This window comes from Lissotriton helveticus, chromosome 10, assembly GCF_964261635.1.
Source record: "Lissotriton helveticus chromosome 10, aLisHel1.1, whole genome shotgun sequence".
Taxonomy (NCBI): domain Eukaryota; kingdom Metazoa; phylum Chordata; class Amphibia; order Caudata; family Salamandridae; genus Lissotriton; species Lissotriton helveticus.
The window spans coordinates 855814614-855886702 of NC_136071.1; positions in this window are offsets into that span (position 1 = coordinate 855814614).

Consider the following 72089-nt stretch of genomic DNA (forward strand, 5'->3'; position numbering starts at 1 on the left):
GAAGATGTGCATCTAGATGGGAGGGAGGAGTTGCACCTGGGACCTGAATAGGGCTGGGCCTTCCCTCCACAATGCTGGCTCCACCTCCTGTGGGGCGTCTGATGTTTCTGCCCTGCACTGTGAAAGGAAAGAAGGATTCATGTAAACAGAGTGCTCGAGAACTGGTTTGGACTAGGCAGAGGTCTCTCTGCCTTCAGAGAACAAATGATTTTGGGGTATAAATATTGGGACCCAGACCCAAGAACTTTAGATCACTTCTGGGAACAAGACGAACCTTTTGCCAAGGAGAAGAACCAAGGAAGCTGCAGGAGTTTTGGACTGCCCCTCTGCCAGTGTGCTGTGTGCTGGGTTGGCCTGCAGTGGTTTCTTCATTGCCAAGGAAAGGAGAATGAACTTTTTCAGGACTTTCATCATCTTTTCACACTTTCATCAAAATGGCCACTGAAATCGAGCGCCTGGGAACGGACAACAACAATGAAAGAATAACCCTTGTTGCCTCCCCATCATCCCCTGAAACGAAGATCGAGTACTCACCAGATTCCCTAGTTGGATAAGCCTGCATCGAGTCGTGAAGACGAGGATCACCGCCACAACACCCTCTGGATGGTAACTTTTGCCTCAATGGTGAACGGCGCCGCCTCCCAATTCTCACTCAACCCCAGGACACCCCTCCTCGGAACTGCATGAGTACCGACAAGAGCACCGACGGCCCCGGACACGGGCCGCCCCCCACTCCTAGCCATCCGAAGAATTCTGCTGTAATACGGAGCACCCTGTAACACGGAGCACAAGCTGGTCCGTCGCTCTGTTACGCCTGACTTTAAAATGGTGGCTCAGCCAGGACTGCCCGTCTCAAAACTCTTGTCCGCAACCACTCTGGGGGCATGCTGAAGTAGGCTCAGGTGAGTCGCGTCCTGCCGCAAGCCCTGGAGACTGCCTCCTGCCCCTGGCCTCTCACTTAGTTGACTCCTTGCCGAATCGGAGCACTAAATACCCCGCTGCTCCGCAACCTCCTGACCCCAAAATGGCATCGTAGCTAGAACTGAAGAATACACCCACATTAAACGCTCTGACACCCCACAGCAGACTCACAAATGTCCACCCTTGATGTCCTCAGACTGTCTACCTCTCCTGCTCCCCCACCGGGGCATCTAGAATCTATGCTGGAAAAAAGAGCGCAAGTTTACACCTCGCTCCGCAACGCCTGACCCCAAAATGGTAGTCTAGTTAGGGGCGATCCTCAAGAAGACCCTCGACCAAAAACAATAAGCGGCACCCTGAAGTGGGCACATGCAACTCCAGACCTCCGCCGAGCCCAGAAGTCCGCCTCCTGCACCCAGACATCAGGAAGTTCCCTTATTGGATCAGAGTGCGAACTGTTCCTGTGAACTATCGGATCTTTGCTCAAGGGAGCCCAGACTCCCAATAGCCACCATAGATCTACAAGCGTACTCTAAGGTAACCTAATAATACGCTACAACCTTCTTGGATCCTCACACCATACAGATGCGCCGCTGAGCCCCCCCCTCCCTGACTGCCTCCCATTCACTTCGCTCCTGGGAATCCTCCCCTCTTACATACTACCTGGACCCCTTACATAGTTATTACTCTCTTCTCGGAGATACCGTAACCCCACCTCTTCCTTCTACCCCACTGACAAGCCACTGTCCCGTGGGCAAGCTCATTATTTCCCTAACGCTATGGCCACCAGTACTGCCACACTCCCCTCCAGAAACTAAGTTGACTCAAGCTCCCCTGCTCCCATCTCCCCCTGACCCCCAAGACCACGTTTCAGTATCCTCCAACCCATTACATAGAGCATGGGTACTCACAAACTTTCTCTCGGGGGCCAAATTTACAGTGTGGTTTGTGTTCGAGGGCCGCACCAGTGGGGGCGGGGTCAGTGGGGGAGGGGGTGGGGCTAGAGCCACAAAACAAAACTAACCATGAGATTGATCACTGGTCCCTGCAGCGTACGCCTTTGTCCACTGAGCCACCAGACCCTGCATACACACATCTTTCTCTTGCTCTCTTTCTCTCTCTCTCTCTCTCCCTGTCTCCCTCACTCTGTCTCCCTCACTCTGTTTCCCTCACTCTGTCTCCTTTGCCTCCCTCACTCTCCCTCTGTCTCCCTCTCCCTCCCTCACTCTCCCTCTGTCTCCTTTCCCTCCCTCACTCTCCCTCTATCTCCCGTTCCCGCCCTCACTCTCCCTTTGTCTCCCTCCCTCTCCCTCCCTCACTCTCCCTCTGTCTCCCTCTCCCTAACTCACTCTCCCTCCATCTCCCTTTCCCTCCTTCACTCTCCCTCCCTCTCCCTTTCCCTCCCTCACTCTCCATCTGTCTCCCTTTCCCTCCCTCCCTCTCCCTTTGTCTCCCTTTCCCTCCCTCCCTCTCCCTCCCCCTCCCTTTCCTTCCTTCCCTCTCCCTCCCTCCCTCTCCCTTTCCCTCCCACCCCCCCTGTCTCCCTTCCCCTCCCACCCCCCTGTCTCCCTTCCCCTCCCTCTCCCTCCCTTTCCCTCCCTCCCTCCCTCTGTCTCCATTTCCCTCCCTCAATCTGCCTCCCTTTCCCTCCCTCCCTCTCCCTCTCTCTCTCTCCCTTTCCCTCCCTTCCTCATCCTCCCTTTCCCTCCCTCCCTCTTCCTCCCTTTCCCTCCCTCCCTCTCCCTCTGTCTCCTTTTCCCTCCCTCACTCTCCCTTTGTCTCCATTTCCCTCCCTCACTCTCCCTTCCTCCCCCTTTCCCTCCCTCACTCTCCATCTGTCTCCCTTTCCCTCCCTTCCTCTCCCTCTGTCTCCCTTTCTCTCCCTCACTCTCCCTCCCTTTCCCTCTGTCTCCCTTTCCCTCCCCCACTCTCCCTCTGCCTCCCTTTCCCTCCCTCTCTCTCCCTCCCTTCTTCTCCCCCTCTTCCTCCCTTTCCCTCCCTCACTCTCCCACTGTCTCCCTTTCCCTCCCTCACCCTCCCTCTATCTCCTTTTCCGACCCTCACTCTCCCTCTGTCTCCCTTTCCCTCCCCCACTCTCCCTCTGTCTCCCTCTCCCTAACTCCCTCTCCCTCCATCTCCCTTTCCCTCCTTCACTCTCCCTCCCTCTCCCTTTCCCTCCCTCACTCTCCATCTGTTTCCCCTTTCCCTCCCTCTCCCTTTGTCTCCCTTTCCCTCCCTCCCTCCCTCTCCCTCCCTTTCCTTCCCTCCCTCCCTCTCCCTCTCCCTCCCTTTCCCTCCCACCCCCTGTCTCCCTTCCCCTCCCTCTACCTCCCTTTTCCTACCTCCCTCCCTCTCCCTCCCTTTCCCTCCCTCACTTTCCATCCCTCTCCCTGTCTCCCTTTCCCTCCCTCACTCTCCCTCTGTCTCTCTTTCCCTCCCTCCCTCTGCCTCTCTTTCTCTTCCTCCCTCTCTCTCTCCCTCCCTTTCCCTCCCTCCCTCTCCCTCCCTTTCCCTCCCTCCCTCTTCCTCCCTTTCCCTCCCTCACTCTCCCATTCCTTCCCCAGTCTCCCTCCCTTTCCTTCCCTCCCTCTCCCTCCCTCACTCTCCCTCTCCCTCCCTTTCCCTCCCTTTCCCTCCCTCACTCTCCCTCTGTCTCCCTTTCCCTCCCTCACTCTGCCTCCCTTTCCCTCCCTCCCTCTCCCTCTTTTTCTCACCCTTTCCCTCCCTTTCCCTCCCTCCCTCTCCCTCCCTCACTCAGTCTCTGTCTCCCTCACTCTCCTTCCCTTTCCCTTCCTCCCTCCCCCTCTCTCTCTCTCCCTTCCCCTCCCTCCCTCTCCCTCTGTCTCCCTCCCTTTCCCTCCCTCCCTCTCCGTCATCTCACGCTGCCTGTGTGTGTGTCCAGTCAGACAGCTTCCGGGCAGACACACACACAGAGCCGCACCCGAGCACTTCATAGGTCTTTAAAAGACCATCAGAGTCTCCGAGTCACATTGGTAGACGCCTGCAAGGTCCGCGGGCCGCCAGGGAAGGCTTGCCGGGCCGCTGGCAGCCCCATCTGTAGTCACTACCCGCCCTGTCCGCTGGGTCACTAGAATAAACCTAGCACAAAAGGATCTAGCCACACTGAAATCTTAGTTATAATGCCTTCTATCATGACAACCTCCCCCAAATCCCTCTTCTTACCTCTCCGTACCCTACATAAAGCAGCACAGCCCGAATTCCTCCTCGATCACCCTCCCCCCCCAACTTCTCACCCAAAGCAAAAATAAAAACGCAAACACAAACTGATCAGGCAATTCCCTGAATCCCTCTTTGCTGACTTATATCATTGTTCCGCTAAAGGGAAAGTTTAAATGGACCTCATCTTTCACACAAAAAGGCCCGGCTATTGGATCTCCACCCTTAGACCAAAACTCCAAAATACCAAAAACACCAAGTCGCCCCATAGCTGCAAACTATAATTCTACACCCCCAACCACCTGCCACACTACGGGATCACCTCAGTGACCATCTACTCCAACGGCACAGTCCTGATCCAAGCCAACAATGCCAACCTTGAGGCTTTTGATCTCCTCTTCCCTTCTCCACACACCAACAGCACCCACCCACAGCCCCAATCCCAATGCTCCCCATCCACCCAGGCAACCAGTCCCCCAAACTGAACACCCTCCCTATTCCGCCTACCGCTATCACAATCACCTACGCTCAACCTCTAACCCTCTCCAATCCCTCCACCACCAAGGACACAGCGCCTCCTCCTGCACTAGTCCATCATCTAGAACAACCCCCTGTGCAGAACCCCCCAAACACTACCAGGCGACCTCAATACACACCCTAGGTCTCCCAATCACCAGCCTCTACCCTCCTGCAAGAAAAAACGACTACCACAACACGACCCCCCTCATCCTACGCCCTATCCCTTAATCCAAACTGACAACTCAACTACCACCAGAAGCCAACACAACACTGTCAGTTCTTCTCCGCGCTGAAGAGAACTTACCCAGAAGCAACCCACCTCCCCTCAAGAAGAGACGGATCACCGCCTCACCCGTATTGAAAGCCAAGTCGCCATTATAATACAGGGCCTGAATCATATCCTAACCAGACTCTCGACACTCCACAATCCCCCCTAAACACTCACTCTACCCCCATCTCCTCCATCCCCACACACCCTAGGCTTCCCAAGGCCCCGCCCCCTAGCCAGTCCTCTTGCCCTTTCTCGACCCATGCCCTGAGACCGAATAGAACTATGGAAGCCATGTCCTCGGAGGAAGCACTTGAGCTGGCCTCCTCATACATCACCCCTTCCACTCACGTCCTGCAATCCACAATTCAAGTAATCACCAGGTTCAGAAGTGAACACTCCTTCCCGAAACTCCCCAGACCCCCAGCCTCCCTCATCAACATCCCTACTGAACCAAAAAAAGAGAATCCCGTACTAACTGCATGCTCATAAACTGCAGATCTGCCACAAAACATGCTACAGAGCTTGCAGAATCCATCCTTAACCATGACATAGATATAGCCTTCATCACCGAGGCCTGGCTCAACGACTCCTCTCCTCCTATCTTGGATATGCTCGTACCCCCGGGTTTCTCTATCATCAACAAAGATAGAAAAGACCAAAAAGGCGGAGGCTTGGCAATCATTCACAACAACGACCTGTCAGTGTCCGAAATTGATACATTCAATTACAACTCCTTCGAATGCCTGACTGCCGACATCAAAACCACCAACAACAATCTACTACACTGCCACCTCCTGTATCATCCCCAGACAACACCTTCACGTTCACGGAACGCCTGTCAGACCTGATCACCCACTGCTCTCTCCGAGATAGCAACAACCTCATTCTAGGTGACCTCAACCTCCACTGGAATGCTAAAAAACAGCGCTCCAGTACAAAACCTGAACGAGCTATTACAATCCAACAACCTTATCCAGCACTGCTCAAAAGAAAATCATAACAAAGGGGCAATCCTGGATGCCATCATCGCCCAACACGACGCAATTACTATAGACCACATCCTTCAGGTCGACTGGTCAGACCACCACCTAATCCTATTCCACATCTCACAACCGATCATGTGTCAACCTTCCATCAAAGACCCCCCTACATGGTCTAAAAACCTAAAGCAGATCCTACACAGCTGACTTAGAAGAAAAAATAACCTCCCTCCTGCCCATCTCCCCGGATGGCCTCTCAACTTCAGAACTCACATCCCACTACAACATAACCATGTACTCCATCTTAGACCAACTAGCTCTCATGAAACTGAAAAAACCCAGGAGCATCCCCTGCAGATCCTGGTTCAACAAGGACATCAACGAGGAAAGGAGGCAACTCAGAGCCACAGAACGTCTCTGGAGAAAGAATCCCTCCTCCAGCCGCTGCGAAGAACTCAAATCAGCAAGAAGAAAGTACAAAAAGCATATCAATAATGACAAAAAACAAATTTTTCTGTACCGCGCTGGACAAGATTAAAAACAGACCAAAGAGCAGGAGCTTCGCGGGCATCCAAGATGGTCGCGTGAGCACAGAGCTCCCGGGACCCGCGCCGCCCTTTGCAAATATCCTTACTACATCCTGATTTTGAAGATGGGCTTTTGAAGACAGACTCGGGCTGCTCCCAACAGTCTTTGAAGAATCGAATTCGGGCGTTGGGGTCCACTTTTACATCGTCTTACACTTTTTCGTCCCGCCCCGAGACGGGACCGGGGGCTCGGTTGCTCTGCAGGCCGAGGAGTAGTTGAACAACAACGGCCGGAGAGGTTCTCTCCCAGACGACCTCTGCCTAACTTTCGGTTTCGCTTTCCTACTCCCGGCTCGAATCGACTGAAACGCTGCTCGGATCTACCCTTGCTCCTGCTTGGTGTCACCACACTGCTGTCTGTCTTCCCAGCGGATCGCCTTGTTCTTAGCATTATTGGCATTTGTGCTACTGTGGACCAGTTTCGTTGTTCTTTGATCACATCACGACCTGCCATTTTCACCAGGTCGCGCGGGCCCCTCCGGGGTCCTTTTTCCAATATGGCCACCAAACCCGATGCGGAGAAACGCAAGACTAAGACACCTCTCCGTGGGGGAAAAACCCAGACGAATGTCATGGACCATTACTGCCACTTCAAGGGATCCCCAGTGCTGCTGGCCGTACGACTGACGATCCTAAAGCTGTTTCTGATGCGACCTCGGAAGTATCGTTGCAAGATGTCATGAGTGCCATCGCCAGCATGAAGGCCTCCATGGGACAGCAATATGAGGCACTTGCCTCCAAGATCGACACGGTGGCCGTTGATGTTACGCTGATTAGAGCGGACCTGGCAAAGACCAACGAGAGGGTCAAGGCGTTGGATCTGAAGACCTCCAGCCTGACTACAGATGTTACGGACGTTCAGACTGAGATCGGGGGCTTGCGTTCTTCTCATGACATGATGGCCCGTCGTCTGGAGGATTCTGAAAATAGGGCCCGTCGCAACAACGTGCGCATTATCGGGGTCCCTGAAAATCCCGAGACCTCTGCAACCGACCTCCTTGTGGAAGATCTGGTCTCGAATTATCTTGCTCCCGCCGGACTTACTAAATTCTTTGCGGTTGAGCGGGCACATCGAGTACCTGGCGGGAAGGCTAAGCCGGGTGCCCCCCCGAGACCCATTATTGCTAGACTGTTCCATTTCAAGGATAGGGACGCTATCCTGCAAGCCTCTCGGGACAAGGGCCCTGTGAAGTTTGAAAATACCACCGTGAACTTTTACCCTGACTTTACCCCGCTTGTTCAAAGGCAGAGAATGGGGTTTCAGGAAGTCTAGAAACGGCTGCGGGGCCTGGGCCTCAAGTACGCCATGTTGTTTCCGACCAGACTTCGTATCGAGTATGGTGAGCGAACGTTTTTCTTTGATCGCCCGGACACTGTCAGTGACTGGCTTGATTCTTTGCCAAAAAGGGATGATCCAACTGGGCACCCCGGTGGCGCCGACAGCGGCTCGCTGGAGCAGGAGTGACATTGTGGACCCTGACGTCTGAACTTTATAACTATTTCAGCTGAGTCTGGACTATGGTTCTTTTGTTCTTATTTTAGATTGGCCTGAGGGTGGCGGGGGTGAATGGGGACTCTTCCTCCTCCTGGGTTCTTTGTGTAGAGTAGTTTTATGACGGGGCGACTGGCACACTGCAAGTTGGGGTGGCTTTTGAGTCGTATGCAGGGGTGCAGGGTGGGGGGCGTTGTAACGGGGTTAAGTTGGGGGTTGTGGGGGGGTGTGTGTAACTGTTTCTTTTCACAAGGCATCGTATTGTTTTTTCTAGCTGCTCGGGTCACTGGGTTTCGTGTGTGGAACGCTCTGCCTCCTTCTCGGGGATGGGGGGTGGTGAGTTGAGACTGCTATCCTGGAATGTTAATGGGTTGGGAGACAGGATAAAGCGAGGGGTAGTGTTGCAGTTCTTCAGACGCCATTCCCCCGATATTGTTCTTCTGCAGGAGACGCATCTGATAGGGAACACGTGTCAAGCCATGAAAAGGCGTGGATACCGACTAGTCGCTCATTCTGGTTTCACTTCTGGTTCTAGGGGGGTTGGCATTCTCATCCGGTCTTCTCTCCCCTTTGAAATTGATGAAGTGATACTTGACAACAGAGGGCGCTATGCTGCGCTCACGGGTAGATGGGAGGGGAAAACACTGTCCATCCTTGCGATATATATCCCTCCGGGCCTACAGGCCTCCGCCTATGCTGATCTGGGTGGGGTTCTACTTGGGCTGCCTGAGGGTCTCCTTATCCTCGGTGGGGACTTTAACTCCGTTGTATCTGGCACTGATGACCGTTTTCCCCCCAGGGATCTGGCTAGATCTCATATGTGGCTGAGCGACCTACTGGAAACTTTTGGGCTGATAGATAGCTGGAGGCTGGAGGCTGATGCACCCTACACAGCTTCAATACACCTTCCATTCTGGGGTACATGGTAGTCTCTCCAGGCTAGACTATTTTTTAATGCCGTCGGCCCAATCCTCCTCTATCAGTGAGGTTCGCCATTTTCCCTGGGGTATCTCTGATCATTCCCCTTTGTGGCTCCGGTTTAGGGTTGGGGTAGGCACTGCGGGTAGTGTGGCTCCCATTAACCCCTGGTATTTCCGTAATCCTAAAACCCGTTCTGAACTTGTGAAAGCTATGGACCATTACTTCGCTGTTAATGTGGGGTCTGTTGCTTCTTCTGTTTCACTGTGGGAAGCTTTCAAGACGGTTATTCGTGGGCATTCTCTGTCACTGATTGCTGCAGCCAAGAAGGCTAGAGATGAGGAACTTGTGTGCCTTGAAACTGACATAACTGCACTTGAAAATGATCTTGATTCTGGAGTAACACATTTAAAACTGCATTCCCTCAGTTTGAAACAAGCCGATTATAGAGCCCTCGTCACTGACGCGGCGAAGGTGATGAGCAGAGAGCAACAGGGCAGGTTGTATGACGTGGGGGACAAGGCTGGTAAACGGCTTGCGTGGCTGGATAAGAAAGAAAGAGTGAATCGTGTTGTCCCCGTGATTGAGAGGCCTGATGGTGAGAGTGTTACTGACCCAATTGGGATTGTTGAGTGCTTTGTTGACCACTTTAAAACCGTGTATGCCTCGGTCTGTGATAGAGATGAGGATGACTCCTGGTCGTTGCTTCGGGATATTGCGTTACCCTGCCTTTCCGACGAGACCTCATGGACGCACCCCTTACGGTTGACGAAGTCGCGGTGGCCATACGTTCCCTCCGCTCTGGCAAAGCAATGGGCCCCAATGGCTTACCCATTGAACTGTATAAACTGCGACCCGACAAATGGCGCCCTACTTGAGGGGGATGTTCCTTGAGGCTTTGGACTCTGGTTCCCTTCCCGTCGACCAGCGACCTGCCACCATTGTGGTCATCTATAAGGAGGGTAAGCCGCGTGATCGCTGTGCCTCATACAGACCTATTTCGCTGCTTAACGCCGAACCCAAAATTCTAGCTAAATTGTTAGCTAATCGTTTGATTAGGGTGATCGGGGACTTGGTCCATCCGGATCAGTCAGGTTTCATCCCTCATCGAAACACCGCCCTTAATCTTCGGAGACTCCACGGAGTTCTCGCGAGGGCTGGGACTCTCACTGAGTCAGCCATTCTAGCTTCCCTTGACGCTACCATGGCTTTCGACACTATTGAATGGCCCTACCTTTGGGCGGCCCTCTCGAAGTTTGGATTCGGCCCTGTGTTCATCGCTTGGGTGAAGCTTCTTTATGAGAAGCCCCTTGCTCAGGTTGTAGTTAACGGGAAGGTGTCCGGTATTTTTACACTCGGGCGAGGCGCTGGACAGGGCTGCCCGCTGTCTCCGCTGCTCTTCGCCCTCACTTTAGAACCGTTGGCTGAATGGCTCCGTTGGGAGCCTTCCATGAAGGGCATTCGGTGGGCCCCCGATTTCGAGGATCGTATCTCGCTATACGCAGATGACATCCTCCTATATCTTACCTCCCCTCAGAAATCCCTTAATGTGCTCTTCGATGTTCTGACTTCCTTCGGAAGGAACTCGGGTCTCATTATTAATTGGACTAAATCCTGTGTCTACGTCTTGGCTGGAGATCTCCCCCCATTGCCTCGTAGATTTCCAATTCAAGTAACTGAGACTGGTTTTAAATGCCTGGGGATCTATGTCTCCTTGGATCCCACCGTTCGCTATGAGCGTAATTTGCTACCCCGTCTCCAAAGGCTGAAGCTTGATGTCGCATGCTGGCGTCAGCTTCCACTGTCGCCGCTCGGTCGTGTGGCTCTTTTTAAAATGATGTCGCTGCCTAGATTTTTGTACGCTCTCCAGAACTCATTTGACCCCGTTCCTTCGGGTTACTTTCGGGAGGTGGAGAGTTTACAAAGGCGACTGGTCTGGGATGGACGTGCACGCATCGCCCTGTCTAAACTCACGCTTCCGTGGTATGACGGAGGCATTGCCCTCCCCGACATTAGGCGTTACTATTGGGCTTCTCAATTAAGTACGGTTAATCACGCAACGTATGCTCCCGGTCCTGCTCCGGCCTTCGCAATGGATAAACACCTTCTACCGGGGGGGAACTTCAACAGGGCGCTGTACTCCAAGAGGCTCTGTAAAGCGCTGGCTGGACCCACTAAAATTGCTGTACGTGTGTGGCACGACGCGAATGCGGCTCTTGGATGGAATGATAGACTTACCCGCGCGACCCCATTGTATGACTCTGAAGGTTTGGGTGGTCTGTGGCAAACTAAAGGTTTTGATAAATGGGATATGATTAGTATTAGCAGGGTGGGGGATCTCTGGTCTAAAGACGACGTTAAGACCTTTGTGGTGCTAAAGGCGGAATACGAACTCGGTGACAGGGAATTCTTTAGGTACGCCCAGGTTCGTCATGCCCTGTTGTCGGTTTTTGCTGTGGGTACAGACATTCCTGAGTCCTCACCTCTTGAGGATCGTATCCTGGATGGACACGTGCCCGATAGCACAATTTCACTGATTTACAAGAAGTTGATAAACAATAGGGCTGATCTGCTAATACGCCTCAGGGCTTTGTGGACCGCCGACGGTCTAGAATTGGATGATGAGGACTGGCAATCCGCCCTGTCCTCGCCCAAAGAGGTTGCCATACCCGCTCGCCTTAGGTTTGTTCAACTTAAGATCCTCCACCGTGTGTATGTCACTGGTCCGAGTCTGGTTCGCATGGGTTACTCTCTGGATGATTTGTGTAAGCGTGGTTGCGGCATGACTGGCACCTTCCTCCACATTCTATGGGAATGCCCGGAGGTGGTTGAGTTTTGGTCCCGTGTGCATGTCATAATGGAAAGGGTCACTGGTGTGGCGCTACTGCCCGAGGCCAGGCGCTGTCTCCTGAATGTCTGGGAACCCAATGATTACAATACGGCGCAGATCAACTGGGCGACCCTTGGTAATATGATCGCAAAAAGGGATATTGCACAGCTCTGGGGCTCCCACAGGCCGCCCACTGTATCATTATGGGAGGAGAACATGGACTGGTGCATGTTTAGGGAGAAAACTGTGTACCTGTCACTGGGCAGGCCCAAGAAATGGAGTAGAATTTGGTCACAATGGAATTCATATCGTGGAAATATATGCACCCCCCACATGCTTTGCTTCCCGATGTTGCCCTGTCCCCCTAATTGACATTCCAAGTACTAACTTTTACTGTAATGCTGTTGGTTTCCTCGCTACCCCCCCACTAAGGATATCGTATGTATTGTATATGTTGCAGTGCTGGAGCGCAGAATGCATGGACCCATGACCGTGTACTTACCGTATTTATGCCTTGTGTAGTTTGTTATTTTTTCTGTTTTATTTCCAATCAAAAATTCCCCCCCCAAAAAAAAAAAGACCAAGAGAACTCTTTGACATCATCAAAAAACAAACGTCCAAGCCGTCTACTACCCATGTCCAGCCCTCTAAAGCCTTATGTGATAACTTCACCAACTTCTTTAACGAACAAATCAGCAAGATCGAACTATCACTTGACATCAACCTACATCCTGCCAGCAAAACCTGCACCCAAGCAATCAAAACTACCTCTTGAGGACGACCAACAATTACCCGGACTTCCTTCTACCCCATCCCTGAAGCTGAGATTCTCAATTTAATCTCCTCCTCCAAGCCCTCATCCCTCAACCTCGACCCTATACCCTCACAAATGGCCAAAAAACGGAAACTCTCCCTTGCACCACATTGGTGCGAAATCATAAACAGCTCCCTAAAAACTGGCATCATACCGGATTGCCTCAAAGTCGGCCAAGTCACACCTCTTCTGAAGAAACCAGGCCTAGATAATAACGACCTGAATAATTTCAGACCTGTCTCCAATCTCCCCTTCCCAGCCAAAATCCTCGAAAAATGCGTTCTCCGTCAACAGAACAAACATATTGACAATATTAATTTGCTAGACCATCACCAATCATGCTTTAGAAAAGTCTGTAGCACCGAAACTGCAATCCTCAACATCGTGGATGACATCCTCAACTCCCTTGACTCAGACCATTGCTGCCTACTCATCCTCCTAGACCTGTCAGCAGCTTTTGACACGGTGGATCACAGTCTTCTCATCAAGGCTCTCAAAGACCGGGTAGGTGCAGACAAAGAGGTCCTTTAATGGTTCTCCTCCATCTTTCAAAATCGGTCCCAAAGAGTAAAAATCAAATCCTTTACATCTGACCTTCTCCCTGTTAACAGAGGTGTCTCCCAAGGATCCGTTCTCTCCACTCAATTGTTCAACATATATATGGAACCCCGGAGGAGGAGCTTCGCAGGCGTCCAAAATGGTGGCGTGAGCTTAGGGCTCCCGAGACCCCCGCTGCCCCCGGGCATATCCTGTCGCCGGATGTTGAAATGGGGTAGTGGAAGAGAAGCGGTACCGGGCGCTGAAATTTGCATCCAGTCCTACCGCCGTAGACCAGAGAAAGAGGGGCGGGAAGATCGTGGCCTACTTGCTCTGAAGCCGGGGTCTCGAGTTGGCATCGGACCCCGACCCGAGTGTGTCAACATCGGGGCCGAAACCGGAAATTTCCGGCCCGGCCCCGCAGTGGACCCGGCTTTCCACCACACTCGAAGAGCAACCCCCCCATCGCCCCTGACGTACGTCACAGACCGGGTCATGGAAGAGGCATGCCTGCAACACCGCAGCACGGGTCTCCGCGCTAATAATACCGCGGCCCTGGCCCCATGAGCGCTAACTGCGTAATATAAAGGTTAAACAAACAAGTGGTTCTGTTGGGTAGAACAAATTCCTTTGAGAACGCTAATCTATGCAAACAAAACGACAGTAAGAGCTCTCTGATACATATACACAACTGAGAAATCAATACTCAAGCAGAAAAAACAAATAATATAGCCTGGTGCAGAATTCATTCATATATTTATAAATATATGTATGAATTCTGCACCAGGCTATATTATTTGTTTTTTCTGCTTGAGTATTGATTTCTCAGTTGTGTATATGTATCAGAGAGCTCTTACTGTCGTTTTGTTTGCATAGATTAGCGTTCTCAAAGGAATTTGTTCTACCCAACAGAACCACTTGTTTGTTTAACCGCTAATACCCAGGTTCTGAGGGACACAGGTTTACCCCGTTTTTGTTAAACTGCGTAGTATAAAGGTCACACGGAACGAGTTGGGGAGTGAAGTTGCAGGCTGGATGTCCCCGATTGAAAGTAGGAACACCTGTGCCGGTTAGGAGTGCCCCGGGATGTGGTGTGTAAGTTGAGTGGAGCGGATGTGGCGCAGGTGACGGATGGCTTAAACGGCTGTGGCCTGGGCAAGGGGTATGGAAAGCCTTCAAGTCTGAGGAAAACTGGCGCCTAATGGGAGGCTCTGACTATGAAATCGCATCCTGATGCCTGGACATCGCGCTGGTTGCTGAGAGAGAACGCCGGCAGGGTGCGAACAGAGCGGTCTAGGGGCTGACCGTCCCCCTGGTGCACCGGTTCGCATGGTTGTTGGCGGACTACGCTGGCAGATCAGGAGTGATTATAGTATCGCCCAAGCAGCTGTGCCCACTATCTAGTGCCACCGTCGCAAGATCTCAACCATTGAGGGGCTCACTCATAACTTGACCTTAAAATGGCGACCAAACCAGAAACGGAGAAACAACAATCTAAGGCTACTAGAGTAGCCAGATACACTCAAGTTAACAAGTTGGATCGATACACACAACCCAGAGGGTCACCTACCAGGTTTGGGAAATCACAAGATGGGAGTGTTGAAGCCTCGGCCACTATAACGGAGCCCACGCTACAGGATGTGATGGTCGCGATCGACGGGGTGAAAACCTCCCTCGGTCAGAAGATGGAGTGCTTAGACCACAAGCTGGACACGGTCACTATAGAGGTTAACTTAATCCGAGCGGACCTCACCAAAACTAGTGAAAAGGTAAAGTCGCTAGATATCAAAACGTCCAATCTTACAGATGATGTGGCACAACTGCAACAGGAAGTTCGGAATCTTAAAGCCTCTGGGGAAGTCGCAAGTCGCAAGTTGGACGAATATGAAGGAAGGGCCCGTAGAAACAACGTGCACATTATTGGAGTGCTGGAGAGGGCCGAAGGTCAAGCTGCGCACCTTTTTGTTGAGGACATCATACTCAATCACCTGAAACCTAAAGGCCTGGGAAATTTCTTTACAGTGGAAAGAGCACACAGGATTCCGGGAGGGAGATCGCGACCCAGGGCCCAAACCCGGCCGATGAATGAGAGGGTGTTCAACTTTAGGAACAGAGACGCCATCCTGCAGGCCTCCAGAACTGTGGGCCCCCTGAAGTACGAAAACTCCACCCTCAGTTTTTTCCAGACTTTACGCAGGCGGTACAGAAATAACGGCAAAGCTTCATGGGAGTCAAAGGAAGCTTTGTGATACAGGACTAAAGTATGCCATGATGTACCCTGCCAAGTTGCGAGTGGAACTTGAGGACAAGGCGTATTTCTTTGACAGTCCCGAAATCGCCTCGGACTGGTTGGAGTCTTTCCTCTCGGGGTGAACAGCGGAGACGGAGCGGAGATGAAGATGAGGGCTCGCAAGAACAAGAATAATGAGTGACATTGTTACCGGTAGGGTTGGACCGAGTTGGGGGGTGGACCTCGGATGAAACATATCCGCAGACATGTTTTTGTAGATGTAGGTTAAACAGGTACAAGAATATCCTAGGGGTCAGGCGGGGAATCAGAGTGTCGTACTCCTCCTCAGATCCACTTTTCGATAGTTAAGTAGGTAGATCACGGGGCGACAGGCACACTGCGAGTTGGGGGCGGATGAACACCGTGAGCAGGGGTGCAGGGTGGGGGTGGCAAGTGGGGAATGTTTGTGGGATGTTTTTTTTGTTGTTTGTTTGTATTGTTTGTTATTGTTTACCAAGGCATCGAATTGAAACGTAGCATGATTATTTTGCAGTGGTCGGAGGGTGGTCGCTTCCTTTACATCTTTGATGATGGGGGTAGGGAACTAAAGGTTTTGAGTTGGAATGTGAATAGGTTGGGGGACAAAATCAAACGTAGTGTGGTTCTCCAGTATCTTAAACTATACGGTCCTGATGTGGTTCTACTACAGGAAACGCATTTGGTTGGGAATTCGTGTAAGGCGATGCATAGAATGGGATACAGGTTGGTGGCACATGCGGGCTTCACTTCGGGCTCCAGGGGGGTGGGAATCCTTACCCGAAAGGCACTCCCTTTGGTGGTTTACTCTATCTCTGAAGATGACAGGGGCAGATATGTTGAAGTGACGGGTCTCTGGGAGGGGCACACCCTCTCCTTGTTATCGGTTTATGTACCCCCTGGCATGCAAGCTACCACTTTTGCCGACTTGGGAAAAGTTCTTCTAGATCTCCAGAGAGGGCTATTGATTTTGGAGAGTGACTTTAACACGGTGGCCTCTGGAGTTATGGACAGACATCCTCCGCGGGATGTGGGGCGGGGTCGGAGATGGCTGCCTGACTTCCTCGATGCCATGGGTCTGGTTGATGGCTGGAGACTGCTCCATCCGGACCAAAAGTAATACACCTTTCACTCTGGGGCCCATGGTAGCCTTTCCCGATTAGACTACTGTCTCGTGCCCGCAGCTCACGCATCGTACGTCGTGGAGGCGACACACCTTGCTAGGGGCATATCTGATCATTCACCGCTCTGGTTCCGTTTCGGTGATGCCTTGAGATCTGAGGGTAGGGTGGCCCCATTAATCCCTGGCATCTGCGTAATCCTAAAATTAGGAGGGACCTGATTAAGGCTTTAGATCATTATTTCCTAGAAAATGAGGGTTCAGTGTCTTCTTCGATCACACTCTGAGAAGCCTTTAAGACGGTTCTTAGGGGTCAGGCTCTATCGTTGATAGCGGGAGCAAGGAGAGACCGAGACAAAGAAATTGCTGAAGTAGAAGCTGAGATAGGTCGCCTCGAGATGGAGCTGGAGCAGGAGGTGACTCGTGCTTTACTGCATATCCTGAATCTTAAGCAGCTCGACTATAGATCGCTGGTCACTGATAGTGCCAAAGCCCTGAGTAGAGAGCAGCAGGGTCAGCTATATGACGTCGGAGATAAAGCAGGGAAACATATCGCTTGGTTGGACAAGAAGGATAGGGCGGATCGTGTTGTCCCGGAGATTGTGACAGAGAGCGGAACACAACTCACAGACCCTCAGAATATAGTAGATAGTTTTTCGGATTATTTTCGCACTGTATACACTTCGGTCTCGGATCTCCTGGAGGAAGACTCCCACTTGATGCTGCGAGACTTGCAGCTTCCGTGCTTGACCAGGGAGGACCGTGATTTTATGGATGGTGCCCTCACCACAGACGAAGTAGCCCAGGTGTTGCGCTCTTTGAATTCGGGTAAGGCATTGGGGCCTAACGGGATCCCAATTGAGCTGTACAAGCTTCTGATACTGTAGAAATGCCGTATCTGTGGGCAGTCCTGGCTAAATTTGGCTTTGGCCCTGATTTTATCCGCTGGGTTCGCTTGTTATATACTGAACCCCTTGCCCAAGTAGTAGTGAATAACCGGGTCTCGTTGTCATTTTGTCTTAGACGGGGCACCAGACAGGGTTGTCCCCTCTCTCCCCTTCTGTTCTCATTAGCCCTTGAACCTTTAGCCGCCTGGATCCGCTGGGAGCCCTCTATTCGAGGTATCCGGTGGTCACTACAGTGGGAGGACCGGATCTCCCTGTACGCGGACGATATTTTACTTTACTTGACCTTACCAAGGAAATCCCTGGATGTTGTTTGTGATGTGTTGGCCTCCTTTGGTAGGAACTCGGGGCTATGCATAAATTGGGGAAAATCACTTTTGTTCGTTCTCAGTGGGGAGACTCCGCTTCCCCCGCGAAATTGTCCGATTCAGATGGCTACAGACAGGTTTAAGTATTTAGGGATATTTATTTAATTGGACCCCACAGCCCGTTATGCGAGGAATCTCCTTCCTCCCTTGGTCAGACTAAGAAGCGATGTGGCCGGCTGGAAGAGGCTCCCTCTCTCCCTGCTGGGGCTTGCAACCCTCTTTAAAATGATGTCTTTGCCTCGTTTTCTTTATGCCCTTCAAAATACATTAGACGTAGTGCCAGCTAGTTATTTTCGAGAGACCAAAGGGCTACAACGTAGTCTGTTATGGGAGGGTAGACCCCGGATCGCATTAGCCAAATTGACGCTTTCATGGTATGACCGAGGGGTTGCACTCCCTGATATCAAGCGATACTATTGGGCCTCTCAGCTGGCAGCCATTAACCTCAGTACTTATGGCCCCCCCACTGATCCTGGATATGCGACGGACAGATGGCTTCTTCCTGGAGGCAATTATAATAGGGCACTATACACTAACTCAGCGGGGAGAAGTTTGACGGGGCCGACTAAGCATGCAGTGCGGATCTGGCGTGATGCCACCAGCTCTTTGGGATGGAGGGACCGATTGACGCAGGCCACCCCACTATTTGATTCGGAAAAGCTGGGCAAGCTTTGGAATACAAGAGGTTTTGATAAGTGGGACCTGATTGGGATTTCGACTATCGGCGACGTTTGGGTTAAGGGGAGGATTAAAACATTTGTAGAACTACAAACTGAATTCAAATTGAGGAGAACTGAGTATTTTCGCTATGCGCAGGTCAGACATGCGCTGCCGGCGGCGGCGGACCTGCCCGAGGCATCACCTCTTGAAGATAGAATTTTAGATGGCCATCTGCCCGAGAAGACTATTTCCCTGATTTATAAAAAGCTGATTAATCATAGGGCGGATCTCCTGGTTGAATTGAGGGAAAAATGGTTGCAAGATGGCGTTGAATTAGATGATGAGGACTGGCAATCTGCCGTGTCCTCACCGAAGGAAGTCGCGATCCCAGCACGATTGCGACTCATTCAGTTAAAAATATTACACAGAGTTTATGTCACAGGACCCCGCCTGGTTCGGATGGGGCTGTCTGATACAGGTTTGTGCAGACGGGGGTGTGGTCTTGTGGATACATTCCTTCATATCATTTGGGAGTGTCGATATGAGGCGAGTATTGGAGTATGATACATGATATCATGCAAGAGGTTTTGGGAATGGCGGTGTTGCCGGAAGCGAGGAGATGCCTCCTAAATATTTGGGAACCTACTGATCTTAATACAGCGCAGACTAAATGGGCAACACTGGGCGATATGATAGCAAAAAGGAATATAGCATAGCGGTGGGGATCCGAGAGGCTACCCACCATTAAAGAATGGAAAGAGAACATTGATTGATGTATGTTTCGAGAAAAAACTGTTTATTTGGCGAGGGGTCGCCAAATAAGAAGTTGATCAGATGGAGCATCATCCCGGGGGAGCGGGGTGTGAGGAGACTGCGACGTTTGTCCTCGCGCCCCCCGCTGCAGCTGCAGATTGGAGAGTGGAGCTGTGCCCGAGCCACGGAGCCGTCCCGAGCCGAGGCATCAAGCGGGAGTACCGGCAGCAGGAGCAGCACGGACCCAGCCACTCACAACGGTCACAGCCAGAGGTGGGCCCTGCGGCGAGCTCCAAGGCAGCCTAACGCATGAACACCGCCCGAGGCTCTCTGGTCCGCGGTGGGGGAGATGAGCTGCTGCCGCGGCAAGCTAAGCTCTGCGGGACCTCCACAAACTCTGCTCCGGGTCCCCTCCTGGTCCAGCGCAGCATCCGAGCCCCGGGATCATACGCAAGCTTTAAGGGACCTCATCACAGCAAAGCACAGATCGGCGCCATGTTAGAGTCAGGCTCCCCGATCGCGGAAGCACGCAGGCGCGGAGAAAGTGCACCGGAGCCTCTCCTCCGAGGAGCGGCACAGGAGCACAGAATCACCACCGCAGCGGTGCAGGGGCCCAAACGACGCTCCCCCCACCACCGCTCCCCGGCAGCGCCACCTCTGAGCACTCCGACTGACGCGGCGCCAAAACAGGATCCGTCTCCGCCGACACCATCGCCGCACATCGGCGGCTCCAGACCCAGCTCCAGTCGCTCACCGTGTCCTCACCATGGGGGCCCCGCTCAACAGCTGCCCTGGGCCTCGCGCAGCCCATCAGCGATCCGTTACCAGCGCGGGGCTTCCAGCACAGCACTGCACAAAATGGCGCCTGTGGCCGCCCGCGCCTCCGGGTCTCCCCTCCTGCTGCCGCTGCAGCTATTCTCCGGCTCCGCAGATGGCATCCAGCGGACAGGGTACTTCTATAAGGCATCGGACACCTGGGACCACAGCCCCCGGGGGCCAGAGCAGCGCCGGAGGCTCCTCTCCACACCAGGGATTTATGGTTCTCCCGGACTTGCAGGATCACCATGCAGCCCCCGCCGAGAAAGGTGAGCCTGGCCGTGCTCCCCGGCCACCCCAAGTCTGCGGCAGCCCCTGCAATTCTGGGCCAGTAGAGAGGGCCCATGCGGAGCGGCCCTTGGGGCACACACACCCCTCCGCAAAACAAAGCAGCGGGGCCGTGAAAACACCAGATGCAGGCAGCAGCCCTGCAGCCACATTTGAATGAAAGAAACTACGCCACGGACTCTCCTGGACTACTTTACTTTTTCTTTTGTCCTGACCGCCATTTTGCTGCTGCTCTCGGCTGCTTTTCTCTGGACCCTGACCCGCCATCTTGCCCATTCCCTCGTCCTTTAACCCTTTTCCCTCGTTTCCCCCGTGACGATCCTCAAATATTTATTCCCTTTTCTGATTTGCCTTCTCTCCATACCCGTGCATCCCTCCCACCCTCCCTTGGTGCTGTGACTGCATCCCCCCTCTGACCCCACTTAGTGGAACTCTGCTTTTCTGTATATAAAGATAACTGTAATCACTAGTATATGAAGTAGACCTTTGTACTCTCTACCATTCCTATGTGACTCTTAGAGTATATCCATTCGTATTTCTTCCCTATGTATATGGAGATAACTCTAATCACTAGTATATGCAGTAGACCTTTGTACTCTCTACCATTCCTATGTGACTCTTAGAGTATATCCATTCGTATCCCTTCCCTATGTATATAGAGATAACTCTAATCACTAGTATATGCAGTAGACCTTTGTACTCTCTACCATTCCTATGTGACTCTGAGAGTATATCCATTCGTATCCCTTCCCTATGTATATAGAGATAACTCTAATCACTAGTATATGCAGTAGACCTTTGTACTCTCTACCATTCCTATGTGACTCTTAGAGTTTATCCATTTGTATCTCTTCCTTGAGTGACTTTACTATTTGTACATTTGCAATTTATCTTTCTGTTTGTATCTCTTCCTTGTGGGACTTTACATCTTGTACATTTGCAATTTTTTCTGTTTGTATCTTTTATGTAACGCAGGTAATCCTTAGTCCTTATGTTTTGCAACTGGTTCTTATGTAAAGCGCTCTGACACCTTCGGGTAAAGTTCGCCCTCTATAAAATCGCATTAAATAAAATAAAATAAAATAAATCGTAAGTGGGCATCAGTGTGGGGGCTGTGGAACCACTACAGAGGGGAAATTTGTGTGTCACCTGTTGATTCTCCCATTGATGCTCCTACCTCCCCGTGATTGTTCTATAACTATGTACCCTGTTCCCTGCTTCCCCCCACCCCTTCCCTCTCCTGATGTGATGGCGTGCAATAGAGGAGAGTGTCTCCTCCGGACTATGTCTTTAGTTTTGATGCCTTGTCCTAATAAAAAGAAATATAAAAAATATATATATATGGAACCCCTCACCATGATTCTGAAAAAAGCAAACAACCCTTTCCATCTATATGCAGATGACACCCAGATCTACTTGGAAACCTCCTCCTTTAATGACATTCTACGACTCAACAGTACTCTCAGAGAAGTCCAAGAATGGCTATCAGCTAACCACATTAAACTCAATCAGGGAAAAACCGAAATCCTCCTCATCTCCAACAAGGAAGAAAACCCGCAAATCGTTGAATGGCTGAAAGCAATCGATGCCCTCAATGGGACTCTCACCCTGGCAAACTCGGTAAAATCACTTGGAATCACCCTTGACCACAAACTATCCATGACCAACCACATACATAGATCGGCCCGGCTTGTTGTAGTCAGTGCCAGCTGACGCTAATTCCGGAGCCCTCCCCGGACAAACCCTTAGATGCACCCGTATTACGGGGTGGCCTAATCAATGCACGATCCCTAGTTAAAAACTCCCAAAATATCAATGACCTTATCGTAGAGAATAATCTTGATTTACTCTTGGTCACTGAAACTTGGTTAAAATCCTGGTGCAATCCCGACCTAGCCCTAGCCATCCCACAGAACTTCCTTATACAACGGCTGGATAGACCAGAAATAAGAGGAGGAGGCCTCGCCATAATACACCACAAGTCTCTGGAATGTTCCACTCAAGAACTGGTGGACATAAAAGGAGCCGAAGCGTTGGCCTTCACTCTAGGGATCCATGACTCACTCACGTTCTCGGGTGCTCTTATGTATCGTCCTCCGGGCCCTTCTTCAAAGTTCCTGGATACGGTGGGCGAAGTCTTGAGTGATTTAACACTCAGATTTTCCCAATTTACAATATTAGGCGATCTAAATCTGCACCTAGACTCCCCTAAAGAACCTGGAGTGAGTAGTTTCATGGATACTATTGAAGTTCTAGGACTCACACTTCTTAACAGGGAACCCACACATCAGGCTGGACACTTATTGGATTGTGTCTGCTCTAACTTCATTAGGTTGAGGGTTGGAGAACCCAGTCCTCAGATTTGGACTGACCACTTTTTTATTCCGTTCCATATCGTTTTGAACCCCCTACCTACTGTTTCTCTTGCTATAAGTAAAACAAAGCCTGAAGCCAGACACACTCCCAATTGGAAAGAATTAGCCAATAGACCTGATGTTGTAACCCAATTGAAATCGTGTATACCGGATTTATCCGGTCATACCACTACAGATACTCAAATCTTTTACGACTGGATTGCCAAAGCAGGGGCAATGTTAAAATCAACAAATAAGAACACTTTAAGAACTACCAAAACTAAAAAGAATGCCCCCTGGTTCTCACTAGCCTTGAAACTAGAATTGGGAGAGGTAAGGACCCTGGAAAGAAGGTGGCGTAGAAAATATGATGACACCACCCACACCATCTATAAGTCAGCAAGACGAAAATATCATGCTGAGCTCAAATCTGCTAAGAAAGCCCATTATCTACAGGCTGTTACTGAGGCAGGTCAGGAACAAAAAGCAATTTTTAAAATTGTAAAGGAGTTCATGAGTCCAGTAGCCCTATCGCAGGAGATTCCTCCATCCCAGGATCTCTGTAACGCAATATCGGATTACTTCGAAGACAAGATTCTTTCTATCGTAAAAACCTTTCCCTTAGTTTCAACCATGTCGACTGTCCCTACACAGAGGGAGGCGATAAGGTCTACCGCACGTTTGGAAGATTTCACACTGGTCTCTCTTGAGGAGACCTCGAGGGCTATTTTAGCCACTAAATCCGGATCACCTCTGGACCCCTGTCCCCCCCTGGTTTTGCATACTCTAGCAGAGACAGTTAATCCCATAATCAATGGGATTATAAATTCATCTCTAGCCACGGCTGATATTCCGAACGATTGGAAGTGTGCTGCTGTTAAGCCCCTCCAAAAAAAGGCACTCGCCGACCCTACCACCCTATCCAACTTACGGCCCATTTCCCTGTTGCCTGTGCTGTTTAAACTGGCCGAAAAGTTTGTCAATATTCAATTGACAAACTTTCTGGAGATGAATAATATCCTTCATCCCAACCAGTCAGGGTTTCGTTCAAAACACTCTACAGAAACAGCCCTGCTTTATACAGCAGAGACCCTTCGAGCAGCCATGGACCAGGGAATGAAGGCTGTTCTAATTCTACTCGACCTGTCGGCAGCCTTCGATACGATCTCACATAACATCTTAGTGGATCGTCTGGCTGCCGCAGGCATAGGGGGGAATGTCCTGGCGTGACTTACGAATTTTCTGAGTAATAGACGTCAAGTCACAGTACTGGGTCAACACCAATCTGAAGCAAAGGTCGTCAGCTCAGGGGTTCCTCAGGGCTCGAGTTTAAGCCCAGTACTATTCAATCTGTACATTTGCACCCCTAGTAGAATTGATCGCGTCATTTCAGATCAGTTCAATCTCATATGCTGACGACACCCAACTCATTTTGGTGTTGGATAGGGAGCGACCGAATGCTGAAGAAAACCTCAAGGATTGTCTAGCAGCAACATTCAAATGGATGACTGACAATCATTTGAAATGTAATGCTGGTAAGACCGAAATCCTACCGTTCGGAAATAACAACTTGTTTTCCCCTGGAGTATGCTGGCCAGTGGATGCGGAAACACCTCCTAAAACCATTACATCTGCCCGTAACTTAGGCATCAAATTTGATGACCAACTGTCTTTTAAACATCAAGCAGTGACAGTGGCCGGAACGTGTTTCCAGATAATAAAAGCTTTGAGAAATTTTTTTGATTTCCTCCCACTGTCGGCCAGGAAAACAGTAGCAGTGGCTTTAATAAATTCCAGGTTGGACTACTGCAACGGGTTATATGCTGGAGCCAACAAAATAGTTCTCCATAAATTGCAAATGGTACAACATGCAGCCGCTCGGCTGGTGTTGCGTTGGCCTCGTAGGTCCTCAGCCTCAGCAGCACTCAAGCTGCTCCATTGGCTGCCCATAGGGAAAAGAATTTTGTTTAAAATTCTGATAATTACTTTCAGAGCCTTCCATCAACAGGGTCCAAAATACCTGTGTAATGGTTTTAAGAGATACTACCCCACTCGTTGTTTAAGGTCTGCCAGTCAGAATCTGCTCACAATCCCTCGATTCAAGCTGGTAACAAAAGGTGGTAAATCACTTTTTGTATTGGGCTCCAAAGCCTGGAATAAGTTACCACCTCACCTACGTACACTTTCTCAGGAGTCACACTTTAGGAAAGCACTGAAAACTTGGATTTTCACCCTGTCTGATGCTAGTGTAGTGTAGTGTGTAGCACAATACTCAGGTCATTTCTTTTCCCCCAGCCCTTTCACCTAGGCTGGATAGAGCGCCAAGATACTCCTTGGAGTGAAAGCAGCGCTATAGAAATGCCCTTTTACATTACATTACATTACATCAAGAACTCCGCTAAGAGCGCCTTCCTCAATCTGAAGCTTCTCAATAAAATCAAACCCCATATTCCACCCATGGACCTCAAACAAGCCACCCAATCACTGGTGTTGTCTAGACAGTCCTCTCCAGTACAGCTCGCTACCACCTAGCGCCACTCAATACTACCCTCAATGCAGCTGCCAGAATGGTCACTGGAGTCAAAATATTTGACCTTATATCTCCCGCACTCAGAGATCTAAAATGGCTCCCAGTGGAAATACATTCCAGCTTCAGAACTGCCTGCCTCACACACAAAGCCCTGCACACAGGGAAACCAGAATACCTAACTTCTAAACTTAATAAAGCCAGCCAGTCTAGAAGCCTCAGGAGTTCCAAGTCTCTCTTACTCATCCCACTGAAAACGCGCAAACAAAAAACCACAGCCCGCTCCTTTGCAGGAAACGGTCCCAAAATCTGTAACTCCATCCCTGTTGACATCAGAACTACCCCCTCCTTTCCAATTCAAAAGCCTCCTAAAAGTCCTTTACCTCAACTGTGCCTTCCTGAACTCAAATCTGTGACTCACATGCTTCCACCTGGCAGTCACCTGACATTGCACACCCACTGCCTACGTCTTCCCCTCTCCCCAACCCATCACCTTGGTTCATCGCCACTCGGAGAAATTTTAGCCTAAAACTTCGTCTATGCATCAAGATTACCTCTAGACCTCTCTACCTCAATGGCACACCTCGGACCCCTAGACCTCTCTACCGCAACGATGCACCTCAGATGCTCAGCACAACTGTAAATTTTAAACAATTATGAATATGTTTATTTCGTTCTATTATCCTGTATTTGACTTCTCTCCCTCCTGCTGTAAAGCGCTCCGATACCTTCAGGTGTGGCCAGCATAATAGAAAACTTCTTAAATAAATAAAATTAATAAATAAATCTTACAGAATATTCTCCAAGGGCTTGAACTGGTGTTTGCCTCCTGCTGAAGTCTCAGGGACAAAAGACTTCATATCCAGCTCCCCTCAGAGTTTCCTTCCTGGGAATTCTGTTGGCCAAAGCTTGCGTGTCGCTGGGAGCTGAAAGCGTGACACATCGAGAATAAGCGTGACGCCGCTGCAGCTGAAATCATCGCATCGCCGGAGAAGTGTGCCGCTGCCGCATCTCCCAGGAAGTGTGTCTTCATCAAAGCTGCCTGCTGTCGTATCACCAGAGAAGTGTGACGCTATCGAGAGAGTCACTACCGCATCACCAGAGAAGTGTGTCGCATGGCCTGTTGCGGCCCCAAAGTACAGAGTCGTCGTAAGGCTCCCAAGCCGTGAACGCGTCATCATCGCATTATTGCATCAAGGGCGTCATCTTCTCGCATCGCACCAGGATTGTCGCATCGCATCGAGGCGCCATCTTGCACATCGCAACCGGGCCGCAGCCCGAGAATCTACACAACATCCCCACACCGGTAAGTATCACAACGCATCCCCTACTCTGTGCAAGCATTGAGGCGCGACGCATCATCTCCTCCGGAGCATGGAACCGACGCATTTCCCTTTGCGAGCCTTTTGTTTATTTTGAATTACGCATCCAGGTACTTTGTTGAGAACTTTGACGCATTTATCATCAACTTGAACTAAGCAACTTTTACCATCTTTTAAGTCAATCTTAAGTACAGTATTGTGGATTTTTGTTGTTTGTGGTCTTGTGTTAAATCTATATAAAGAATACTTATTTTTATAAAACCTGTGTTGCGTCCATCTGTTGTGTTTTCACTGTATTACTGTGTATATTTACAAATGCTTAACACACTGCCTCTGAGATAGGCCTGTCTGCTTGTGCGGGGTTATCTAGGAGTGTAATCCCCTTATCCTGACTTAGAAACAGGTGTCCCTATTTGGACAAAGGTGTATACCATTGCCAACTAGAGACCCCCAGTTCTAACATTGGTGGTCAGCGGTGAGGATTTGGACCTGCATTTGTCTTTCATATTCAGTAATTGGTGTACACTACTAGTGAGTGCAGACCAAACGCGACCACATACTTTTTTGGTAGAATTTATTTCCTTGGACTGTTATTTTTTCCTGAAAACTCCCAATTCTTACTACCATGAGTAGACCAGCATCTGTTACATCTATGAATCTTGATTTTGAGGAAGAGAGGTTGGAAACCTACACTTTGAAACAGCTCAAGCATCTCTGCAAGAAATTGAAAGTTGCTACACCAGGCATTTCTGAAAAGGATGACTACCAAAAGATGCTGAGGGCCTGGGTAGAAGCAAGAAATGCCCCTGATCTTGTGGTGGAGCCAGTTTGGGATGCAGATGGGCAACTGGATAGGCCAGTGTTTCCAACCAGGGGAGGGGTACCGTCCCCACCTGACAGCAGTATCTCTTCCAAAGACCTGTCCTCTAAAGAGTTGGAAGACAGGGCAAGAAATAGGGCACACAAGCTGGAGATGGCTAAGCTTAAGATGGAGAGTCAGAGGGAAGCAGAGAATAACAGATTGTCCTTGGAGAGAGAGGAAATGAGAATGGAACATGAGAGGATGTTGAGGGAGTTAGAGATCAAGGCGAAGGGCTTAGAGATCAATACCTCTGGTGGCAGCGCACCATCTGTGCCTTCAGAAGGCAGGGTATATATATTCCCAAGGATGTCATCAAAGATTTCCATAAAAGTGAAGATTTTGGGCAGTGGTTTGCAGCCTATAAGATAGCAATGTTGGCCCACCACGTCCCTGAGAATTATTGGGGAGCTGGGTTGTGGGTCTGCTTTGTGACTGAGGGGAGGGACACTTTGTTAGACCTGCCCAGTGAGAATAAGATGTCTTATGCCCACATGAAGGAAGCCCTGATGACAAGATATGGCTTGACCCCAGAACTCTATAGACAGAGGTTCTGAAATTCTAAGAAGCTGGTGGAACTTGGGTAGAATATGTATCTTTCTTTTGCAGAGCTATGGATGGTTGGGTGAGGGGTAGCAAAGTGGATAATTTTGGAGCGCTCTATGATTTGATTGCAAGGGAGCACTTGTCTGCTATTTGTTTTCCAGAGCTACGCCAGCACCTTATTGATAGCAAGTTGACTAACCCTAGGAAGCTTGCTAAGGAGGCGGAACGCTGGGTCAGTACCAGGGTCCACAAGGGTCTTGTGGGAGACTCCGCCAAAGGTGGGCAGAGTCCCCAGCAGAAGAGTGAGGGGGACAAGGGTAAACAGAGGGAGTTTCAGAAAGGGCCCTAAAGTAATTCCCAAGGGAACCAAGGTAAGGGTTCCCAGCCTCCCCCTGAGAAGAAGTCAGAACCCCCAACAGGTAAACCTGTTCATAAGGGGCCTGTTACCTGCTTTCAGTGTAAGCAAATGGGACACCGTTGGTATGATCCCCAGTGTCCCCAAAAGGGTCAGTATGTGCCACCCCGTGCACCACCCCTTCAGATGGCCAGTGTAGAGATGGGTGCCCAAGGTGGGTGGGGTCCCGCAGAAATGTCCCTTGTCTCATTAGGAGACTTTGAGATGGTCCCTAAAACTCAGCTGCCTGATAACACTAAAAAATACCGACTGTGGTTGACCATCAATGGCCATAGAGTGGAGGCTCTTAAGAGACACCAGAGCCAGTGTGACAGCTGCCAAGTGTCACTGGGTGTCTGAAGAGCAGGTGGTCCCCAATGCATTCTTCCCAGTTGTTGCCACTGACAACACAGAGAGCCATTGCAAAGTGGCTCAAGTTCCCTTTGAGTGTGGGGGGGGCTCTCTGGTACTCTTCAAGTAGCTGCGAGGCCAGGAATGCCTGTTGATTGTCTGTAAAGCAATGATTTGGAAAGCTCCACTTGGGCTAACGTGGAGAAGAAGGCTCATTTGGAGATGTTGGGTCTGCCTGAGTGGGAGTGTGTGACCACTCGGTCTATGGCAGCCAAGAGATCCTGGAGCCTGAAAGTATGGCCCAGGAACCAGCCTTAAAGAGAAGATGTAGAGGGTGCGGAAAACCAGCCCCCATTGTTCCCACGGTCCAGGAGGAGGCAGACCTTAAGGGGGATGTCCTGGAACCTACAGGGGAGCAAGTTTCTGAACTGGGGAACCTACCTGATCTGACCCATTGGCAGCAAGAAGGGGGGCCTTCCTGGGAGGAATTTTGTGCAGAGCAGAAAAAGTTCCTTTCTCTTGAGGGTTTGAGGCAACAGGCCACAAACCAGGCAGTACGTGATCAGTCTGGATCACATTGGATCTACTGGGAGAACGGCCTCCTGTATAGCGAGCCTAAGGTTGCTAAGCCTGGGTCAGCCCGTGTGCTGGTGGTACCCCAGTGCTTCAGAGCCTTCCTACTGGGGTTGGCTCATGACGTACCTTTAGCTGGACATCTGGGGCAGGACAAAACCTTTGAAAGGCGTGTCTCCCACTTTTTTTGGCCCCAGATGCGGAAGAGTTCAGATATTCATTGTAGGACTTGTCAAACTTGCCAGGCACGTGGGAAAAGTGGAAGGAAGCACAAGGGTCCTCTCCAACCTTTCCCTGTAGTCAGTACCCTCTTTGAACGTGTGGGCATTGACATTGTGGGGCCACTGGACCTCAAGACAGCCATGGGCAACAGGTTTATCCTGGTCTTGGTGGACCATGCTACCCGGTACCCGGAAGCCACCCCGCTCAGGACAGTGATGGCCCCCGTGGTGGGACGTGCACTGATGGGGATTCTCTCCTGTGTGGGGTTCCCCAGAGAGGTGGTGTCTGACCGAGGTACAAACTTCATTTTCAGTTATATGAAGTCTGTGTGGAAGGAGTGTGGTGTTACCTACAGGTTCACTACTCCTTACCACCCACAAGGTAATGGGCTGGTTGAGAGATTCAATCGGACCCTTAAATCATGATCATGGGTCTTGAGGAACTGATGAGGCGTAAGTGGGATGTCCTCCTGCCATGCCTTCTGTTTGCTTACCGTGAGGTGCCACAAAAGTCCCTAGGGTTCAGCCCCTTTGAACGGTTGAATGGACACCCTGTAAGAGGACCTTTGAGTCTGGTCAAGGAAGGCTGAGAGCAATCTCCCAGGAAACCTCCCTAGGATGTATACAGTTACATGCTGGCCTTCAGGAACCAGACTCGGTGATTGAGAGATCTCACTCAGGTGAATCTGGAAGCCAGCCAGGAAGAGATGAAGCGGTGGTATGATCAGAATGCCACTCTGATTGAGCTTCAGCCTGGACAGAAAGTTTGGGTCATGGCCCCTGTAGAGCCTGGTGCGCTCCAGGACAGGTGGACCGGTCCATTTGAGGTGGTGGAGCGCAAGAGGGATGTCACCTATCTGGTGAACCTGCAGTCTCCCATGAACCCTTAGAGGGTCCTGCATGTTAACCGCCTAATGCCCCACTTAGAAAGGCCCGAAGTGGGCATGCTTCTAGCGACAGATGATATAATGGAGGAGGAGACAGAGCCTCTTCCTGACCTCCTGTCTGCAACAGAGCAAGATGGTCGTGGATGCTGTCAGCCTCTCTGCCACACTGACCCCTGATCAGCAGCAAGATTGTCAACAACTGTTGGGGCAATTCTCTGATTTGTTTTCCTTCATTCCTGGTGTCACAGAGTGGTGCATCCATAATGTGGACCCTGGGGACAGGCCTCCTGTAAAGCACAAGGCTTACAGAGTGACTGACAAGGTCAGGGGTTACATCAAGGAGGAAGTATCCAAGATGTTTGCTTTAGGGGTGATTGAGTCCTCAAACAGTCCTTGGGCCAGCCCAGTGGTTTTGGTCCCAAAGGCTGCCGCGCCTGGTGCCACACCTGAACTCCGGTTCTGTGTGGACTACCGAGGGCTCAATTCAGTCACCAGGACTGATGCACACCCCTTCCCCAGAGCTGATGAGCTCATTGATCGGTTAGGGGCTGACCAGTACCTCAGCACGTTTGATTTGACGTCTGGGTACTGGCAGATCACCTTGACTGATGGGGCTAATGAGAGGTCAGCATTCTCCACACCAGATGGGCACTACCAATTCCGGGTTATGCCCTTTGGGATGAAGAATGCCCCTGCCACCATTCAGAGGTTGGTCAACCAGGTGTTGGCTGGACTGGAAGATTTCAGTGCTGCCCACCTGGATGACATTACAGTGTTCAGTGCCAGTTGAGAAGAACATCTCCACCACCTCTGGGAAGTGTTGATGGCACTGCAAAAGGCAGGCCTCATGATCAAGGCGAGTAAGTGCCAGATCGGGCAGGGTTCCGTGGTGTACTTGGGTCACCAGGTGGGGAGGGGCCAGGTGGTACCCCTGCAACCCAAGATTGATACCATCCTGGCATGGGAATCCCCAAAGACTCAGACACAGGGGAGAGACTTTTTAGGACTCACAGGGTACTACAGGAGGTTTGTCAAGGGGTATGGCAACATTGTTGCACCCTTGACTGAGCTGACTTTCAGGAAGCAACCCAAGAAAATGAACTGGACTGACACCTGTCAGAAGGCTTTTGACGCCCTGAAGACTGCCATGTGCACAACACCCGTGCTTCAGGCGCCCAACTTCTCAAAGGAATTCATTGTTCAAACAGAAGCTTCAGAGCATGGTGTGGGGGCTGTTCTATCACAGATTAATGAAGAGGGCCTAGACCAACCTGTAGCCTTCATCAGTAGGAGGTTACTTCCAAGGGAACAGAGGTGGAGTGCAATTGAGCGTGAGGCATTTGCTGTGGTCTGGGCACTGAAGAAGTTGAGACCATACTGGTTTGGGACTTACTTCCTGGTTCAGACAGATCACAGGCCCCTCAGATGGCTAATGCAGATGAGGGGTGAGAATCCAAAGTTGTTGAGGTGGTCCATTTCCCTACAGGGTATGGACTTTACGGTGGAACACCACCCTGGTACAGAACACGCCAATGCTGATGGTCTATCCAAATTTTTCCGCCTTAGTGAAGAGATCTTCCAAGGGGAAGGGTAGTTCTCCCCACATTTCAGTTGGAGGGGGCACGTTTTAGACCAGGCATCATTGGCGTGAGTCTCCCTTCCATTTTTACTGATTGCCTCCTCTGTTTTTGATATGTTTTGCTGGTTATATGCTTTGGGCCCTGTGCCACTGCTATTCAGTGCCACAGTGCAAGTGCTCCCTATGTTAAATTGATGTACTGATTAGTGACTCCATGATTGGGTTATTTGATTTACTTGTCAGAACCTAGTACAGTGCACCGTGCATACCCAGGGCTTGTAAATCAAATGCTGCTGGTAGACTTGCAGCACTGGTTGTGCCACCCACAGAAGCAGCGTGTAAAGTGTGTCTCAGGCCTGCCATTGCAAGGCCTGTGTGCAGTCTGTGACTGCCATGTCGATTTGGCAAGTACACACACTTGCCAGTCCCTAAACCTTCCCTTTTCTTTATATCAGACTCCCCGATGATAGGCCCAAGGGCAGGGTGCATTGTAAGTATAAGGTAGGACATGCCCTGGTGTGTGTAGCATGTCCTAATAGTGAATTACAGCCATTTTCATTTTTCACTATTGCAAGGCTACCTGTTCTCCATGGGCCAGAATGGGCAGTTAGATTATTACATTTTATAATCCTAACTGACTCAGGGAACATGGTAGAAATTCGAATTTACTATGCCTGAACTCAGAATGATAAAATACATCTTTTAGTAAAGTTGGTTTTAACATTCTGTGTTTGAAAATACCACTTTTAGAAAGTAGGTCTTTTCTTGTCTAACTATCCAAAGTCTGCCTCTGCTAGATTGTGTATTCCTTGTCTGGCGTTTTGAGTGACAGGGCTGGGGGATTCCAAGAGACAGAATGAGTCAGCCCAGCAGTGAATAGGGAGATCTGCATCTAGATGGGAGGGAGGAGTTGCACCTGGGACCTGAATAGGGCTGGGCCTTCCCTCCACAATGCTGGCTCCACCTCCTGTGGTGTTCTGATGTCTCTGCCCTGCAATGTGAAAGGAGAGAAGGAATCATGTCAACAAAGTGCTCCAGGGCTGTGCCTGCCCTCCGCAGTGCTGGCTCCACCTCCTGTGGGGCGTATGATGTTTCTTCCCTGCACTGTGAAAGGAAAGAAGGAGTCATGTAAACAGAGTGCTCAAGAACTGGTCTGCCTTCAGAGAACAAAGGATTTTGGGGTGTAAGTATTGGGACCTACACCCAAGAACTTTAGATCACTTCTGGGAACAAGACAAACCTTTTGCCAAGGAGAAGAACCAAGGAATCTACAGGAGTTTTGGACTGTCCCTCTGCCAGTGTGCTGTTTGCTGGGTTGGCCTGCAGTGGTTTCTTCATTGCCAAGGAAAGGAGAAGGAACTTTTTAAGAACTTTCATCATCTTACAGAATATTCTCCAAGGGCTTGAACTGGTGCGTGCCTCCTGCTGAAGTCTCAGGGACAAAAGACTTCATCTCCAGCTCCCCTCAGAGTTTCCTTGCTGGGAATTCTGTTTGCCAAAGCCTGCGTGTCGCTGGGAGCTGAAAGCGCGACGCATCAAAAAGAAGCGTGACGCTGCCGCAGCTGAAATCGTCGCATCACCAGAAAATCATGCCGCCGCCGCATCTCCCAGGAAGTGTGTCTTCATCAAAGCTGCCTGCTGTCGCATCACCGGAGAAGCGTGACGCCATCGAGAGAGTCGCCACCGCATCACCGGAGAAGCGTGTTGCAGGGCCTGTCGCTGCTCCAAAGTACAGAGTCGTCGCAAGGCTGCCAGGGCGTGAACGCATCGTCATCGCATCATCGCATCAAGGGCGCCATCTTTTCGCATCGCACCAGGATTGTCACATCGCATCGAGGCGCCATCTTGCGCATCTCTACCAGGCCGCAGGCCGAGAATCTACGCATCATCCCCGCGACGGTAAGGAACACAACGCATCCCCTACTCTGTGCAAGCATTGAGGTGCCACGCATCATCTCCCCCGGAGCATGGAACCAACGCATTTCCCTTTGCGAGCCTTTTGTTTATTTTGCGTTACGCATCCAGGTACTTTGTCGCATTTATCATCAACTTGAACTAAGCTACTTTTACCATCTTTTAAGTCAATCTTAAGTACAGTATTGTGGATTTTTGTAGTTTGTGGTCTTGTGCTAAATGTATATACAGAATACTTATTTTAATAAAGCCTGTGTTGTGTCCTTCTGTAGTGTTTTCACTGTATTACTGTGTATATTCACAAATGCTTAAAACACTGCCTCTGAGATAAGCTTGTCTGCTCGTGCCAAGCTACCAAGGTGGTGAGCAGGGGTTATCTAGGAGTGTAATCCTCTTATCCTGACTTATAAGCAAGGGTCCCTATTTGGACAAAGGTGTATACCATTGCCAACTAGAGACCCCCAGTTCTAACAGTAGCCATTTTGTTTTTTAGATTGATTAGGGTCCAGCAGCGACCCCAAAAAAGATTGCAAAAATAGCACACCAAAACAAAACAAGCTATGACAAAGCCGAAAGGTTGTTAAGTAGTGCCAGACCCATTGGCTTTGCCAATGCGTGTTTACTAAATAGTAGGTTTATTGAAGTCTTGGCCACCCTCAAATCTCATTTGTGCCTATGCAAAGTTAATTAGTGCAAATATATGTCCATTTATTTGTAAAAGTGTCTGCTCACAGCATGAGCAAGAGACCTGTCCTTCACCTAACAGGCACTTCAGGTATCAACCTAGCCACATCATGACTAATACTACCTGGAGTTTTGCACTGTGCAAAACATAGATTAATTTAGATTTGCACCACGTGTGCTTCTTACGTGATGCTGAATAGATCAAACTGGTTTCATTCCAATCATACCCTGGACTATATTAGATAAAAGTGGTTATTTAGACTTTGGCAGACTGTAATTGTAATTGTAATTGCATTTATATAGTGTTTACTACTCCTGACGAGGTGTTGAAGTGCTTTTTTGATGGCTAGTGGTGAATTAGTTTAGGGAGATATGAAACACATTTGAGCAATGGACATGTGAGTTTGTTATTTGGATTGAAAAATGGTAGTAGAGGGATAGAACAGGGAAGGGTTTGCATTTATATAGTCCTTGCTATCTCTGATGAGGTGTTGAAGCGCTTTTCGGCAGGTAGCACGCTACTCTGCAACCCAAACAGGAATAGTGGGGAATTAGTCTAGGGAAATATGAAATTAATTTGAGAGGTGGACATGTTATTCTGTTAGTTGGATTGAAAAGGATAATGGAGGGATAGGAGAGGGAAGGGTCTAGAAAGTGTTTGTTTGTTTTAGCTCATAGCAGCAGGAGGAGGTTTGGGATGCGTAAAGGGGAGACGGAGGGGGGAAGAGTTAGAGGAAAGGGTTTAGAAAGGCTTGTTTGGGTGATCTGAATAGTAAAAGAGGTATGAGATGATGTAAGGAGGGGTAAAGGAGGGAAGAGTCTAGAAAGAGTTATTTTGGGGAAAATAGTGGTAGAATGGGGATTGGGATGAGCCAGAGAGTGGAGGTAGAGGATATATTGAGAGAGGTATAGGGTAAGAAATAGGGTAGTGAATTGGAGAGAGTAGTAGAATGAGGTTTGAGATAAGTCAGAGGGTGGAGGTAGTGGATATATTGAGAAAGATATAGGGTGAGATATAGTGTAGAGCATTGGAGATGCTGAATTTGAAGTAAACTAATAAATGTAAAGATACATAAGTACATGAGAGGTATATATTTATAAGGAAGGTAATATATGTAGATTTAAGTTTTATTTGATAAACGTAGACTTTCAAGTGTTGCTGTACTCTAAGTTAATTTATTTGTTTTTATAATCATTTGTTTGTAATAGTATTTTTTATAATTTAGTGAAGCAATTGTAGATAAATGGTTAGAATTAGGCGCCGGGAAACCCTCGGGTAGCTGTGCGTCTCATAAGAATAAATTAATAATAACAATAACAATAAAAGATTTACTTATTTATGCCGCCACCTATATACATGTTAAATGTAGACTAATATAACCATATATTTAATATGTACATTTGTTAAGCAGGACTAACGAATATCTAAATATTTATAAACCTTATTATTATGCACATTTATTCAAAGCAATACAGATATGTAGGTACAGATCTACAGTCTAAATAAATGCTTATATGCAGAGGGATATGCTGTATAAGTATGTTTGAGTATGGTGGTTATGTGGGGATGCGTCAACTCTTGAGTTCTCTTCTGAAGATAAGGTAGTTATCTGTGCTCTTATATTTGGAGGTAAAGAGCTCCAAAGTTTGGCTGCTTGAACAGGGAAGATTGTGCCACCTATGTTTTTTTCCTTGTTTGGTGGGAATTTGAGGCGATGGGCCAATCTAGAGGGGAGGTTCCTTTGTTTAATGTATTTGGTAATTTTATTCCTGATGAAGAGCAGTCCTGTTCCATGTATCGCTCTGTGGGTGATAAAAAGCAGCTTGAATGTGGATCTTCTGGCAACCAGTAACCATTGTAGGACCTTCATAGTAGGTCAATGACACCCGCAATACATTAGTGGCCCTACAGTATGCCCTGTTTAGAATGCATATCTTTTCAACAGAGGTGCCGCACCTGAAGTGCTAAATGACCTTAAAACATTAAAATATGAACGGACCAAAAAATAGCATAGCGTTGTGCAGTTTATGTAATCAGGTGTCAGGTTTTCTTTGTCAAAAACTTAGTTGCATATGTAAAATAATGTATAGGTGAATCAAGTATCATCTTCTGTTCATCTTCTATTCAGAAAGGTATCACAAACCTTTTCATGAATTTTTTGACCAGGTGCAAACGTTTTTATGTAACAGAAACCGGAGGAGCTAAATAATTTTTTTATTCCCTACTGTGTAGGAAATTGCAGTGGTGCAAAATGCATTTTCTCTCTCTTTGGCACCGGTGCAAGCTAACTGTGCATTTTTTGTTTAAAAATCCCCCACCCCTTATCCAGGATGGTGAAGAATAAGGGCCTCATTCTCAGGTGGTACATATGTAGGTGTAGTTTCCTCCTGGTGATGGTGATATATTAATATGGCAGGGTGTGGATTTTCTGTGGTTTGGTAACACTTCACTATTCCATGTTTTGCACATCGAAATGAGTGATAACAAGGAAATATCTCACATTTGCCACATTCCTGTGAGAATATGACTTTTTGCAGGTTCACTCCCACATCTTTTCCCCACTTTCAGACTATTAGGTACTGGTGTAATGACTCTGAGAGTGTAATGAGGTCTGCCAACCAGACCTCAGTGATAGTGCTCTGACCCTTAAACATTTATGTTTAATGGGCTTATACCCAACTAGCATAAGTTAACATACTTCCCTAGGATATGGTACCAGGGGTACCAGGTCCTATGACTTAAAAGTGTCCCATATGGGCTGCAGCTCTTATTGTGCCATCATGACTGTTGACAAAGAAAAATATGTCTCCCAGCCTGTGCATACTGGTGGGGCAGTTTTAATCTTCTCACTCAACTTTGCCATTGAAAGTATTCACCCCCTAAGTTATGCCCGTCGAGCCCTAAGGTAGGTTGCTATATGTAAGATGTGTTTTTTGTATGTCCTAACAATTAAAACTCCAAATTGTTCCTTTTAATATAGAAAAGTTAGTAGCCTCATTGGCAAGTACCTGGTTACACACTGTCAACTGAGCTGTACTAATTCCTGAATGGGGCTACTAAAGTTAGTACTTCAAGGTATCAAAATAATCATTACATTAAACCCAACTTGATGCCGAAATCGAATTTAATTGAACTTTTAAGTAAAAAGCAGCTTTAGAAAATTGCCACTCTGTTGGCCACGTTTTCCACTGGCCATTTGCAGATGCTGGTCACAAGACAGCCTTCTGCACTCCTGGGAAGAGGTGAGAACCACTCCCATAAAAGGCAAAATGTAGGTGTGTTGTTGGAACACATGTTAGCTCTTCCTGGCAGGACGCCATGAATGGTGGGAGCCCAAAAGGTGAGCTTCAAAGAGGAAGCTGCCTTTGCAGGGCAAATGGGGACACACACGAGGGGCTCCTCTTTTGTTCTTGTAGGCAGGTTGGCATTGGGGGTAGAGAGGGGAAAGCAGTTGCAAAACTGGTTTTATCTTGGGCATGTAGCCCTCAGATAGCCACACCTCTAGAGTGGGCTACCAAGCTCCACACACCAAGAGAAGGGTTCTGTCATCTTGGGAGTGGGAAGAATATTGCACACTGGGATAGCTGGATGCCACACATTACAGAACATTGTTGTCTGGTGGCCTATTGGCTAGTAGTCACTGCATCCCCTGAGGGCAAGTTGTGGTCATAGAAGTGGCTCCCCTGGCACTCACAACTCAGATCACATCTGTACTAGGTAGAAGACCAAAGAAAGACTGCCCTGCTGCTCCCTGGACCTGGTAAAGAGAGGGTTCCCCAAAGACTGGGCTGCCCCTGGTGCTCCTGGGCTAGCAAGGAGAGGACTGTGCCTGTGGTGCACTGCTTGAGGAAGAGTCATCCCGAGCCCCAGAGAGAAGCGTCTGTTGGCTGACTTTCTATTACTTTTATCCGAATTGCATCATTCAATGATATCCAAAGTGAACGAAGAAAAAAGTAAATGCTGTCAACATGAAATTTTCACATAAGTGACAAATGAAGTGACACTAGTGCTTGGCGTGCTCATAAAGTGAACAATATATACAGTGCAGGCATATGTACAGTTTTGGCATATATATACAGATTGGAGAGTCAGAGGTTTGATGATACAGTGAGTCCTATCCTTAGTCTGAAGGAATCCTGTATTCTCTGAGCTTTAGAAGTACGTCGACGTTTCAACCCTAGCGGTGCCCCAGTGGGTGGTCACAACGGGTCTTCCTCAGGACTGTATTCCGTGGAATTGCTTCAAAAAGGGGGGGAGAACAGGCCGAAGTACCGTCTCCCGTCTGGTATAAGTCAGAACACGACTGCGGGAGTGCCCTGCAGACTTAGTGTAAGAGACGTGAGAGCCTGCCTCGTGTACGCAATGTACGTCAGGGGCGTTGCTACAGTCGTGTTCTGACTTATACCAGACGGGAGACGGTACTTCGGCCTGTTCACCCCCCCCTTTTTGAAGCAATACCACGGAATACAGTTTGGTGGCTACGTACTGACTAGTCCACCGCTCATTGCCTATCAAGCCAAGACTTTCCCAGGTGGTGACTCAGCCATCCACATCTTAAAGGGACAGCATACTTCGGGCCAATCCAGGGCTGTCATCTAGAATCAATACTTGCTACCCCCCCCCCCACCCGTCCTGAGGAAGACCCGTTGTGACCACCCACTGGGGCACCGTTAGGGTTGAAACGTCGATATACTTCTAAAGCTCAGAGAATACAGGATTCCATAAGACTAAGGATAGGATCGGTATCATCAAACCTCTGACTCCCCAATCTGTATATATGCCAAAACTGTACATATGCCTGCACTGTATATATTGTTCACTTTATGAGCACTCCAAGCACTAGTGTCACTTCATTTGTCACTTATGTGAAAATTTCATGTTGACAGCATTTACTTTTTTTCCGTTTACTTTGGATATCATTGAATGATGCAATTCGGATAAAAGTAATAATTTAAGTTGATTGTCTCACTCTCAAATCATTTTTGAATCCTTTTGGTCGAATAATCTGTATAATAAGTGACAATGGGGAGCTAGTTTTCTCTTAAGCTCTCATTATTGTCTGTGTAGAGGTTGTGTTGTAATTTTATGCTACTAATTTTGAGCATCTATGATTAACCTTTCTTACCCGACAGAACCACTCTTGTTTATATATATACTTACCCTATGGTCAAACCACTATGTTGTACAGTTCCTTTTTTGGCCAAGATAAAGTTGATTTAGTGCTTTTATAGCAGCAGAATGACGCGTTAAGGTGGGTTAAAATGTTTCAACCACCTTCTACAGGAAGAAAGACTTGATATCTCCCAAAACTTGAAATCTTTTATAAAAACATCATATAAAACCAAATTTCAAAATTCATAATTGTTCAACATATCTTCTTCACATAACAGTATATTAAATATTATGTACTTCATTTTTCCCAGTACAAATTGCTAAAGTTGAACTTTAAAAATCTAGTATAATGCTTTGGAGAACATATAGAAAGCCTAAAATTGCACACAACCTCTGGTGATTTTAGAATCTCAACTTCCCACCCCACACATTTTGATGTCATTCAGAATTACATAATCAAGTATCACATCAGATCACATTCATTGTTCAAAACCCCCAACTGCAAAGGCAGTTATAAAGGTTAACCCACCAGAAATGGTGATGTATTGTCGGTCAACTCTCTTGGGATCTGACTCCTCAAGGTAAAGGAGACAACCAAACCTTTCTAGGATATATCCATTGATTTATGGACTCTCTCTATGATGAGCCAAAGGGATAACATAAAGGAACATGTATGATGTTCCACACTATGAAAGCATAGTCTACAATAAGAAAAGGGGGCCATATGTCACTTTCCTAGAAATATTACCTTGAGTGGAGTATTGTTTGAGAAAATTAGAGTAATCCGTTACCAAGTTCTGGGATTAAATAATCTCCAAGTTATTTGGTCTCCTTCTACAAAGTTCTTCTTCACATTAAAACAAAGTGCCTGTTTGTGTCAAAAAACATATCCTACTGTCACTGATTTATAGTTAAAAGTTAAACAACCCCTTGTTTTTTAAAAACCTTATCCTTCCACAAATGATCAATGTATAGGTAAGCTTCTTAGTTATTTTCCCTTCCATTTGAAGCACTAAAATATTCGCAGCTGAAAAACAAATTCTAACATATTTAACAAGTGCTTTTTTATCCCAAAGTACCAGTTTTTGAAAGGCATTCAATCAAACCCCACACCGCTCCCTTCTGTGTGTGTCTGATTTCAGTGCTATATGGACGAGTTTCACATTTATTTATATTTTATATTCGCGACCCATTCATTAGGTCAGGGTTCAAAAAACAGACAAAAGTTATTTCGGTCCAACACAAATATCTTAAAACCCATCGTGAATCGGCCTGACAGTTAAATGGCCACCCGTTCATTAGCGATTATTCCCCTTGTGGACTATATCAAATAAACACATATTGATGCCCCAAGTCTAATACTAGTGTGGCCACGAGGCAGTAACTCCCTGGGACTTTAGAGTCTCCTGACGCTCTCCGGTCGTCTTTCGTTTCAGTTAGCACCCCGGTTTGTGTCAGGTTTCAACTATATATAGGGCCCTCCCTCCTCTGATCATAGATCTAGAAATGGGGGACGAGTGCCATTTTGGAACAGACACTTGCGTTTTACACAGACTTAAATAGTGAGAATTCTTTTTATATCTTAGACATACTCACTTTCTATCTACATTAATGTTCAAATAATTCTTGGCTTGTAATTTACTATAATTGCATTCACCATCAATATCTATTCCTAATCACTCCAATTTGTCCCAATTTCAAAAAAATGAGAGAGTATTTTTATCGAATACCCACACCAGGAAAAAGCGCAGCCATATTTAACCGGACGCTCACATCTTGCACTACGGGCCTGAAAGATGAGAGTACATTTTAGATACCGTTTTCTTCAGAATACACCCATTGGTATTCAATATTGCATACCCTAAAGTGGTGTAAGAGTGATATTAGAGTATTTCTTTCTATTGTATCAACCATAAATCGCCTGATACTGTGAGGGCCCTACTAAGGTTCTTTTCAGAGACTAATTTCTTCATGTATACATCTGCCACATATAACGCTATTAACCAGATGTATGTTTATATCCTAGAGGTACCTAGAGCAGACTACCTAGATATTCCTAGTTTACCAACTTCCTAGGTCATCTCTGAAAATAATCTAAGTAGCACCCTTACAGTATCAGGCGATTTGTGGTTGATACACTAGAAAGAAACACAGTAATGGTACTGACCTACACCTCTCCCCTGTTATACCTCACAGGTCATCGTTTTCAACATAATTGTACATCATTTATGTATATTGTTCATTCACACATTTTCAAATTTTCTCTGCCTTGACATGAATCATGAAAAAATCGTGAAAATCTATAATCATAATCTAAGAATCTAAGAGTCTTTTAGATCACGCAAGTATGCTTTAGCGGCTACAGCATTAACTTTATACAATTGACACTTGTAAAGCTGTTGTGTCATTTTTCCTCCTTGGCAGTTAACAGCAGTTAACAAAAGAAAAAACAAAGCAAAATAGGAAGAGAATAAAATAGAAGAAAAAAGAAATTTATACTGCGTCGTTAGAAAAGGAGAAAAGAAAACTGAGATCACCATCACCAGGACCAGGAGTCCGAAAGCCTCGGTAAAGGAGGGGGGGGAAAGGAGGGGGGAGGAGGGGTGCCACTGGGTAGCGGGATGGGTGGGTGGTGGAGGGGGGCACGGGGGTTAAAGGGGAAAAAAGCCACTAGGAGGTCAAATGATTTTGCGGAGCTAATCAAGACGAAGGGAGTCAGTATTGAAAGGAATGTTAAGATCAAAATAATATACTTTAATGTTAATTATGGAGATAGAAACATGATTGGGGTAAGTTAGAATGGTTAAGAAAATGAAAATATGTTCTTTTAATGTCTCTGGCCTTAACAATATAAATAAAAGAAAGAGGATTGCAGCAGAAATTCGTTTTTTGAAACCGGATATATTGTGTCTCCAAGAAACACATTTACCATGGGACAAAAGAGGTCTTGTTTCGGATTTAGGATATACGCTATTGGCAACATCCCGTCAAACAAGCATGATTAGAGGTGTAATGATTCTGATCAAACCACGATTAGGTACGTTGGTAAAAAGCCTTTCGGATAAATGGGGCAGATGGGTGATAGTCACGCTAAGTATAGGAACTATGTACCTAACAATATGTTCAATTTATGGATCCAATTTGGATGAGGGAGAAATATTTGAATATTTAAATCTTGAACTGGCTAACTGGAGAGCCCCTTTAATCTTATGTGGAGACTTTAATATTAGCTTGAGGACAGGTGAATTAGATGCCGGTATAGAGAACTATAAGGGGAGAAAACCCCGAGTCTTTAAAGCCTTATATAATTTAGTGAAGGATCACGCAATGGTTGATACTTGGAGTAAGAATCATCCTACGGCCCCGGGATATACTTTCTATTCTTCCCCCCATAAGAAACTAGTTCGTTTGGATTATTTCTTCACTTCAATTAGTATACAATCTAAAACTAAAATTCAGATATTCCCGAGAGTAACATCGGATCATTCACCACTGCTCATTGAAACCGCCTATATAGGAGAAGTAAAGCAGATTAGGAATTTCACATTTGATAGGAAGCTATGTTTAGATCCACAGTATAGAGAGGCTATGGTGAAATGGATTACAGAATTTATACAGAACAATAATGGATCAGCTGATATTGACATAATATGTGACACATGGAAGGCATGCTTCAGAGGAGAAACAATGAGCTATGGTTTTTATACTCAAGATGTGCAACGGGGTAAATTGCGAGATCTTTATGATCAGCTTGCCAAAGCAGAAGAAAAGTTAACCACGGAAATTAAGGAGGGACTTAATAATACAACCAAAATACAGGAATGTGAGGTGCTTATAGCTAAATGCCAAGCAAAAATTACAGGAATCTGGTCCCAGGAGATTGCTCGGAAATATTTAGTATACAGAAGCCATATGCACGAATATGGGGAAGCTGTAGGCAGGGCCTTGGCAATAAGATTAAAAATGAAAGAATCTTCTCGCCAAATAGCTAGATTAAAAGATAAAAATGGTCTAATATCTGAAGATCCACAAAAAATGTTGGAAATATTTCATCAATTTTATACAGAATTATATACGAAACAAGCTAATTTAGACATTGATTCTTTTCTGAATGAATCGATACTCAACAAACTTAGTGAACCAGAGAAAGATGTGCTAGATCAACCTTTCACAATGGAAGAGTTGGTGGGCGCAATAAAAAATATACCCAATTGCAAAGCAGCTGGCCCCGACCTCATTCCAAGTGAGGTCTATAAATGCTTTTTCGATCCCTTAAAGAATCTTATGCTGGAGACATTCAGAAGAGCGCAAATAGGAAAAGCCCCAAAATCCTGGGATGATGCATCGATAGTCATCTTTGCCAAAAAAGGGAAACCCCCAGAAGAGCCGGCCTCATACAGACCTATATCTTTGTTAAATTGCGATAGCAAGATTTACTCAAAGATGTTAGCTAATCGTATATCTAAGATTATAACACCCTTAGTATCATTAAACCAACACGGCTTCATTCCTAAAAGAGGAACTGTATCTCATATTAATAAAGTGATCACCTTAATTGATATAGTGGAAACTGAGAAGAGAGATCTGGCGTTGATATTACTTGACGCCGAGAAGGCGTTTGACCGCGTAGAATGGGATTATTTATGGGAAGTTATGGATAGGATGGGATTCGGTAATACATTTCTTACAGCTATAAAGGTATTATATCGATCACCTAACGCAAGAATTGTAGTTATGGGGCAAAAATCAGATAGTATAATTATTACAAGAGGCACCCGACAGGGATGCCCCTGCTCTCCACTTCTTTTTGCGTTATTTATTAATCCTTTTTTAATTAAGTTACAGGAATCAGCACGTATTAAACCATTTATTGTATTTAACACACCTTTTTCAATATTTGCATATGCGGATGACATAGCTGTTATTACCACAGATCCCAGACAAGCAATCGTAGAGATTGAACAGTTGGCTATCAATTTTGGACACAGCTCGGGTTACAAACTTAATGCTGCAAAAACGCAGGTACTTTGTACAGATAATATTCAATATAATGACAACAGGGTAGTCTCAGAAGTAACATATCTAGGAATAGCCATAAAATCACATACACAGGAGATAGTGATAGCTAACATGACTAGGATAATATCACAAATTCAACAATCATTAGACAGATGGGAGAGACTTCAACTTTCCTTAATTGGAAGAGGCAACATAATCAAGATGAGTATACTACCTAAAATACTATATATTTATCGCAGCATCGCTTTAGAAATTCCTCAAAGTTAGATAAATAAAATACAAATTCTTTGTATGAAATTTTGTTGGGCACCTGGGAAAACCAGAAGAGCTATGAAATGGCTAACGTTGCCGGAAGAGAGAGGTGGGCGGGGGATCCCGGATTTCCTATTCTATTATTATGTATGTTTTTTACAGAAAATGCAAATTCTTTTGACTGGAGAACAAATAGAGGTTCAGGCAGAGTCTCCCTCAATATTTTATTTATTACTGGGAGAACATTCAAAGGGCTGTTTATTGAAAGAGCTGGAAGGCAATTCCTATAAACACACCCGGTTTAAGGTGATTGATGCAGCAAATAAAGTATGGAGGAAAGTCAAAATTATAATGAAATTAGATAAAATTATTTTTTACACTCCATTTTCAGCAGAGAAAATTCTTCCATCAATATTTAGTGATCAGGTGGCTAAGGTATGGAGTACGTTAGGGATTGTAAGAATTGGAGATTTATATCAGAAGGACGGAACTTTCAAAGCTTTTTCCGAATTGAATAATAAATATCATATTCAACACTCTAGCTTCTTTAAGTATCTACAAATTAGGGATTTTTGCTTAAAGAAAGTAACTAATCCTACACCTAATATGTTAATAGAGGCGATACAAACAAAGAGAAAGATAGGGCAGATATATCAATTATTGTTGGAGTATAAACAGGACGATCTAAATAAATATAATATATATTGGCAAAATCAGTTGGAAGACAATGAACTGAATATTGTAGATACCATTCTCATGACTTAAGATGTTTGTATATCAGCCAACATGAAGGCACAAGTATATAAAATGGTATTTAGACTATATTATACACCTAAACGAATGTCTTCATGGGGCCCACAATATGATGGAAAATGCTTTAGGTGTGGAACAGAAGAAGCAGATTTACCTCACATCTTCTACGAATGTTCCAAACTGAGTCCTTTTATCTCAAATATAGAAAATTTTATGTCAGAAATCACTCACTATCCCATAAAAATATCTCCGGCATTGATGCTAATAGGAAGGACTCAATGTTTTAATGAAAACACAGATTTTTCGAAACATAAATACTTTTTATTTGTAGCAATGATAGTTGCTAGATTATGTATAGCTACTGAATGGCTACAACCTGAAGCACGTGCTTTTGAGTTTTGGAAAAGGAAACTTTTGAACATATATGAATTAGAATGGAATTTATATGTTCTAAAGGGGACAAGGAAAAAAAGGATCGGAATATCGATATGGGGTGTACTTAAAGATTACTTAGAGAATAAGAACTCTTCCTGATTTATCCACGAATTCTCTAACGAACTAAAAATGCTGGAATCAATCATTTATATGTAAAAAATGTTGTTCTTTTTTCCTTTTTTTTATGCTTGGATGTACTCTCTTCTTATTGGATTTTTGAAATGTATGTTGTAATTCTTTTCTTCTGATCTCATGGTGGCAATAAAAAAAAAAAAGAAAGAAACACAGTAAACAGCAGAAGCATCTGTTGCGGTGGGCGTCATACCGCTGCCCCAACAGAAGCAGGGCACAGCTCCACACCAAAGGTTCCCCCATAGAACTGTCCCCAAACAAATACAATGTTCTTCGGTACTGAAAAAAGAGTTATGGGGTATGGCCTCGCGTAGGCCCGGGGAACGTGACCTCAGCATAATGAGCATTACAGTATCAGTTCTCAAGCCCCAGTACCACTCTTGTACAGTCTGGATAGGTGTAGGGAATGATGAGATGTAAATTGGGGTTCACCAGCCAGTCTGGCCCGCACAGAGATCATGCCCGCGACCCTCAGTCTCCATAATGTGACGGCGACAAGTCCTGTCGACCTTCATCCACCCGGGAGATTTATGCACCTTGTGATTTGGAGCACCGTCTCATATGTGATCTGTGATTTGGTTTCCCTTTAGGCCTGGTAAAGTGGACTACTCTGAGTCAAAGCGCGGCGGAGTACGCACCTTGAGCATCTACCTTTCGTCTGTCCAGGCGAACACCTCTTCGGGGGTATTGAAGAAAAGCGTACATGATTCATAGATAACTTTCAGCCAGGCCAGGAAGAGCAGCTCATATTGGATTTTTAGGTCTTGCAGTCGGGCTTTAACAACTGTGAATGATTGCCGACATTGTTGCACCAGTCTCGTGTAGTCTGGAAAGATTTGAATATTATGGGAGTCATACTGAAGTTTGCCCGCATATCTGGCCTGTGTGAGGATCGCATCACAGTCATGAAAATGTAAGAATCTAGCTATACTGGCCGTTGCGGGCACCGGGCAATCCCCCGGTGCGCCGCAAGGGTGGGGGCCGGTTTTGGGCCCAGGGGGCCGTTTCTGTTACAGAGTCGTTTTTGCAGCATAGCTGCAAAAGCGGCCTTGTGACAAAATCGTCCAAAAACCGGCCCCGGCAAAGAGCTCGGTCGCACCCCCAGGGGGCCGGCCGAGCACTTTGCCAGGGCTGGTTTTGGTTCTCATTCCGGCCCTGGGCCTGGCCCCAGGCAAGGGCTTTTGCATCAGAGCGCGGTGCGCACGTTCAATGATGAAACATTTAGACAGAGAAGTCTGAGGGATCCAACCCGCTATCCACGCGGTGAGGAATTGTTCCACATTGTTATCTTCGCAGCCCTCCGGAAAGCCCACAAAGCGAAGATTGTTCCTCCGGGCTCTGCCTTCGGCGTCCTTCGCCCTGATCGCAAGACCTTTTGTGATGGATTGTGAAGGGATGCAACTGTGTCTTCCGTGGTTGATATCCGGGTTTCGGCTTCCTTTATTCTGTCTAGATAGAAGGGGGACCCCGACATAAATAAAGGCAGGTAAGCAGAAGAAAAAGGAATCACCAAGAAGCAGGAAATATACCTGCCACAATGATTTCAAACAAGGCTCAGCTATGGAGTCCTTTTACTGATTCACTATCACCAGGGCAGACAAGAGCTTGGTCAAATCATCACATCAAAGGTTGCAAATATATAGTGATTTTATTGTAGAAAAAATATTTAATCTGATTGTATCAACAAAACATGATAGATATCAAATAGCACAATAATTTAAAACTTTCCAATCAGTACACATAGTCCCATACACCAAACCATACATCACATTCATGCCATCATACATTCCAAGATACAACATAATTCATTCTACACGCATACACAGTATCAAAAAAGTACATAGCAGCAACAGGATGATTTAGATGACAAGATTGAAACAAATCATCAGAGGGGTGGAGATGTAATCAGTCCAAATGACCCCACACGAAGAACACCAACGCGCGTTTCGGTTTGTTGCCCCAGCCGGGGCGACACCGTTCAGGGCGGAGATGTACAAAGAAGTGTGGGACAAGGTATCTGCAAACATGGAAAAATACATATTTCAAAATAATCGCCAAAATGAACAATTTGGTGGTGTTCTTCAGAATAAATCTAAAAAAAGCTACTTAATCAGCTCCGGGAGAAGATAATTTAAGATAAGCATAAATTGTAAGAATATAGAATATACAAAACCTGGAATGAAACTGCACATTCAATAAACAGTGCCAAAACAACCAGTAGATATACAATAAATATTATCAGAAAATCATATATAGAAGAGAATAACAAGGCCAAATCAAGAAAAGTACCAGCTGCCATAAACAAGTGATGAAAGTACAAGTGCTCTGTGGGAATTGGTGTGAAAGGTGAAGATGCAAGAAGGATCTGAAACAGAGAGGGGATATAAGAGGAGGGCACATAACAAATAATAGAAAAAAGAATACAAACTACTCCCACCAGTGATAAGAGCAGGGAAAAATTGAAATAGAGAGGGGCTAGATAAACCGCCATACCCGATTTAAAAGAAGAGCGCAAGATGTTAGGGGTTAAAATGATCCCCGGGGGCCAGGCAATGTGAGGCCCCAAAGCCAAATACTTCACAGTCACTCTGAAAAAAAAAAACCATAGAGAGCATATATACAATCAATCAATCAATCAGGAAATTTCTAGAGCGCACTACACACCCGCGAGGGTCTCAAGGTGCTGGGGGAGGGTGGCCGCAGCTAGCGGTCGAAGACCCAGGTCTTGAGTAGACTCCTGAAGGTCTGTGGGTCTTCTGTTCGTCGTAGGTAGAGAGGGAGGGCGTTCCATGCCTTGGCGGCTAGGTGGGAGAAGGATCTTTCCCCGGAGGTGGTTCTGTGGACTGTGGCCAGTGAGAGGTCGGCGGAGCGGAGTTCTCTGTTGGGTACGTAGAACGACAGTCGGCTGTTGAGGTATCCAGGGCCGGTGTTGTGGAGTGCTTTGTGTGCGTGGGTCAGGAGTTTGAATGTGATTCGTTTGTCGACGGGGAGCCAGTGCAGGTCTCTAAGGTGGGGGGTGATGTGGTCGCGGCGGGGAACGTCGAGGACCAGGTGTGCCGAGGCGTTCTGGATTCTTTGAAGTCTGCTGATGAGCTTGGACGGGGCTCCGGCGTAGAGGGCGTTTCCGTAGTCGAGTCTGCTGCTGATGAGGGCGTGGGTGACGGTTTTCATGTTCAGTAGCGGCAGGTAGGCCCTCACAGCGCCAGCACAGTTCTGCAAGAGTCAGTAGGCGGCGCAATCTCACCCCAGTCAGCAGTCGTGGTGGTAGTAACATTTGAAGGGCAAGGGGGAGACTCCCCATAGCGAGCAAACTGGATAACGTTTGCCAACAAGGCAGGCAGGAAGGCAGGCACGGAGGCTACCCACACACAGGCCGCATCAGGACCGAGCTTGGCCGCTTCCGCACGCAGGCGCCTCTGCACCCCCTCAATGGGTGCCTCTGTCAAGTTATACTCTGCAGCGCCATGTAGGTCGCCCCTGGGGTGCTCCACATCAATTGTGATAAAGGTGCAGTGGTCTCTGACTCACCCCGGCAACAGCGTTCCTCCAAGCCCCGTTCAGTGTATGGGGAGGCGGTTCCCTCACCGAATCATTATTGGAAGGAGACTGGGCGTGTGGTGGGCACATCGGAGGCCGTTGATACCCGTCCTGTCACTTCCTCTGCTGCAGGGTTATGGGGGGTAGGGGGGGCAAGCCTTATGCAGCGCTAGTCAGCTTCAGTCTGCAGCAGACACCCCAGGGGCCTTAGTTAGGATTCGGGCCGTGTAGGTAGCCCCGCGCCTTCCTCTGTGCTGCAGGGTTATGGGGGGGGGGCAGGCCTTATGCCGCGCTAGTCAGCCTCAGTCTGCAGCAGACACCACAGGGGCCTTAGTTAGGATTCGGGCCGTGTAGACAGCCCCGTGCAGGCCTAGTGCAATCACCACTGCCGCACCCTACCACCCTGCCAGTGTCAAGCGACGCAAAGGAAAATTCCCCGGGGACCGCAAGTGGGCCCGTAGCAGGTGTAATTAGGAGACTCAGGCAGGGGCGCGGCAGCTCAGAGAAACATCCAGGGACTCCTGGGTCGCAGACAGTCTTTGCCAAGAGGGCCACAGAGCTCTTCAGCAGCCACAAGGCGCTCCCAAGATGCCGCACACCCGCTCCACAGCCTAGAGAAGGTCACTTCACATTCAAGTAGCCCGGCCCAGCCTTGCTGGCCTCCAAGCCCGCCGGTCGCAACGTCCTCCGGCAGAGGCCTGGCTCGGTTGTGCGGCCCCTGCACTGTGTCATCGTCTCCGCCCCTGGTGTCCGCTCATATTTAATTAAGAGGAATACAGCTACCGCTGCCCTCACCGGATCCACCAGACAGGCAGGTAACGTGCTGTACAAGCGGTGTGGAACATCCGAGCGTGGGCGCACCGCACTTATCTTCTCGCCGTACCGTACGGCAAGAAGATAAGTACGGGACCAGCGGCGTATCTCTGCGGTCTCTGGTGCTCTCACCCCATGATCCTTGGGTCGTATACGGCTTGGTCCCTGCTCAGGCCATCTTCATGCAGTCCCTGCATGCCTGTCAGTGGCTTCCAGCTGCAGTCCAGCCGTGATTTGCCAGAGGAGCCAGAATGCTGCGCAATGGGAACCTGGACTCCAAGTCCCCAGCTGGCAAGTGGCGTCACCATCCGGCTGTTCGGGCTTCAATTCGGCCGTTGTTCGCTCCAACAGTATGGCGGGGGCATTAGGGCAATGTGCATGAGAGACTCGGGGGAGAATATGGGCTGATGGCACAGGATATTAGCAGGATTTACATTGGGCCTCCGGAGTTTGTCTAAAACGCATCGTCATGTTGGACAGCTTGGCCACGTCCCCTAAGGGTTTTTTGGGCTAAATGCACAAGCATATAAATATATATATAGCTACATGCATATACATGCTGCATATACAGCTCCAGGCCAGGTACATTTAGGCAAATTACTTAGGGCACGCATTTTAGGAATATGCAAGTGCTACTGTTTTTATCTGAAGTGCTTACGTTCATCTTACCACTATGGTAGAAAGGTATCTACTATTTACTATATTGGTTCTAGCAATCTCTTTCGTATGCTTTCATCTCCTGATTGTCGCTGCAAATATGTTTTACACAAGACTGATGCTGGACCAATAAATACTTATTGAAATGTCCTAATCAGCCTCCTGTGTATTTTCAGAGAATAAGTGAGCACGAGTGACTGAGCGAAAAGTACTGTACTGTTTCCATGATCCCTGAGGAATCAGGGTTGTCATGTTCAGTGGTTGCCAGAAACCACCTACACCACTGTAAGATACAGGTGGTAGTGGCACTGTAGAGCTAGCTGGTCTAACGGCTGACATATCCTAAGGGGGTGTCCGGAAGCGGTTGGAACACCAAGCCCTCAGTTTAGGTCATCCAAAAGGTGCAGGTCCTGGTTATTCCTAGGAACTAAACAACACCACTGACGGTGTGATTATCATAGCCACGACCACAGGCGACATAGTTTACTCCTAAAAGCACTTTAATTACTGAAGCAACTACTGCTCTGACTCAGAACAAGACCTTTCCTGAAGTACTTCTTTAACACCACCCGGAAAACGCTGCGCTTCTCATTGAAATTTACAGACTATTTTATGAGCACAAATTATTCCTTTTAATGCACTTCATAATTTGGCCATTTGTCTTGGTGCTTTAATGGGCTTGCAGTGCTCCCATCACTACTTTGCTTTTAATTATGATATAGAAAAGGAGGTAGTCAATGTGTATCATTATTCACCGTGGCTATAGTGTGGGATTTATTTTCGTTATATATTATGGCTGTGGCATTTATAAAACATGCCCAAGGAATGGGCTGCAGTAATTGTCTTTTGTAATGGTTGGAAATACAATCTCATGATTTCATGAAACGTTTATATTCAGGCAGAACTGAACCTACTTTTTCCAACACTGCGCATCAATGTAACTTCCAGTAGACAAAAGACAGTAGTCTGGAGAGGGGGGGCGTTGTTGTGGGTCAGAATGAGCTATTGTCAGCATTAAATTGTATGCCTTGTGCAGAAGGACTGTTAAACTAAGCCACACTGTCATTTTACCTGCATCAAAAGGATGGGCAGGGCTATGTTTTAGCCACCTGCAAGGTGACAAGTATGTCCCATAGTCACTTTGTGCCCACTGTACAAAAGGCAGGTCGAAAACCAGTCACTGAAAAGATTAAACCATTTATTGTATGTACACATTCTATATGGTACAGCCTTTTTATAAAAAAAGAGATCTCGAGTGTTATTTCAGGTCGTCAAAATGGTGGATGGTTAAATCAAGGCCTGGTAATATGGACGATCTACTACAAAGCTCACAGATTTCCTAAAGGGGAAATTTGAGGATAGAATTTCCAATAGTGCAATTGTCCTGGGCGTTTGAAAGATTATTATTTTCAGATAAATGAAATAGTAAAAAAAGACTTTAGGGTGGTGGTCACCTTCATGGCATGGTATTTAAATTTGAAAATCATGGTCACGAGCGGAAAGTGCAGCGTTAATAAAGGTATCGTTTAAATTAGATTATGGGCTGGTTGCGATCTATGTTGTAGCAGTAGGGGAATATTTATTTGTATGGCCGTTGACATGGAGTAAGTTGTGGTTACAGGGAACTCTGAAACAACAGCTTGAGGTTGGTAATGAACATTAAAAAATAAACTAGGAATCAGGTATTGACCACCTTAAAACTACCTAGTTTGCTGCAGTATTATCGCCACTTGATTTAGGTAATTTTGTATTGAAATCACCTGACCATATTCATGTTATACCATTGGAAACACTAAAAAACCTTGCAGTGGATCTTAACTCAATCTGCCTCGTTATTATGTTATGTTATATTGTTATGTTATGTAATATTTTATTACGTTATGTTTAGTGTACTAACCACCCGTGAGGGTATCCTGAAACTCTATAGCAGGTGTGTGCAGCCAGTCCTGGGGGCTTACTCGAAAATCCAGGTCTTCATCTCTTGCAGAATTCAAAAAGAGAGATGGAGGATCTGGTGTTTTGTGGGAGGTCGTTCCAGGCTTTAGGAGCAAGGTACGAGTAGGCACATCTCCCTGCTCTGCTTTGATGTATTCATGGGGTGTGTGGAGTGAGAAACCAGCAGAGCAGAGATGTATGGAAGATTGGTGGAAGCAAATGTGGCTACTCGGGTAAGCAGGGCCAGTGTTGATGAGAGCTTAGTAGGTGTGGGTGAGGAGTTTAGGGTGTGCACCTGTGTATTGGGAGTGTCTCGTGTTTCCTAAGATGTGGTGTGATGTGTGCTTGGCATAGGAGGTAGAGGACTAGTCTGGCTGTTGCTTTTTGGACAGTATGCAGTGTTCTTGTAAACTTGTTGGTAATCCCTGTGTACGGTTGCTTCCATAGTCTAGCCTCTGGTGATGAGGACAGTGAAAAACCAAGATGGCAATTAGCTTCCAGGTAAAGACAGTTGTCTGCTTACTTCTTCCTCCAACAATTTTGAGGGTACGTAAAGGATAGAAATCAGCCTCTAATTCACATGGTTATTGGATCTGCATTACGTTTTTCAGCAGTGATAGGACTTAAGCATTTTTCCAGTTTTTCAAGAAATTTGCAGATTGCATAAGATGGTGCATGTGTTGGAAATACAGGACCAATGATATCTGTGGTGATTATGAAGAAGCAAGGTGGACATTGCACTTACCATTGAGTGTTGTGAGAAAGACTTCAGGAGGGTGTATGCTGTGGATCAAATTCTCTTTGGATCTTGTTGATACTTTCAGAGAAAAACAAGGCAATCTCTAGGAGAACTCTGACTATAGGTCCTGAGAAGGTTTGAAAGAGTTATTGAAAAAATGCCTTGCAATGAATTACTCACAGCCTATTTTCTTAGTTAAGTAGGGACTTCACATGGATCTAATAAGGTGCTAGTAGAGTGGAAATCCTGATCTATATTGTATTGCTGATGACATAAAAGCTTCTCCAGCAGCATCTCTTGGCTGCCTGTAGTTCATCTGAACATCATGTTTTACAGGAGGAACAGAAGGTTGTTTGAGGTGTAAAATACGGTCTCGGGCGAGCTTAATACAATTATTAAAAATGAAGTGCATCTTAGGAAATATCGGTGCTTGGATCCATTAGGGTTATGACAGGGCTTTGGAAAATCAGGACTGGGTTGCTTTTGTCTATGGGCACGAGATAAGAGAATCAGCGGCAGGCCTCTGAAGATGTACATGTCGTAGTCAAGGGAAAAGAAAAAGGAACGGCATAAGGAGTCATCTATTTAGGGGGTATAGAGGAATTAGTGAGCATCCTCTTTAAATTGGTGAACATTGGGATGAGTAAATGACCTGCTGAGTGCATTTGCTGTGATATAATCTGATCGAGATTCAATGAACCAAGAATCCATGAGGCTGATTCCCTAATATTTTCCAGATTAATGTTTAAATCACAGAGAACTGCAAAGTTGGAGGGTTTTAGGCTAAAGGTTGCATGAGTGCCCAGAGTATGTTAAATTAAGTCTTTCAAAAAGGACACTGTAGAGTAGGCTTGGATTTTAAATATCATTCACTCTTCACACGGGAAAGTAGGGTAGTCCATGATAACACGCTGGAAGAAAATCGTGAGACCACCACTGGATGAGCCTGATGGAGCATGGAATAACCATCAGAGATAGCTAAAGCCATGGCAAGGTTACAAGATGAAAGAAGCCACATTTTGGTCAAAAACCACATCAGGATTATGTGTGTTAATAAAATACCAAGAGGCCTATTCAACAACTGCATTTTGTAGTACATTTAATAGGACTACAATAGTCTTACTCCTGGACTATGAAATGCTATTCACTGATCTATTTGTTGAGGCTTACTCCTCCGTCTCTGCTATCTTTTCTGCATGTAGATCGCCCCCCGACTGCAGAGATCTCGACACAAGTAAATGAGAGGTGATTTGGAAGGAGCAATGAGGATATAAAGGAGGAGTTTAGGTTGAGACGTGCACGCACTCACAAAAGTATAACCCATGGGTACTCACACCGAGGGCTATAGTGCCAGATAAATCTTCTCACGCGCCCATCCTACAAAGCGCTACACTCCACATCCTCCTGTGTATTACCAAGGCGTGGCTGTGCGTAAGGGGCACCAGAAGGGGTCCTATATGGGGTAGACTCACATTCGCGTCAAAAGAGCCAGCACACTCCCCTCCCACTAACTGCAATTTGGACCAATTACTGTGCAGAAGCGCTTAAAAGTTGCCCTAAAATAGTTTTGAAGCGAGGAGGAGGCTGTCCGGAGCTCCCACACTGAAGAGTGTGGAGCAAGAAAATCGTCCGAGCCCAGAAATGTTTTGTAATCCAGGGACACTATGGAGCCCGGGGAGTGTCTGTACACAGGGAGAGTTTGCAGACCAAGCTTCGAACCCAGGAAAAGTTTCTGAACTTTGGTTCCAGTGCAAAGGTCCAGTTCGGTCCATTGCAAGTCGGCACAGGTGAACTCCTTACCTGTCCTTCTGGGGGTCGGGATTCTAGGGGGCCATCCTGGGGGGGTCCCTGGTCCGGTCCGCTCTGGCTTCCGGTCTCTGCAGACGGAAATCTGAAGGCCCTGCTCGACCTCCGGGGTTGGGCTCCTGTAACATGGGCTGGGAGCAGCCAGGAGCGCCTGGGTGTGTCTGCTCTAGCCCCGGCTGCCTGCTCCCTCCTTCCCCTTGCGCACACACTGTCCCTCCCTCCCTCCCTCCGTACTCTGAATGCTCATCAGCCCTGCCTTGCCTTTCTCTCTGTTCACCAACGATGGCGCTCCCATCAAGAAGTCAGCCCACTGCTCACCAACAACTAGCCCCATCGTAAAACTCTACATCAGTCCTACTCTGACGTGCGGCCCATCAACACTACTTTTAATGCAGATTTTGGGGAATATTGTTAAGACCCTCTCACTCTGTGGATACACTAAACCTGCACGTGGACACAGGAATACATGTTTTTTGTTCACTGCTGGACACACCCTCCGCTGTAACAAAATGGCGCTGCCGTGGTGCTGCGAAAGCGATCGCGCTAACGCCACGCTAATTAGAAACAGATGGCCCCTTAAAGATAAGAAATTGCTTTGCGACAGCTGTGAAGCAGACGACCCAGTCAGGATGGACCGGACGAAAAGGAGAAATGGCGTTAATGAAAAAGTATCCTTTTCAATGGGAAACCAGCGTTTAGTATAAACGCTGAGGCGACCCAATAAAAATGATTGGCGGGGCTTCAAGTCCCCGCTTCAAGTCCCCTTCTGAAATCTCCTCATTAACAATATGTCTCGCAGAGGGACAGCGCATGCACTCTGCAATGCTAGGCAAGAAATAAAAAGTAGACAAAACATCTTTAAATAAACTCCAGCTTAGGCCTGAAGTAAATTCCAGCACCACGCATGGCCAATCACTGGTACTTTAACATCATCCCACAGTGATGAATTGAGTCGGGATCTTACACAACACCCTATAAGAAATAATTTTAAAATATAATAATTTATTTTTACTTTAAAAAAAATATATATAAATGTAATTGTATTATCACAAAATATATAAATACAATAATTGCGCTTTATTATAAAATATTTGAATAGCATTTTTTATTACAAAATGTTTTACTATTCATTAAAAAATTGAAATACATTTACTTTCATTCTATATAATGTTTAGTCATTTTAATACATAATAAATAAATATAAACATTTTACTTTAGGTGGAATTTTGTAAAATTAATCTTATACAAAATTCATTTAATATCATTACATAACTATTTCAAAATTAAGGCAATTGTGCTGTCGCATTTTTTTTATTTTGTTATACAGATAAATAAATATATAACATTAATGTGCATTAATATTTACTATTTAATTCATGTTACAATTTTTTCAAAATGTTTTATTATTTTTTTATTATTCCTTATATATTATCACAGGGAGGTCTCCATCCAAACTGCAGAGATCTCTGCCTATGTGTAAAAACTTGCTATTAGTAATTTGGTTCAATTCAGAGAATGGAGACATAAACGTCTACACATTGCATTAAATTTTCATGCATGAGTGGTGAATAGCCCAAAGTAGTATATTTACTACAAAGCGTCAGAGAAATTTACACATGTATATTTACTTACATGTAAATTTAGCCTTGTAAATACGCCTCCAAGCATCTAAATGCTGAATAGGAAGAGAACGCACATTAATATAATAGCACATTACGATCTGCTTTCTCAAGCTAGATTTAGGAACATGCAAGCAGATGTACCACCCATTTGTTCAGTTGCAAATACTGTGAATCAGTGCTTGCAGCCCCCAAAATGGTTAAGAATCCCATTTTAGAAGGCAGTAACCAGTCTGACTTCTAAAATGGATGAACAGATGGATATTAATTTAGTATTTGAAAGGGTGTTTTTTGGGCTTCCTTCCAAACAGTGAATCAGTATGTGATATATCAATGTTTTGCAATGGTAATCCGGCAGCAAAACATTGAAAACGTAGCAAGTTGGAGTGGCAATGGATTTCATCAAAAAAGAGGGGTCCGGTTAGTCCTCTTTTCCATTTATGAATCTTTAAAAAAGTTTGCTCGGGAGTTGGTAGGGGCCCATAGAACAACTGACAATTCATAAACAAACCTTTAAAAGAAAGACATTTTTTTTAACGTAGCCTTGTTTCCGTTAAGGAAAATGGGATGTATTTAATAAAAGTTGTCTTTATTGAGAGGCAATCACATTCATGGTGATCTGCTGAGACTAGCAGGCCTCCATTCCTGAGATGGCTTGAAATTGGAGTGAGCCACAATTTGTGACCTATCTCATTATTATTCATGAGGTAGGTTAGATTGTGACCCACTGTGATTCAGAATGTTAGGATCTAACCTGTTAGTACGTAGGTCAGTTAATAAAATTCTTTACGCCATCTGGGAGTTCAACACGGAAAAGACAAGTAAACAAAATCTATAAGAGAGTAAGGCAGCAAAGCTGGACAGCATTGATGCTTAACTAGGGGGTTGAGTTTGTGATAGTTGCAGGTGACGGATGGGCGGACGGTGAGGACAGTAAGGGAAGATAATTCATTTATTTAAACTTACCTTTCGCTGCTGCCTTCGACGCCGACGGCTGCCTCGGTGCTTTCCCAGCAGTCTCTGGGAAGGCAGAGGCTGCCCAGCCAATCCAGACACTGCTCTCTATGAGAGCAGCGCCAGGATTGGTCTGAGAAGCCTGTTCTGCTGCTCAGACACTGCATTGTAGCCTGTGGGTTTTCTTCAACCTGGCTGCAAACACAGCTGGGTTGGAAAAATAGAAGTTTGCATGTCCCTTTGACCGGCCTATGACAGCTGGCCAAATGTATATGCGCACTTCTAAGTGCCCACCACCTGCCCAGCCCTGCCCTACACCATGCCAGAGCCAGTCACAGAAAAAATTATACTGTTTCATTATCATTTTATTTTTCTGTGACTGATTCTGGCAAGTGGAGCAATACTCCTCTGCCATTACAGAGGATTCGCCCCTGGTTTGTGAAGGCATTTAGTAGTTCAAGACAGCTGGTGTGTTTAACTGGAGGCAGAAGAACCTGGATTCTGGGCGTACGGCACAGTCTGGATACGCAGGGTCACAGTTGGACTTGGTTTTGATGTACCTCTGGTATGTCACCGGCTACCCCAATGAACATACACGTACCTCCACTTTCTGACTAGGCATCCATAAGAGGGGATCTGTGACTCAAAAGATAGGCTGGAGTTCTGCCTCAGAGTAAGGAGGTTCTAAAAAAAATACGGTGAGGAAAAGAAAAAGCCAACCGATGCGTGGTCATTCTGCTCTCTACCAGGAAGCTTCTGTGTCAGGGGTACATACTGGGAAAGAAAAACTAACCAAATAAAACATGAGGGAGAAAAACATTAAATTGGTAAAAAAAAGTGTGTCTACCGTAGCGAACTGACCACAAATCTAGAGGCGCCAGTTTGTCAATGTAGGAGGGCGATTCATCTCCACTAAATAAAAGGAATGAAAAATAGACTCCAATGTCCAGAATTCCACGAGTCAACAATCTGTTGTTGTTCGGAGCAGAGTGATGAGGAGCTACACTGTCTGAAAAGGCATTCAATAGGGTGTTGGCCCAAAAAGAAGGCTGGAGCAGAGCATCAGCGCACAAGCTTTCTATAACAAGCATTGGCATAGCCAATAGGTCTCGCCTTTGGGACCTTATAAGTGTTTAGCCATGCAACAGTTGTTGTTGCACCAAGGATATTGTGCTGCATAACTAAATACTTATAAGGTCCCAAAAGCAAGACCTATTGGCTATGCCAATGCTTGTTATTATTGAAGGAAAGAGAGCCTACCTCTGCCATTTTCCCATGGTGGCTCAAAAAGAAATTCCAATTTTTCTAGTACTGGGGGCGCCACAAATCACACAAACTGCTCTCTTGCGAGTAGAAAGACATGATTGTAGATCCAAAGCCTATTAAGATGTTTCCCATAAGGTCAAAAGTCCACACACAAAATAGGAGACTTTGTCAGAACTTGTAATTCCAGGAGAGTGGATAAAAGTAGAAGCAGATTCCCTATCCCTGTTAGAATGATAAAGATCAATAAAGGGAGTGTTATCATGCAAGATGCAAATTGTTGGAATCTTAAGGGGGTATTTAAATGTGTGTATTCTGGTAACCTATCACAAGACTATAGTTATTTTGATAATTGCAAAGAAGGTGTTGATGATCATGACCAGTTGTTCCATTTAGGTAACTCTACTTCTCATGACAAGGACATTGGTCCAGTTTTTGAGGGAGAGGATAATACCTTGAGCCCAAGGGAAGAAGATCACAACACCATAAATGTTCCACAAGAGAACTTAGGTCCTTTGCAGAAAGGGTCATGAGTCTTCCTCGCTCAAGGGTGTCCTATCGGAAATTCATTCAAGGATTTTAAAGCCATGCTCTATTGAAGAAGAGAGATGTGACATGTCTTGAACAGTGGAATTTAATAAGACATTTTTATTTCCATACTGTTTTCCTTTCCCTTCCTTCACTTTTCGCTGTTTCCCCTCCCGCATAGAACTCTGATATGTTCCTGGAATGTTGGAGGGGTGGGGATTCGGGAGGAGGTCGTTACGGCATTCATGTTGGAGTTGAGATTGGCGGCTGACGAGCATAATAAAGGTTGCTTACTTTATATTAATTCACTTGAAATGATAGATTACCTTGTGTACTTTCATGCCCTCCATTGGAGTACACACATGGCAGAAGTGTGAGTAGTTGCCCAAGAGTAGAGAAAGGTTTCTTCCCTGGGGAAACATTTTCCTTATGGAATAAATACATTTAAAAATATTCCATAAGGAAAATGTTTCCCCAGGGAAGAAACCTTTCTCAGCTCTTGGACAACTATTCACCATGCCCCATCCTTAGACTCTTACTCCAGCTTTCTCAGGAGTACATTTATGTGCATACCCAGTGTAGGAAAAGAGCTGCAAAATATTTGTAAATACTTATAAAACAAATGTGTTTGTGGTAGTTCACCATATTTTGCATGCCTCCTGCACTTCCTGGTAATGCCCATTCTCCAGGACCTCCTCTGGTTATGGCTGTGGATACCTCATGGTATTTGGATGTGAGAGGGACAGGGGCAGCCGGCCCCACACTGTGCTGCAAGAAATGTAACTAGACCATCGCCCGTGAGTGCAACAACACCCTGAAGGGCGGGTGAAAGCAAAAACCCCAGCAAAGTGAGAAGATCATGCTGTGAAAATATGTAATATACATAGTCCAACCCTACCCCTTCAACTTTTCTTCAAATGTAATCTTGAGTGAATTTGCAACTTGTATACATGCAACTCTAAGCACTAGTATCTGTAGTAGACATATGTACTTACTACCATTCTTATATGAGTCTAGAGTTTATCTGTTTCGTATGTTTTATGCAATTCATGTACTCTGAAGTCCTTATGAAATGTAACTGGTTCTATTGTAAAGCGCTCAACACCTTTGGGTAAAGTTTGCGCTATATAAAAATGCATTAATAAATAAATAATGGACAGATTGTCTGCAGGAGTAAATCTAACATGTCCTTAAAGTCCACTTGTTTGAAGCAGGACATTTCCGCCTTCGTTTTTGGTACAATGTTAAGTTTCATGAGTGCCAGACTCTATGTAAATTGAGTCTGTGGTGACGTCATGCACCGTCTGCCTCTCTTGTCTACAAGTGGACTAATACTAAACAGTAAGTATCCCTCAGGGAAGTGGCTTTTTCTGTTGCTGTAGCAAAAATCTATGTTACGTTATGTTCCAAGTCTTTAAATAGTGCAAAAAACTGCTTACTCCGTACGGAGGATGCCAGCGCTAGCAGGAGGCTGAGGCCTTCCCGACACAGACCTTAGAACGCGCTGCAATATTTCTTGAGACAAGAGTCGTCCTTGATAGGTTTTGAGGAAGCTGCCAAAAACTCTTATTTAACCAATAAACAACAATGTTATTATGGTGTATACTTGTTTAATTACTTAGGTACATTTCACAGTTCAAAATATTTTATTGATTATAGTATATCAACGGGAAAGACTGACTTAAACAAGTACTGTAACTGTAAGAGTAAATGGAGCATTCATTATAATAAAAGAAAAACAATATAAACGTACATAAAATTGTAAAAATGACTTAGGAGAAAAGAATAAACAAGACCAGGGCTACGAAGTTAAATTGGGAAGGATTCAGAACCTTCTATATATTAAGATGTGTTGAGATTATTAATATAGAAGTCAAGAGTATGCCATATGTAAATAAATAAAGAGAAGTAGCCACGTGTAAGAAAAAGAATCCAGTCCCACCAAGCACGAGCAGAAAGTAAATTAACATTCTCCAACTCGATGGAATTGATTTTACAGCTATAGAGGTTTGGAAATCAAACACTTCACAATCATTAGTGGAAAGTGCATAAGACTTACATACCCGGGTACTTTCTGATGTCATGTTCATGGAATACAACTTTGGTACATGTGCGTTCTATCAATATCCCATAACTGATCCTAGTTATGCGACAGATATTAAAAAACACAATAAAACATTAAATACACTATTTCTCTTGACAGACTTTACATTACTAAATTCAATTGTACTCGTTTGATGAAAAAAAAATACATGGAAAGGAAACTTCAGCCCTGGTTTGGTTTTGCATAAATTGTTTGGTTGCAGACAGACACAGCAGGGCTCTGACCCACCCAGCTAACCTTACTTAGTTGTAGAGCAGCCATCTTAGGATGGGAGTAGGAAGGGCTTGTGTCCTGCCGTATACTTTCAGAATCCATCTCTTTAAAACTAAAGGGTCATCCAGTGAGTGACGTCACAGTAGGTCTCAAAGCCCAGCTGAGGTCATCTGATAAATGCTGCTTGTTAGTGACGCGGAACTGGGTAAATAGAACAGTGTTCCCACTGCCTGGCTTCTTATACTGTTCTCTTCCGTTTCAATTGGTTGCTAAAAAGCGCCGGCCTGGCATTTTGCCGAAATAAAACACCGAGGCGCTGTCATGTTCTCGCCTTTATAGTGTCAGCTGCTGTTGACTCGGGGTCACTGGCATTAAACGCAGCGGATTTACAAGAGGCCTTTGTGCGTTTTTACAGCTCGGTTTCCCTCTGAGCCTGAACCGTGCTACTAAACACATTCTTAGTTTGAAGAGCTCGTTTTGTTCCTCTGCAGCCTATTTCAAAAACTACAGGGGTGCACGTGCTGGGGCCCAATTAAACAAGCAATGGCCGCGCGGCTGTGAAACTGACACTGCCACGCGGCGCAAAAGTCAGATGGCAGCTGTGCACGTTGCGCGCGCTTGTGCGCATGACTGCAAGCTGGTGGCCGGCAAAAGTAGCACTTTTAAAAGCCAGCTACTAAATGTCTCGCCAGACCAGCACATGCGCTGGCTCTAGCGAGGCCTAAAAATGAGTACGAAAGAAAAAATTAACCAGAGCCCTGCCACTCCCAACGAGTCCTCCATACTTCTGTGTCAGTTGTATTTACTGGTAAAGAAAGAGTGACTAAATAGAACATGAGGGACAAATACACATACAATGTTTAGAAATGCAATGTCTCCTGCAGTGAAGTAACTGCTAGGCTAGAGGTGCTGCGGTGTCAATGTATTTAAAGTCAGGCAACCCCAGTAAATGCAAAAAACAAAAGAACCAGGCACCTGCACTAAATACAAAAACCAAAACATAGACACCAATGTCCAGTATTCCTGCTGCTCTTTGGGAAATACCAAGTACATTTTAAACAAAATAGCAGTCTTTAAAGTAGACCCAGTGATATGCCTAGCAGTCCTTTGCAGGGTTCTGAACCTTCTTCTTCTAAGTAAACCCCAGTTTTAGTCCAGTCTTTTCTAGAATGTGGGCAGTTTGATCTGAAAGACCCCCAGTTTTAGTTTCTCAGAATATAAAATGGGTCTGGTAGCATAAGTTACCGGCTTATTTGGATTCTGACATTCTTGGTAAAAGCAATATTCCCCCTGTGACTCTTGTGGCAGACAGAAGCACACAAAATTTCTGAGGAAAACTATAAGGGAGAATGAGGAATTTCCAGCAGAATCAGACACAGAATTGTAGATTTTTCCAGTAATTCCACATTTGCAGTAGAAGCACAAGACCCCCCTTTTAGTCCCTTAACCACGCATCCCCAGAGTTATCTGTATTTTGGCTATCGGTAACTGGCGAGGAGTTATTGCGTAGGAATTCGGGTACTCATCATGATGCCCTAAAAGTCAGAATGTGTCCACATAAAATATAGAAAACGCCCAGGCCTCTCAAAATTCTGTATAGGTTAGTGATGGCAAGTTTGTACTGTACAACTCATCTGAAATGCTACTTTAGATCATAACAGAAGAAAGCACATTACTCTCTAACAATTGGGGGGAGGATGTGGTCTTACAGCTAGAGTGGTCGACCTCAACGCTAAGGAACCGGGTACGAGTCTCGGCAGGGACGCTCAACATCCTGTGATTCTGGACAAATCATTTAACGTTCCTGTGCCTAACAAAATACCGGTCCTCGGAAGCTTGTTTCCGGTCCAGGGAAGGCATGGCTTGGCAGTTCGGGCTGGGCTGTTCCCATGAGGCACAGGGTCAGACTGATTTGCATATAGCCATGTCTGAACTGGGGTGGCAGAGTGGGCTAAAGAACGGTGATGGATCAAACCCAGATCTTTTGACTGGGTTTGAGTGTTTGATTGGCTCAGCTGCTCCGTCCATCACCACCCCCTTTTGTACCGCTTTGGCCGCCATAAGTGTGGCAGGGTATGCTCAGACGTGAGTCCCTTGCTCACTTTGCCACTGGATTCAAGCAAGCCGGGCTGAAGACGGCTGTAATGCCAGAAACCGGTCCTCGGAAGCTTGTTTCTGGTCCAGGGAAGGCATGGCTTGGCAGTTCGGGCTGGACTGTTCCCATGAGGCACAGGGTCAGACTGATTTGCATATAGCCATGTCTGAACTGGGGTGGCAGAGTGGGCTAAAGAACGGTGATAGATCAAACCCAGATCTTTTGACAGGGTTTGAGTGTTTGATTGGCTCAGATGCTCCGTCCATCACCACCCCCTTTTGTACCGCTTTGGCCGCCATAAGTGTGGCAGGGTATGCTCAGACGTGAGTCCCTTGCTCACTTTGCCACTGGATTCAAGCAAGCCGGGCTGAAGACGGCTGTAATGCCAGAAACCGGTCCTCGGAAGCTTGTTTCCGGTCCAGGGAAGGCATGGCTTGGCTGTTCGGGCTGGACTGTTCCCATGAGGCACAGGGTCAGACTGATTTGCATATAGCCATGTCTGAACTGGTGTGGCAGAGTGGGCTAAAGAACGGTGATGGATCAAACCCAGATGTTTTGACTGGGTGTGAGTGTTTGATTGGCTCAGATGCTCCGTCCATCACCACTCCCTTTTGTACCGCTTTGGCCGCCATAAGTGTGGCAGGGTATGCTCAGACGTGAGTCCCTTGCTCACTTTGCCACTGGATTCAAGCAAGCAGGGCTGAAGACGGCTGTATTGCCAGAAACCAGTCCTCGGAAGCTTGTTTCCGGTCCAGGGAAGACATGTTCTGGCAGTTCGGGCTGGACTGTTCCCATGAGGCACAGGGTCAGACTGATTTGCATATAGCCATGTCTGAACTGGGGTGGCAGAGTTGGCTAAAGAACAGTGATGGATCAAACCCAGATCTTTTGACTGGGTGTGAGTGTTTGATTGGCTCAGATGCTCCGTCCATCACCACCCCCTTTTGTATAACAAAATAGGAATGTTATCATGTTTACGTACATTAAGATAGGAACTGTGGCCAATAACATAAGCAAAGTATACATCTATCTTCCATGGTACCTTTTGCTGAGTAATCCAATAACGATAAACTAGCCTGTGTTCTTATGAATTCTTATGGCGGAGAAGCATCGCCCCCCTGCTGAAAACCAGCAGAGGCAAAGGGCAAAAAACTTATAATAAAACATTTTTATTATTTTATTTTTCGTCCTGCAGGCTGCGATCCGAGGGAGTGGCGTGGACACCTATACATACGGCTCTGGGGCCGGCCAAACCTTCTTGCCCACTTAGCGTTTCTCCACTTCTGCTGCGTTGTCATCTGGGTGGAGAGACCAACACATGCTGCCAGCCTATGTCTCAGCACCGAACCGAGGCACTCACACCAATCCAAGCACTGCTTACATGCTGGGAATAGTATATCCCAGCATGAGCGCTGTGATTGGGAGCTGGGAGCCTGCACAGTATGCAGTAGTTCCTGGATTGGACGCAAGGATTGGGAGCAGGGCAGCGGCCGTCGGAGCAGGTAAGTGCTATTTTCTTCATTTATTATTCTGGTTTTTTTTTGTTTGTGTTCCCCCGGCCACCACTTCACAATATGAGTGGCCGCTACTGATGAATTGACAAAGCTCTTCAAGTGACGGTAATTAGTAAATCAATGCACTAATATCTTAGAGGGAAGGAAACAGAGAACCAATATGCTGCATCAGAAAGATAAAGCTGGTGGTTATGTTGGATCCACAGATGCTTTTTAGAATCTTTCATATACATTGTGGGTTTCAGGTGGCTGAATGGGTCCAAGTACTGCATGTCCAATGTGACTGTCCTTAACCACAGTCAAATGTTCTAGATGTGTGTTTGTTATTCTTGTGAAAGATTCCAAAAGACAACACGATTGAAACACCCTCTGTTTACCACTGTTTTCAAACCCCCCCAAAGCCAACCAAAGGCTCCACATGGGTAAAGTGAGGTCAATTCCATTCAGGGGAACTGAAACTTACCACGTTTTTGAGGTTCTATGTCCCAAAGAAAACTGTGAAGTTAAATCAATGTTTAGGCAAAATACCCTGAAAGGATTGTTGGATCTTCACGAAATTTGTTTTTACTGTGTTGTCTCCAATTATTCTAAAGAGAACATTTATTTTGAGCAACATCTCACTTACATTTATTCTTCTAATCATCATGGTGAGTGGGTGTCTGAAATTTATTTTACCACCTCTACTTACTGGATGTTGAAGTATGCATGATGACATTTTCTTCCCTGCCATTACTTTGACAGCACCATTAATTGCACTGCATTTGCCAAGTTACACCATGACTTCACTCAAAGTATTACTACAACCACGACTTTTACGGTAACTGTAATTTAGCATTAATGTTAAAAACATAACAACTTTGTTAGTAAATCTTTTATATTAATACATTTTCATTAATTTAGGTTTAGGGTTGTAATTACTGTAAGCAATTGAAAAATAATGTGAATGAAAGTAAGGGTTGGTTTTAAACATAGTTTTAGAATAACAATACTCATTACTTTAATTGTATTCAATTAAAATAATTCAGTGATAATAATAGTTACGGTTGCAGTTTGAATTAAGTTTAGTGTTTATAATTAAAATTAAATGTTAAAAAAATGATCATAATGGTTAGAAAAGGGTGTAAGATTATTTTAATTTAATTACATTAAGGGCTACTGTAAGATTCATTTTTTAAATGTCTTTTATTTGAATATGACCAGCACCCCCACTTACCTCTATTGGCTCTCAGCACACCCAAAGCAAAGCCACCATCAGACTGGATGCTTAAGATTGCAAAAAAGAAAGAAAACACAAGGCAATAGGCCTTTTCCATATTAGCTCCCAGAATCTGGAGCAAGCTCCCCATATCCATAAGGACTGGCCAGTGTTGTTCCAACTCAGAAAGGAGTTGAAGACGCACCTCTTTAAAGAGCACCACAACACAGTGCAGTAACAATCCAATTGCCAGCACCCGCTCCTATCGATGGTTGACTGCATGCCTGCCTAAGAAGCAGACATTGCAGCAATATCTACCCATCTTCAATTCTTCAGTGAAAAATATATAATATATAAAATATCCATGGCTTTTTAATATCTAGTCTTTTTTTTAGCTCTGTGTTTGTTATGCTGAATCAGACCCAAGACACCCCAGGGTATTCAAGCGCTTTAGAAATGTATTAACATTAACATCCTTCTAAGAGCACTGTCCACAACATTGCTCTGGAATGGGGGGCCATCAAGGCATTTGACTCTGTTGGGTGGAATATATGATAGCAGTATTGTACCAAATGGGCTATCTCCCACACTTGATGTACTAGGTGGAGCTTCTATGCTCTGGTCACATGGCTAGAGTGAGACTGAATGCCTCAGCAGGGAGCTGGGTTCACTTGTCCACCCTGATCAATCAGTGTTCATGTCACATAGAAGCACAAGACATAATCTCAGGTGTCTGAATGAGGGTGTGGAGTACACTGGAGGGATAGTGACGCCAACGGCAGTCATGGCACTAGAAGGACCCAAGGCATTCTGCCTTTTTGGGGGCAGATATAACGGCGGTGTTGAAACAGATGTGAAGTAACAAATGAGCTGTGGTTGGGTGGGGCCTCTATATCCTGACTTTGTAGCTAGAGTGAGGGTGAATATAGTACTGTCTGACCCACTTCAATTGAAAAGAGGGGAGACAGGGCTGCCCCCTATCGTCATTGTTTTTCGTCTTGATACCAGCATATTTGTTGGAATAGATTCAATGAGATACTCTGCTTACAAGACTTCAATGACAAGCACTATGGGACAAGAAGATGTCTCTGTATGCTGATGACATACTGTTGTTTATAGCCAACACAGAAGCCACTATTCATACAATGTGAAATATTTTTAGAGTGTTTATACATTCTGTGGCTTTATGATAAATTGGAGCAAGGCTGTGTAATTAATACCCTCTCTGCATGGGAACAAATGGAAAAATAATATCCTCTTTCAAAATCGCAGTTGAAGGCTTTTAGTATTTGGATATCTATGTCATCCAAGAAGAGAACGAATTCCATAATCACATGTTTTTTGTACCTTCTTCTGAACTCACTATACGGGGTTCTAGAAATCTTCTGGGTGAGACTAGCCGCACATTGAAATAGAGGGTCACCAGGAATTATATTGGACACAATGGCATGTGGCATATATGATGGTGGAATCAAGCTCCCCGGGGTGGAATATTATCATGAAGGCTCCCAGCTTTCCGTTTTTACCGATTTCTACAGATAAATACATATAGCAAACAATGTGTTTCCTGTCTGTATTTATTCTTAAAAGTGGAAAAATACAGAAAATTGTGCTTCTTGTGCGTGACTGTCTTTTGTGATTTCCAGGACAACAGCTGAGCAGATAGACAGCATGGGAAGTTAAAAAACAGTTTCAGATTTGCCTAAATACAGGAATATGTTAACATATGTTTGTATTATAAATGCTGATATGTACCTGTGGGTGTAATATTTTGCTATATGTTGATGCTTAACTTGCTAAAACGGAACATGTAGCAAAGTATGTGTGCATGTTTATCAGTTACATAAATGTGTAAATATACCATTTTATGACTCCATTTATTCTCAAAACACAAAATAAATATGGATAAATACTATTAGGATGACCAAAAAATAAATATGGATGAACACAGATGGAAATGTTAAAAAAAGAAATACCATAAGACCAAGGGACCTAATTATTATTAGACTTCACACTGCTTGTGATAAATAACTGGGCTTTTGCATCCCAACATGAACCATCGAGCCAAACTGATAGACCTACAATGGGAGATCTCGGTGACCATCTGGGGCTGTATGGAATAATGCATAACAGAAATTTACCAGCTTGTTTGGCCGTGTAGCCCAAGATAGTTATCCTTTGAGCTCTGTAACCATTCCCAGCTAATCCACAAAAATCTGTGGCATGCAGGGTGCCTTGTCCAGTGCAGTGTTCTGGCAACTTCTCCAACATCCCTGGGGCTCACTGGGGGGGACTACAGCAGCTGACGAAATACAGTTGGACTGGTGCTCATGGTGGCAGGCTTATGGTCACTCACCCATGGCCGAGAACCGGCGAGGTAGCCTGTAGGGACATAGAGGTCATCAATAGGTGCACAGGCCAGCCTGGCAGTGAAGGAGCAACAGCTGGAAGATATTACTGCTGCTGAGGTTGGCTGGGCTGATTGTGGAGGGGAATTCTCAAGCTACTGAGGCCTGCCGCGAAGTCTGGTCATATAGGGGCTGAGGACTCTGTGCCTGACGAGCAATGTGAAGACCTACGTGAGCCTCTGGTACCCACTGATGAGGAGATATAAGGACCCTGAGCGTTGCTGACAGAGATGGGCTTGTTGGGGCTGCGCTAACCAGCTTAGAAGCCTGCTTGAGCTGGACTGCATTGAAGAACAAGCTGGCAGTGGGCGAGCTGCTACTTCCTGGAAATTGTAAGTGGAGCTGGCCTTACACACCGGTTTCAGGGCGGTTGGGAAACAGGGGTGGGAGTATATGTGATGAATCCACAGGCGCCCTATCAAACCTACTGCCAAGTGCCACAGTGCTGCACGACGGAGAAAGGATGCATCCATTGAGATGGGTAGCTTAATATCCCATGAGGGTCTTCTGGCGGTGATCCAGGGGCAGAGACCCCCCCACCCCCGGCCTGGAACAGTGAAGACCAGCATGATTGCCTGGATCTTGGCACTAACAGTGCCCATGCTTTTGCCTGGTGGTCGGCCACTGACTCTGGAGGGAACTTTAAAGAGGGGCAAGCAGCCCGCCACCCTCACAGGGGAAGATCAACAAGTATTCGAGGCTGGCACTCCTCCTAGAGTGCAGGAACAGTCCATATCAGAGGACCCTTCAGACACTATGGCCTCAATTTGCTGGCTATACAGGAGTTGCAGCCATCCTTGGGAGAAAAGATAGTGGAATTGAGTCTCTATTGGAACAGGGCTTGGACAACACAGTCGAGAAGGTGACAGAAACTGCAAACTACATTTTTGAGGCTGAAGATACCCTTCGAACATTTCAAACTAAAATAGAGGATCTCCAGAAAGTTGCCCAACACGTTGAAGGTGTGGGCAGAAGATGAAGAGGGACACTCCAGGAGGAATAACATCAGAATTTGGAGGGTCCTGGAGGGGTCAGAGGGACAAACCCACACACAATTCATCATGATATGCAGTCTTGGGCCCCAAGACAGAATATGTAGCAGTATTTTATCATGGCCCATACTGTAGGTACCCCCAAGACCAGTGGCTGGCCGAATTTTCAACTATGCGGACAGAGATGCAGTCTTCATTCAATAAACTTTATTCGGTTGTCAAACCATAAAAGTGTAAATACATGTATGCAGCCCAATAAAAGTCCTAAATATGTTAAAAATCCTTCGCAAAACAATAAAACACAACAGTTTGATCCTTGCAGGTGTAATCCGTTGTTTCTATTATACAGTGATTATTGTAAAGCTGCCAAGTATCATTTCGGAGAACCTGATACCAGGGTGCAGCAAACTGTTTAAAACTATATTACAGAAGATGAAGCGGATAGTCTAATTTGATTGTGCTGCCATTAACATAAAATAATATAAAACTAATGCATACAAAGCTCACTCAGTGGACAGATTTCATCGTAGTCTAATTAAACTTCCTCGCCATCCTAATCTGTGCTTATTAGGGTCGGATCGAATTTTGGCTCTTTGCCTTCCTTCTAATTCCCCACATGTGAGCCAGGAACTTCACTATTGTGCACACAAATAAGGGCCTGGTGTCTGATTTTAGTATGCGCAAAGCAGCACCAAAATTGTGAGTTCCAAATTGCTTGCAAATGGGGATTATTTATTTAGCCCTAGGTTTTGTGTATGCAGGGCAGGCAAAGAAAACATGGCCTATTGATTCTGCAGCAAGGGCAGCCTTTAATCTTGTTAGCGTTACATAACCCCGAGTTTGTGAATGAATTAACAGGCAAAGAGCCATGCCTAAATTGTATGTATAATTTTTTATTGGCCGCCACCTTGATAGGGTCAAGATAACCTTATAAAAAATTGCTACATTTCAAATCAATAAATTCCTCGGATAATCTGCCTCGCTTGTTGTCTCTGAATTCGTTCTGCTCTACCCAGTCCCAAAACAACACTTTAATTTGTTTCTTGGTGAGAATTGGTGGACAATTTCCACTGTGCCCTATTAACCCAATGCTTGGGACTCAAGAGAGAACATGTAGCAGTATTTAATCATGGTCCATACCGTAGGTACCACAGAGACCAGTGACTGCTCAGAATTTCAATTATGCGGACAGAGATGCAGTCTTGCGGGTGGCTTTTAAGAAAAGGTCACTGGTGTGTGGAGCATCTTTTATCATGATCTTTCTGGACTATACCCTCAGGGAGCAGCAGCAATGGCACTACTTTCTGGAAGTGGAAGTAAAGCAGAGGCTCTGTAAAATCCAGATCCAGTACATCTTTCTGTTTCCCACACAGCTCAAAATGATCTACAAAGATGAAACTCTTTTTCAACACTTCAGAAATTGTATGGGACTGGATGGCAGAGCGACTGAATCTTTGACCGAATGATGTCCATCCTTTGGGGCCCCCCAAGAGTAAACTGGGGTGAAAGGGACCCTTGGAGCACGTGCTGCGCCGCAATCAACAGGCCCGGCATCTTCACCACTCAGAGCATTGTAGGCG